At 47.2% G+C, this 71,842-nt stretch overlaps 1 protein-coding gene, 1 long non-coding RNA gene and 1 other non-coding gene across 3 annotated transcripts; all 3 read right to left on the bottom strand.

Annotated features, from left to right (window-relative positions):
• Positions 1–9,530: 9,530 nt before the first annotated feature.
• TRNAG-CCC (transfer RNA glycine (anticodon CCC)) lies at positions 9,531–9,602 on the bottom strand. The gene has a single exon. It is a non-coding gene; the product is annotated as a tRNA-Gly (tRNA).
• Positions 9,603–22,365: 12,763 nt separating this feature from the next.
• On the bottom strand, positions 22,366–51,666 carry LOC144105345 (uncharacterized). The gene is made up of 3 exons (XR_013308770.1): positions 51,202–51,666; positions 46,495–46,669; positions 22,366–22,626 (listed from the first exon to the last, which is right to left on the bottom strand). It is a non-coding gene; the product is annotated as an uncharacterized LOC144105345 (long non-coding RNA).
• LOC144105082 (uncharacterized) lies at positions 25,240–26,699 on the bottom strand. The gene is made up of 2 exons (XM_077638276.1): positions 26,529–26,699; positions 25,240–25,876 (listed from the first exon to the last, which is right to left on the bottom strand). Exons 1-2 carry the CDS (start codon positions 26,697–26,699, stop codon positions 25,403–25,405), a joined length of 645 nt encoding a protein of 214 aa, XP_077494402.1. The 3' UTR covers positions 25,240–25,402.
• Positions 51,667–71,842: the final 20,176 nt, after the last annotated feature.

Genomic DNA, 71,842 nt, shown 5'->3' with positions numbered 1-71,842 from the left:
TAAACTGCAACCATACATTATTCCTTTTGCTGCATTGGTCATAATCGGCGTCGTAAAGCTGACGGTGAATAAATTTGGAACGATGATTCTTCTCTGCTACTTCCAGCTCATGAAGCAAGACTAATCTTTACCACAGCCAGAACGCAACATTATTGCAAAAAAAAACCCTGCAGCCAAATTGAAACAATCCGCGAGAGGCCATTTGTTTCAACCAACCCGTAGAGTCGTGTAGGCAGTGAATATTTATGATTTAATGTGTAAGTGTGTTTTGCGGATTAATTCTTGCACTTGAAGTTTTTTTGAAATACATGACGATAAAAGTAGTGGGCCTTTTATATCTAGGCTGGATTATTTCAGTGCTCCTTTGAAACTTTTTGTTCATATGTTTTCTCATTTTCGGGATTTAGTCGGTCATGTTAGCACTGTTCTCAGCAGAATTACTTGTCGTTGGAGGTTTTCGCCTCTGCTGCGTTAAGCAAGCATGCTCCTACGGGCACGTACTTTAAAATGCTCGCTAAGCTCACAGGCATTTAGTGTTTCTTCCTTTCACCTTGGGAAGATGATTGTCAGCTTTTCGACAACTAAATCTTCAACACAATCAATTGAAGCGCAAGGTGCACGTTTGCATAAGGAAGAAACACTCACATACAGGAAAAAACGGAGCACTCACAACTGGTTTATTGCAACGTATCATGCTAAACATGAAATGCGCGTCGCGCATGCGCGCACAGTATACACTAATAGGTTAACGGAAAACCTAGAGGTTAAAGACGCCTTAAGAAACTTCTTGTCTTGTGGCAGACTGAAGCCCGCGTTCCGATCTATACAGGATAATTGAAGCATCCCTTGCGCATTCATTATTCCTTTTACTTGTGTGACGCGCTTCCAGCAGTTCACGTACTCACCCATCTTTACTGTAGACGAACTGCGATTTATACCTACAATGTACATAATTGTTGAGAGGGCAAACAATAACTCGAACAGGAAGCAGGAGGAGCGCCTATCCTTTGTCGTTCTTCTGTTGTGTTTGTCTTTCTATGTGCTACAGTTTCTTGTCTTGTCTTTACTCCTACATAGACTTCTTCATATTGTCGAAATGCAGCGCACACTGCTGGCAAGACATGCAATCCGGCACAGTGTGAATTTTTCCGATGACAAAGTTTTTACGTGCTTCAACAAACGCTCGTTCACACATCGGCGAGTTTGACCGACCGAGGCTTTTCGCATGAAAGTGATATTTCATGAACCGATTCGTATGAATTCTGCACACTGTGCCCGTATATGCTTTTTTCTTTGTATTTCGTTGCCGGATAGAGGAGGGCATGGTTGGCAACATTTTCCATGGCCGTAAAAACCATGGATACAACAAACCTGCTCGCAACACTGTTCACGTTGCGCGATAATTTATTGCAGGTAGAGGAAAACTTCCACTCGCAAAGGTGTTTTCAGTTCTTTTTGAGCTTGTTGTGCCTGACCAGTTGTTTTATCGGACGGGTTCGGCGACAGCCGTCACGACCGACAATAAGTACCCCAAGCGAAAAATAATTGGGTGGCGCAAATCCTATTATCAGATGTTTATGTGTTAGGATTATCGCTCCTTTTCTTTTGTATGGTTTCTTTTGCTATCGTTTTGCATCTCGTGTGCACTAGAAAAAGTTCTAGATCGATGTCTCCAGAAAGGAGTTAAAATGCCACGCGACTTATTGCAAATCACTAGAGGAACTATTTTGGATCTATGCCGGACACCTTCCGGACAATAACTTGTGCGCGCGCCACGAATTTTTGACGTCCTCCTAGCGCAAACCTGCAAACAAGTGCTTGCGGTGTCGACACTGCACAACAGCCTGGAAATCTAGCTCGTTCGTTGAAACGCTAAGGCGATGGGCGAGCGGTCTACAGCTGAGGCCAGCAAAGCTGATCTCTTCGCGGAGGCGAGGGTTTCGACCCCTCTTGAGGCTATAAGTTGTGAGGCTTTTACTTATTTATACATTTATTTAAACAGGGCACAACACTAAACACGCACACACGCGTACATACGACTAGCACTGCCTTTACTTCACGATGGCGCTTCCAATGTTAACCCAGTAAAATTTTCTCAAAATCGCTATTAAAGGTGGCTTGCATTTCATGGGCACACTATTTAATAAGCGCAGAATCGTGGCAATAGATCATCATGCTTCTACTTATTACTTTGTAGAATACCGAGATTTAAGGCAAAAATTTTTTGGAGCGCGGGGTGCGTGCGCCTACCTGACGTGGTGTCCATAAAAACATGCCACGGGAATAAAAAAAATGTCTGTATTACGATTAATTATTTAAAATATGAAGCCGAGTCTCTTTTCATGCTTCTTAAAAGTGTCTAAAACTCGAAGAGTGACGCACTAATGTAAATCTTTCTTTCCGTACAAAATAGTGAAATAATTACAAACGTATCGCTACTTTGACTTTGTGCAGGTGACAAGCAGACACTAAAATATGGTCAATGGTGTCTAGAAGAATTCCGTTTAAAATTGATGCGGCGGACGACGTTATGCATATTCGTTTGTAAGCTTTGTAGATTGTAAGCTTTGAATATGCTTTGTAATAAACTTTGTAATGTTTATTTTTTCTGTTGAACATCGGTGACATGTGGCTTCATCGCTTTATTTGTGATGCAAGAGGCGACGAATTTTACCTCGAAGGATCGCAGCCAGGCTGAAGTGATTCGACGTTGTTCTAAACTTATGGTTGTTAATGGCAAAACATTAGCACACTATGTCGGCACCTGACGTGTCTGCAAAAAGTGACGCCAGTTCTGGAAGCAAAATGTGTCTCAGGGTATGACCTTATCAGCTAGTGTGAAGTAGTCATGGCTGAATATTTATGTCAATTGGTACATATATAGACTGTCAGCTCAATGTAATGGTGAAGTAGGTAATTGTAATTCACTCATGAGTCCGACGTCATGAGTCATGGTAGGAATCATAATCAATGTGTTCATGACTGTAGTCATTGTCTGAGGAAGGAATTTAGTCGTGGTCATCAACGTCACGAGGCACGATCATAAATCATGGACGCAAAATAGATCACAAAAATGCTGAGTCATTGGACGCAAAGTTAGTCGCAAAATATGTGCGGAGTCATGCGTCAGAAATAATTGCTGAGTAATGGGTCACAAAACTCATCAAAATAGTGCGTAGTCAACACGGAGCAAGACAATATATGAGGTGAAACTCCCGTCAGCGCGAGCGAGCGCATGCGACCAGATAGTCACAATTGTCCGCGCCGACGGGGCCGCATGCAGTGGCGGCGCCTCGTAGAAGCCGCAGCGAAAAAAAAATGCAGCGCCCGGGCAGGCGGCTCCGGCGCGCGCTCAAAGCAGGCGACAAGCAGACGACACGGGTGTTTGCTTCAGCGGGCACGCCGTGACGTTGTATTTCTTAGCCCTTAAGTCAAATAGCAACATTTTTTGTCGGTGTCTCTGGTCAGATGGTTGAATCGTAGCACCAGTTGCTCTTCGGGCTACCAGCGGTAAAGAAGCGCGCGAGTGTGCCCTCAATAGAAGTCAGGCGCGCGCGGCAGAACGGGAGCAACACGCTCGACCGGTTGCCTTGGCAACCGATACGGCGGTAGTTTCCAGGCCGCGAGGCGCCGTCAGCATGATAGTGGCGCCGCAGTCTTGTGACCTTTCCTGGTCGCCGCAGACAGCGGAGTTTCCATTCCTATATAGTCTTCCTCCGTGGTAGTCAAAGGTGACACAATGGGTCACAAAAAGATTAAGTTGAGGCTGTAGTGCCCGCCGAGATGCCGAGGTCTGAGAGCTACTGCGCCATTTTTTCAAAAACGTTTCTTTACCTCAACACCCATCCATTCGCATTCCTCCATGTAAGCAGACTTAAGTGCCGGCAGAATTTTGTTGTACGCCTATCCGAAAGTTTGCTCTCAGCTACAAACTGTGCCCTGCCGAGAGCGGCGGGCATTCTGTGCGACGGCTGCCGAGCAGGCTTGTTGCTTGATCTCCGCGGAGTCATTCGGTTCTCTGTGGGCGCAAGTGAGCCTAAATAATGAGTTTCATATCAGAGCCATTCTCGCTATCTTACTGCTCGCCAGGCTGCAGTTATCACTACATGCCAATACATATTTCGTTTGTAAAGAAATCCGCGTATATTCTCGAGCAAATCTATTCTACCCAAGCCTGTGATGCTTTCATTGCCTTCTCACCACGGTCACCACGGTCACCACAAGCCCCCGATAAAACCAACGAGTATCAAAAATCGTTCTTTTTTATTAAGTTCATCTTTCTAAACTGAGCTTTTCCTTTGGTGATTTCATTGGCTACCAATATTGTCTTCACGATATCTCGCGCTCTGGTGTCCGGTGTTTTCAGAGACATGCCACGACCTATCTGTCATGGCATTTAATGAAGATAATATTGGTAGCCAATGAATTTGCGAAAGGAAACACTTGATTGAGACATAAAGAAGATCAAACTGTAAAAGAAATATACGTCAGGAAAAAAAGGGTTTTTGTGCTTGTTGGTTGCGTTCTTGATGATGATGAATCAACCTTTATTAAGCCCGAAATAAATCGGTGGTGCACGCAGGCAGCAGACGGGGCGGTGCCCTAGTTATGGGGCCCATATATTTCGAGAAGCCCCTGGCCCCTGTCCGTCAGTGCGAGCTGAATCGGTAGGGCGGGGCTGGATAACAAGTTCTTTTATCGCTTAAGGGGCTGGGGATTTGAGGTGTTGGCGGGAAGGGGAGGAGGGGTGGTCTCGAGTTTTGTTCACATTGCCACAAGGTGCGGCAGGGTGCCCTTTTCTCGTTTGCAAAAAGGACAGAGCGTATTGTGTTCCGCAGGGCATATGCGGTTCATCAGTACGGGATGATCAAACGATCCCCACTGCGCTCGACGCAGGATTGTCTGTTGTTGCCTGGTGAGTTTGCGGTGCGGTTCTGGCAGTCTGCATCTTTCCTCGTCGTACATCCGGGTAATGTTCCGAAAGCTCGTGACTGCGTATGGTAGCTCTTCCGGCTCGTGCTTGGCCCAAATTGACATTTCTCGGACATGGTAGTCGGCGATGATGTTCCCTGCTACCTGCGAGTGAGTCGGGACCCACACGAGCTCTATGGCTCTTCCCGGAGGCTTGCACTTGGATAGAATGGCTCGGCCCGCGGAGGAGATTGCCCCCCTGCGGAAGCTTCCGTGGGCTGCCTTTGAGTCGGTGACCACGGTGTCCACGCTTTGCTGTGTGAGTGCGAGGGCCACGGCCGCTTCTTCGGCAACTGCGGGGTCTGTTGTCTTCAGGGACGCGCTGACGATCAGGCTGTCTTTTGACGTAACCACCACCGCTGCACGGTCACTGTGTTTTTGGAGCGAGGCGTCCGCGTAGAGGACCCTGGGGTTGTCTTCCAGCTTCCGGGCTATGGGTTTGGCCGGCGCTGTGCGCCTCTCTACGTCCTTGCGCGGCGTAATGTTCCGGGAAAGAGGTTTGGTCTGCATGGTCGTCTTCCAGTCTTCCGACGGGCCGTCTTGATAGGTACTGGCTCGAACTGCCATCCTATCTTGCGTAGAACGGCTCGTCCGTGTTCCGCGTGACTGAGCCGGATACTCTGATAAGTGAGGTGGACTTCGATGAGCTCCTACACCGTTTTGTGGGCGCCCATGTCTAACAGTCTTTGTTTGGACGAGTATGTGGACATGCCCAGTGCTTGCTTCCTTTCCATACGAAGCATTCTGTTTAGGGTGTCCCTATTCGCCTTCGTCAGCTGGAGATACGGGGCGGAGTAGGTTACACGCGACACGACGAACGCGCGTACCAGGCGCATGGCAACGTCCTTTTTAAGGCCTCGGTTTCTAATAGATACCCTCCGTTGCATACTAAGTATCTGTTCGGCTGTAGTCTTGATCTTTGTGACGGCGGCGTGTGCCGTCCCTCGTTCTGAAATGGAAGGCCAAGAATCCTAATATGCTGTGTTGGTTTGATGACCGTTCCGTCGATGGTGATGATCACGTTCGGCGGCAGCTCCTTCTTGGATTTTCCCGGTTGGATCATGAGCAGCTCTGATTTCTGGGGAGCGCAGCTCAGTCCGCACGACTTTGCGTCCTCGTGCACGGTCGTTGCCGCCCTCTGCAAGGCTTCCTCCGTCCAGGCAACGGAGCCGCCTCGGGTTGTCCATAACGTAATATCCTCGGCGTAGAACGCGTGGTCCACGCCTTCGATTTGCTTGAGTGGATCGTTCTTGAGATTTTACTGGAGGGCAAAACCACTACGGCATCACCATGGTAAAAACAGCTCGAACGATCGCTTCACCCCCAAATGGTTTATTGCAATAAAGGTCCCAAGGTGGTCGAAATTATTCCGGAGCCCTCCACTACGGCACCTTTCTCTTCCCTTCTTCTTTCACTCTCTCCTTTATCCCTTCCCTTACGGTGCGGTTCAGGTGTCCAACGATATATGAGACAGATACTGCGCACTTCTGTTCCCCCAAAACCAATTATTATTACTATTAATAAGGCATGCTGAATATCAACAATAATTTATCTTAGCCTGTCACTGCAGACATACCTTGCAGTCACTACAGCAGTGGTCTCAAGAACCCAATCAATTCGCTCAAGAGTTCGTTTTACTATTACATAAAACGCAACAGCTAGGTCCATAGGGCCGTATAGCAATTCGGCCGGGACGGTGACAATGAAAGAACACAGGAAGTCTTCTTTCCAAAAACTTTACGCTTGTAAAGTAGTCAAGGGCTCTATAGTATCCTGCCTGAACATGGAAAAACTTGGTGGTTGAAAAAACTACTGGGAATGTTGTAGCGATAGCTACATTACGGTAGCATTTCGAGCCTTCAGAGTAGCGGCGCAGCCACCCTGTAGCTGCACCGCCACGATGTCACGTGGCTGGTCAGTTGGTGCGGAGCTGCTGCCGGCGTCCCGGCGCCATGGCTGATCGCGTGGCTCGTCACGTGGTTGGTCACGTGACCAAGTTCAACACGGCCAGCTGTAGCTATCGCGTCACTCCAGCTTTAATCATAGCTAAACCACGGCTAAACCATAGCTAAACAGTGCGAAAATGCGGATTTGTGTTACGTAGAATAAGACTATGACTGGGCAGTGCCGCCGGGAGGAGCAGATAGTAGTTGATGAAGACGACGCTATGCAACGCACAGCGCGAGAGCATGGCGCAGTATAACACGAGGCTTGTCCGGCGGCGTCGATAGCCTATGCCGCAAGGCTAGTTTTTGTCATAGGCATAGGATGCGGTATAGGCACGGGTTCGTCTCCCAGTCGTAAAAATTGATGTGATTTTTTTTTTTACTTCTAAGCAAGCATACATAGGCAACTGCCGATTTTCTAAGCTCTGAACTTCCGGATTAGTGCTTTCGGACTAATAGAACGCATAGACTACTCGCAAAATTGGGCTTAAAATGTGACGTTTCGGGACGAAGTGGCCCATTCCGTCTATCTTCGTTGTTAAAAAGGGTTAACGCCGGCACAGTTAACACGCACGCGCGCACACACACGCATTCCAGCAGACACATACAAGCGCGCGCGCGTGCTAATGCAAAAAGCGTGGCCTCATTTGCATCCCTTTTCCAAAACACGCATTCTGTATTCGTTATTCTTAGAAGCAGGCATTGCTGCAGAATTTTTCAGCTGGATTGCATTGATAGTTTTTTTCTCACAAATTAGAAAAATTGGACAAACCGGCTGTTTGTCCCGAGTGTGCCAGAGTGCTGTGCGTTGTCAGTGCACGTTAAAGATCCCCAGGTGATCGAAATTATACCGGAGCGCCGCGCTACCGCATATGTTTCATCATTTATTCTTTCACTCCATCCTTTATTCCTTCCCTTTACGCGCGGTTCGAGTGTCCGACGAGATGTGAGACAGACACTGCTCTATATCGTTTCCACAAAAAGCCAACTTTCAACGTTCAAATTACCGTCTGCTGTGAGATTTCAGTGAAGGTTTGGGATCGCCTTGTAAAAAAAAAAATTGTCGCAGCTTTCTTCCACGGCATCTTTTTCCTTCTTCTTACACTCCCTCTTTTATCGTTTCACTTAAGGAGTGGTTGACGTGTCCATCGAGATGTGAGGCTGCGCCACCATTTTCTTTCCTCAAAAGACATTTTCTTCCAACCCTCCTCCACGATATCGATCTTTCCCACGTGTGCCGCTTCTTTATGGCTCTACTTTCATCCTTCTCAGTGTTCATCGCTTTCATTGCTTTGCCGGTTACGCTGACGAAAACGACGACGCGAAAGCCAGCAACATTAGCATGAGTTCTTCGCTTTAAAATGAGAGAAAATATCAGAGCTCGATTGGTGATACCCGGCAGTGATTCAAAACAGGAGCTCTTTTGCGTGATCGTTATTCTTGACTTAATTTTTTTACTTTTTCAAATGCAAACGGACGTATTGGAGTGGCTTACACTGGTGGGTATTTGATATGCCGGCGCGGCTCTTCATAGTGGTTCCCGCCTTTATAATTAATTCTCAGAGTATCGTGGTCGTCCTGTGAGTTTTAAAAACATGTACACGGTAATTGCTCATTATCGCGTATTGCAATCCCGACCACTCCATCAGGCCGTTAAGGTCCCCAGTACACAACGCTGTGCAAAAGCGAACTCTGCACGTTTTCTTATTGTGTACTATACTAGCACTTATTTCTTTTTTAAGTGAAGTTATCAGGATTGATATTGTAAAAGGTGTCCTTTTCTGCAAACTACGACTGCAGGGACCGATATTTCTCAAATTTAAAAGCATGGTAGCAAGTATTCTGTCATAATCTTGCGCACGGATTTGGCCGCCAAGTTTCTTTCTATGAATTTCTAAGGTAATGGGGGGTTTTCAAAAAATAAATTTATGTCATGAACCCTAGGGCGCTAAATTTACAAAAACTGGCATTTTACTATCAAGCTCCGGTAGTGTAATAAAGCTTCATAAGAAATTATGTGCATTTGTGCAAAAAGCAGCGACGAGTTCCTTCCCCAAAAAAACTAAGAATTCCCGCTTTTCATCTAAATGCAATGTTTTTGGGGAAAATCGTTTCTTTTCTATTGAAATAACAACAGCGCCTGAAAAGGGTTAACTCCTCCCTTTACAGCACTTTAAAGCGGTCAACACTGTTGTATGGTTACTGCCACACCATTTTTAGAGCTGGTTATGGCTCCTACAAAAACGGCCACAGAGCGTCCGAAAATAGTTTCAAAGCTCTCACGGAGCCTTAATACAGCGCATTACCCTACTGTAACGAAATAGTGCAATGCGCGACGCATGACTTGAGTGCACAGGACAGGTGGCCGAGAGTTGGAAGGAATTGCGCAAGGTTGCATGGTCTGCGGTGATAGCGATCCCCAGCGAAAAGATGACAAAGGTAGCGCAAGACAACCTCCTGGGGAAAGGCGGAGTCGGGTAATCAATCTGCTGCGCATCACGCGCCGACGCCGCTCTACTCGCAAACGGGCAGTAAGGAGCTGTAATTTATACAGCCATAGTTAAAGTTAGCTGAATCCACGACCACCCCTGCTCGCAAGAAAAAAGTAAACGTTGCGTCGGCCGGGAATCGAACCCGGGTCAACTGCTTGGGAGGCAGCTATGCTAACCACTATACCACCGACGCTTCTTTTCTCTCTGTACCACCGACGCTTCTTTTCTCTCTGTACCACCGACGCAGCTGCTTTGTGCTTTCCATTTTTGGAGCGTTTTTGCTAGCGTAGATGCCGTCTGGACACGAAGTAGATCAGTGACCAGCCATATAGTTTCATTGTGAGCGTCGAGATGGCGCAACTGTGCATAATTTGCAATGATTTGCAGTCAGTGTAACACGACCACATCATCAAGCTATTAGCAAGTTCCGCTGCTCTAAGATGCGCCAGTAAAAAAAAAACTAAAATAGGTGCCCGCATTATAATTAGATCAGGCCGCCTCATTATCAATGTTTATGATCAAGTGCGCTGTTTGATGTATGCAGCCCTAGAATATCTCTGCCATTCACTCTCTCTCCAGCAGATTAATTTAGTTGGTCTAACAGTGCTGCAAATGAGACAAGTGTGGGCTTCCTTTCTTTAGAAGCTCTCAGTGCAGCTCATGTTTTATGCTATGGGATGAAGATACCCATGGTAATTTCCGTCATACCAGAAGCTCTCTATATACACACATCGCAAGCGCGATCAAAACCGAACAACGGCGGTGGGGCCAATATTATGGGCGAAACAATCGGCACTTCACATTAGAGCGCATCTAATGTGACGCGTACCGCGGCGCCTCTACCTGGGAGAAGATGATCTACGACTACATGCTCCGCAGATGCTCGAGACAAAAGCAGAGATGGAAATGGCAATCTTCATAATAATGTAAGGCGCACCCGTTTACGTCACATTGCCTGGAAATGGAAGGAAGCGTATTGTGCAGGTAAAGGCAAATTTTCTGCGGCGATGAGGGAAAAAGCAGAAAACAAAGAATGCTTGGAAAACAGGCAGCACCGGAAGCAGATTAATTACGTCAATGTGTCTCACCTTTTCAAACTACACGTACCCTGCCCAATTTCTTTCTTTTTGGTATGTGCCACTCCAGCAAATGCCACCAACAACAGCAAGGCTGTTTAAAAAAGAAACGCTTATGCATTTATGTTCCTAAGTGCGCGAATTGGTCGGAAAATAGCTTAGGGCGTTACTATATTTGCCGTGCTAATCAATGTTTAATGCTATTGATATTAGTAATTGCGTGATTCGCACCCGATGTTTGAGTCCATACAAGAATCTAGGACACCGAGATATTTCCGGAGACGGTAACGCCACCTAATATTAAATGTGGCAACAAACTTGCGGCGTTTGTGAATGTTGACGCTGGTCGGCTTTTCGGGCGATAGCTGCTGTGAAATACTTCCGTGGCTTTGGGTGGAATGAGTAGCGGGCTCGTTGTTCGATGTGTTCCATGGTTAAAGTGGCCACGAAGGCAGGGGTGGATGCTGCCGCCAAAGATTTTCCTCAGGTATGTCGACAACTGCTTCACCGTCATCAAAGGTCTGAGACTCAAAATTTCCTTCGTCATTTAAACTCCGTAGAACCTGACATTCAGTTAACGCTAGAGGTGGAACAAGAAAATTCCCTGCCGTTTTTGGACGTCCTCGTGTCCCGAAACCACAATACCTTTCAATTCTCCGTATACCACAAACCAACTCACTCACGCCGGTAACTCCACTTCTCTTCGAACCACCCGCCAGTCCATAATGCATCAGTGGTGAAGACGCTGTTCCGAAGAGTTGAGACACACCGCAGCACATAACTTGACAGAAAAAAAGAACAACGCACGGTATTCAAAGAACTCATCATGAACGGCTACCCAAAAGGCTTCTTTCAAAAAACCATTCGACGTCAAAAACACAACATTCGTCAATAAATCAACACACAAAGTCCAGCGCCACCACCAAAATACGTCGATTTACCTTATGTCGGAGGTGTCAGCGAAACCATCGCCCGAATATTGAAAAAATCGGGTCTCCAGGTTGCGCACAAGTCCACAAACACTGTTGCGCTTTGCCTACCTTTTCCCAAAGACCGGCCGCCGAGAGAAAGAGCCCAAGGCATCGTCTACAAAATTCCTTGTGCCGACTGCGACGCAAGCTACATCGGCGAAACCAAAAATTTCAAAGAAAGAATTCGGCAATATAAAATCGACGTCGGCGAATTCGCAAGAGAGCTCAATCCAGTAGCCGAACCTCCCGAGAACTCCGACCATAGAATCAACTTCGAAGAAACCCGCAGCCTCGGAACCGAAACAAATTACCAGAAAAGGCTTCTTCCAGAATGCTGGCACATCCAAACCAAACCAAACAATATCAACCGCACAAAAGGAAACCTGCCCCCAGTATATGCAGAGGCACTTCGCTCTTCAACTCAACGAAAAAAAGTCGCCATTCACCACCTCCCTGCAGTGCGCCAGCGTGAATAACAGCCTAAACTCCCCTCCCCCGCGCCTTTCGCGTCACAGCTGCCGTTCCTTTGAACCCCACCCTCCCCTCAATACTTAAAAGACGCTAGCTACTGCCCTCAGTCACCCCTGATGAAGGAGTTCAGTCGGCTTCGGAACGTTGAGTAAAAGGAAAATTTTTGGTTGGAGATATGCAGTTCATTATAAGTCTTCAAACCCAACCAGACAGGCAAATTTGTCAAAATGTTTAGTCTTCAAAACTTAGACAAGGACCGAGAAGAAACACAATGAACGACTGACGTCCACTTCTTTTATATCATGCAAAGCAAACATGCCCGACAATACTCTCCTCTGAAGGGAATCTTTTGGGTGTATTGGGCAGTAGGCGAGTACTCAAAACACAAGATAAATTAACCGGCTGTTGGGTAACAGAAACAGTCGAATCGTTTCCTCCCCGGTATGAAACGTTGGAGTCTTGTGTGTGTGTGTTTGTGTGCGTGTGTGCGTGCGTGCGTGTGTGCGTGTGTGCGTGCGTGCGTGTGTACGTGTGCGTGTGCGTGCGTGTGTGTGTGTGTGTGTGTGTGTCTGTGTGTGTGTGTCTGTGTGTCTATGTGTCTGTGTCTGTGTCTGTGTGTGTGCGTGCGTGCGTGTGTGTGTGTGTGTGTGTGTGTGTGTGCGTGTGTGTGTGTGTGTGTGTGTGTGTGTGTGTGTGTGTGTGTGTGTGTGTGTGTGTGTGTGTGTGTGTGTGTGTGTGTGTGTGTGTGTGTGTGTGTGTGTGTGTGTGTGTGTGTGTGTGTGTGTGTGCGCGTGCGTGCGTGCGTGCGTGCGCGCGCGCGCTGTTGCGGGCTAGATGGTGTAACAATATTTTTTCTGCTTTATATCATAGACATTGCCCAGATAGAGTTGCCCTCAAGTAATAATGTATGCAGACGATAGCAGCTTTTTTTTTTCTTCACATAGCCTATACACACCAGAATTTTCTGTTAACGGGTACTACCTTCTACAGCTTTCAATATGGTTAAGAAGAAATCGATTGAGATTGAATGCTTCAAAACTTATCCATAACATATTTAGTCTCGCCCCCAAAACTGTACATAATAAACTTGATGTCAAATTTGAGAAGTTTCTTGGCGTTTGGTTTCAAGAGGACTTGAGCTGGTCTGTACAGATTGAAAGCCTCAGCGTGCAATTTGGCCGCGCATTTGGGAGTGAGCGCTAAATTTCTCGGCTCACACCTCTCTGACTAAAAAGGAACATTTGTTCTTTTTACTCAAAATTAACATACGTTCTAATGGTTTGGGGGACTACTACGCAGTACAATTACACAACACTAATTATATTGCAAAACAAATTACTGCGCTCTTCTGAATCCTTCCACATATAAATACAAGACCAAAGGACAGCCCATATATTTGCAAAACACACTATCTTAAGGGTAGACCAGTTATATTATTTAAAAGCTCTGCAGGTATTACATGAGAACTGTCGTGTTTTCGAAACCAGTGGCAGCAAAAATGCCGATTAAGTTTGAAGTCACCGAGAATATCTAACACCGAAAATAAGAACAAACTATAGAAAGCAAAGAATAGCATATCAAGTACCTGCCTCCCTAAATAAACTTGAAGGAAAGCTAAATTTAGAATGCACATTAAGAACATTCACATGCCATGCAAGGGAGATGTTGTTGCCCTCTAGATTCAAGTACTTCTGTAAATGAACACTGCATGTATTTGAATTTCTCGCCTGCGTTATTTTGTTCAAACAAGTTGTTTTGATCAGTACAAATTCTCTTTTCTTGTTGTGTGTGCTGTGGTACAATTTTTTCTTGTGATGTGCGCACGGAATTATTTTTAAATAGGGCCATGCATTGTATGAATTCCTTCTGTTCGTGCTATTGTTCTAGCCAGATCATATGACTGTAGTGTCAAATGGCTCCTCTTGGCATCATGTAAAATGTCAGGAAGCGAAATTTGTTTCGTATTTTATAGATTGTGATGTATTTTGCAACAATACTGCTGCTTACTGCGTAAGGTCCGAATCCTCGCCGGGCTTCACAACCTTAAGCCTCTGTCCCTGCATCAGGCTGTGTATATTGTCTGCTGGTGAAAGTAAATAAATAAACATGACGAAAAGGAAACAGCGCAAACACAGCACGAATTTGAGACGGCAGGAGTTAATGACCGATTGGAAGAGATCGGAACAATTCACTTTCAAAACACCTGTGGCTTCAGCGTCGGCAGATTCACTACGTTTCCCTCTTTAGACTCCTGCAGTATGCTGTGCATTTGAAAGAAAAAGCATAGCGTAAGCAGAGGGTCCTGCTTAACCCCGGTAATGAGCTACCTGTTGCTAGTAAACTGCGACAGGAGCATACTGCCACATGTGAAGAACTACAGGACCATCAAGATCATGCGGTATGTTGACGATTATCGCATATTATTCAAACCGTTCCCCGGCACCGAACTTACAACATCGGAAGGCATAATAGCCCTGTTTCGGTACAAACTGGCAGACCTCTCATTAACCTCAGAACTACCAGGAAGCAGCGAACTACAATTTCACCGCACGGCCTCACAACACCAGCAGATCACGTCTGCTGGAAGTACGCGCCATCCTCGATGAAGTCCCTCCTACCCTAATCGACAGCGCACTGGAAACTGGTGAAGCGTAACCTTGCCACATCAGCTGCAAGGAAAGCCCTTCAAAGATAGTGGGCCCATTGCGTCCCGACCTGCTTCCAGGCGCAAGTCGAACGGTTAACAGAACCATCTGTGGGTCAGAGTGAACTTTGAGATGCAGGGACGTAGAGAGAACGATTGAAACACGAAACACAGCGCTTAATACCAACTTTATTGAAAAAAGGGTGACTAAAGTTCTTAGGGCTGTGTTTCGTGTTTCAATGTGTCTCTTTATGTCCCTGCGTCCAAAAGATCACGCTTGCCCGCTGGTGGAATCATACGAACTAGCCCAAAGGAATGTCATTTTGGTTGACGGAAGCGGAGCTGCCCCAAGTTGCTCATCGCGATCTTGACGGAAATGTTATCGCGAGAGTTGCGCCAAACCTATCGCACTTACAACGACATGGATCGGTCCTTAATAGCGGTTATCCCGTACATCCAAGAAGTCAGCCGTAGGGTTAAGAAAACTGCCGGGCAACTGGACATTTGCATAGCCTATTCAGCGCACAGCAAATTAGGAGGCCTCTGTGAAACAGTTCACCAAGAAGGTCAGCCAAAAAGAAAATTCACGGTAAAGCATAAACAGCCATTAGTGAATCCAAGCGCGACCTCGGTATTCTACGAGATCCCGCTATCATTTGTAGCGTCCTCTATTAGACCGACAGGAAGATGTATCTTTTCATCGGGAATATGCCAACTCACTAGAGACTAGAACAGGCAGCGATTTGCCTCGTCATTGTAAGAAGTGATCACGCCTAGCACCCTTCGAAACGACGAAGGTTTCAAGACCATATCCCGAGCGACTCATGAAGCATACCTGATTCGAAACCGTGGCGCCACCTATGTTAGCAGCCCGTCCTTTGAACTGCTAACCAAATAGACTGTCTGTCTGGAAAAGAGTCAATCTTACCTCTCTTAGAATACATTTTAAGCCTTTCACCTAATCTCTCAACTTATCTTTACCCCTTTTACAGAACATCTAAGCCCTAAGATTCGTAGTCAATATTTCGCCACAGACTACTTATTTTGTGTGCAATTCCGAATAAAGTTGTTATTTTTAGTCAGCGCCTGTTTCGCTCGTCTCTACTTCATCTGCCGCCGCGGTGTCTGAGTGCTTATGGCGCTCCCCTGCTGGCCCGAAAGACGCGGGTTCGATCCTGGCCGCGGCGGTCAAATTTCGATGAAGGCGAAATTCTAGAGGCCCGTGTGTTGTGCGATGTCAGTGCACGTTAAAGAACCCCAGGTGGTCGAAATTTCCGGAGCCGTTAACTACGGTGTCTCTCATAGCCTTAGTCGCTTTGGGACGTTAAGCCCCGATAAACCATAAACCATCTACTTCGTCATCTCTTTGCGCTGTTCTGCATGATGCTTCTTTACGGTGCTTCAGTAATAAGGAAAATGTCACTCGTTAATAAATTCTAATAGAGCGCCCTAAATCCACTTTGCAGATGCATCGCTATTTACCGCATTCTTTTGCCATTTCTGCATAGCAGGCAACGCGCTTATCATACTCTATGCTAGAAGATATGAACTTGCGCCCTACATCAGCCACCTTTTGTTACATAACTATTTTTAGCCTGAGTCGCACGTACAGTGGTTCTCGAATAATAATATTGGGGTTGTTTCCCTACTATTTCCTCATTTTATGTTAGCGAAAAATTGAATCAAGGGACTCTGTCCCAGCCCATTGCTTGCTAATTCGGGTACTCTAAAACAGCTGCCCAAGAGTAAGTCAACCTGCTATAACCATACCAATAATCGAGCATTAAGAAAGCACTGGGCGTGATATTATGCTAGAAGCTTCAAATTCAGCGTGATACGCAAGGCAAGAACGAAGGAAGAGGATGAAATGAGCGCTGACCATTTGAAAATATTGTTGGTTGTTAGCACTCATTGTTTTTCTTCTCTTGTCCTTGTCTCGTGTGTTGCTCTCAATGTCAAGACTTTCGAACATTTCTTTTTCTTCTAAACGACGCAATATTTTATGCTGTCAAGTTCTTTTCCTTTGATTATATGTCATTATTTAGTTGCTCGCTCACTCCAAAATTGGCGCCAACTCTCGCCAATAACCGCCATATTTTTTTTAACCTGTGGTGGTCTAGAGCAGCTAAGCTGTACCTCTAAATATACCTTGATACCTATCCATGTGTTAGCTACAAAGGCAGCAGTATTCTTTATGCCACACAGGAAAACATGTTCATGCCATGCACATACAAAAGATTTCAAAGCCTGGTGCTAGAGAGGAATTGAAAAATCAGGTACTCCCAAAATAATTTCTCAAACTGTGCAGACCAAAAACACAAATACAAGAGGCCGCAATGGGCTCCAGAAAACAAAAAAGAATGGCTGTGGTTTAGGTCTCGTTAAACCTGGAGTTACGCGATAGCTACATCTGGCCGAGTGGAACTAGCTCAGTCGAATTACAAAATCAGTCTTTCACCGCTCCGTTTCGCTTGGCGTTCCTCCTTCATCTTCGTCCCACTTGACACGGCGCATGCGCAGAGCAGTTTGTCGCAGCTGTTGTGCGCCGCGCCGCCGGCAGCAGCAGCTGCTTCGCACCACCTGACCAATCCACGGGATCAAGCACGTAACCAACGGCCGCACCACGTCATCAACCCACGTGACCAACGGCGCCACCATGGAGCTCAGTTGGTGCCACGCTGAATGACCGAAGAGGTGGCGAAGTGTAGCCATCGCTACATCAGTGAACGAGGGTTGAGGCGGAGACCTCACGGTGCTTAGCCAACATATAGACAATAAGTCTTGTCTTCGTTTTGGTAAAGTGCCCATCCTTGGCGGAGGTTAAATAAGGCTTCGCTCTAAGGAGATGAACCCAGTAAGGAAGAGGAGGGTGTGATGCAGGAAAGATGGTGGGATGAAGAATGTGAACTTACAAATGTGTTACGTAACCATGGTGGCTGCCTCAGGTGGCATGATAAAGGAAATTAGCCAGTTTTTCTGTAAAACAGTGATACAGAAATAGGCCAGCTCAGCAGCAAGAAATCCATGGGAAATTCATGCGGACAGCGACAAGTGGCAGGTATGTAAAGTTTAGATTGCCCCACAAAAATTTATGTAAAACACTTCAGCAGCAACACAAAGAAATATATTGATAAAAGTAAGGAAATGAGATGTAGAGTAGAATACGACGCTAAAGGTCAGGAGAACGAACTCTAAGTGGCACACGATATGCGTACCCTGTGGGTCCCATGTGGGCAATTTGGGATGGGGCAACTTCGTTACTTCCTTCGTCGGCAATCTGTGAGAGATAAGTAGGCAATCGCAAATTGAACTCGCCCCATTGATTCCACAAGGGACCCATATCTGCTCTGCGAGGCCTCATGAGGCTCGAAAATTTTTATCGAGCACACATGGATCCCTTGTGGGGTACTGCAGGGGGGAGACACAAAGCTATTGTAGGATTTATGGAGAAAACATCGGGGCCAAACCAAATAGGGCTGCCCGTTCAAAAGTTCAATGGGACACACAAGGGCGATAGCGAGGCTTGGAAGCGGGCGCGTCCGCATGTTCCCTACATGAGCAACTTGTGGGATATTTTAGGGCAGATGCAACTAAAATATGGGCTTTATACAGAAAAAATCTGGGTTAGCCCAAAAGTGCTTTGGATGCGCATGGGCCTTGGCAGGACAGGAAAACGCGAGGACCCGTATGATGCCCACATGAGTCTCTTGGGGGGTACTGAGGGCACGACCAAAGCATATGTCGGAGTGATGCAGTAAGAGCCTAAGTTAGCCCAAATGAGTCTGTCCGCAACACTCCGCTGTAGGTCCCGCATGGACCGCGGTGGCGCTGGAAAGCGGTCGCGCCCACACGGTGGCTACATCGGTCCCATGTGGGATCCTTGAGGGCAGATTCCTCGTATAACCGTGGGTTTATGCTGTAATAATTTGGGCTAGCCCTAGTGGGGTTACCCTCACCGAGTTGCTGTAGGTCCAATGGAACCGTGCTGAGGCTTGAAAGCGGGCGTGCCTGCCTTATGCCTTAAGCGTTCCTTTCTGGTTTACTTCACGCCAGATGTAACGTGTACAGCGTGATGCACAATAACCTGGGCTATAGCCTTAACGGGTCTGTCTGGTGAAAATTTCTGTAGTCCTTCATGGGCTATAGTGGGCCCGGAAAGCGATCTTGCCCTCATGGTGCCCACATCTGCCCCTCTTTTCTGGTATTTGAGGGCATAAGCAACATAACTTCACGTTCTGCAAGGGGAAAAAACGGTCAGCAAAAGGGGCTGTCGTCAGTATGCCTCCGAAGGTTCCTGATATGACGTAGCGGCACTGAGCACTCAGTCGTGCCTCCAGCCTATGATGCTCGCTGTTGTTCTAATTATCCCGTTTTTAATATACCTGCCCTTAAAATTCGCTGGTGCATTACTGACGTAATATTTAAGCACATTTATTCAATTGTTGAAGATTACACGTTTATGACATTCCAACTCATGTAAATTGTGCAAAATGACTACACATTACGCAGGAAAATCTGTGCCACCTTATCAGATGCCCTTGCCCAACTGCAAATTTAGGCGCGTCATCACAACACGAAATACATACATAGCCCGTTCATACTGACACTCCTTCGAGCCATTGTTAACTTAAACCTATCCCAAGCACGATTATCGGGGAAATGTCGGCCGGCTCAGTGCTTAGGATGAGTAGCCCATGCGCGTCAAGTGGTACAAAAAACTTTCGGTGGGGTGCATAGAATGTAGCGATGCGCCAAGAATTCAGGCTGTCCAGGGTCCCATGGTCCCATGAGACAATTAGCACTGATGGAGGCCCAAAAATACGCACATCAGCCCCCTGTGGGTAGCGTGACGGCAAGCTCAAATTCGGCTGGCTCCTGCAGAACCTGCATTGCTCCAATGAAGCAATGCGATGGGCCCCAAAAATGCCCACCTCAGTCCCCCTGGAAAATATTTGGCCAAGCCCAAGTGGGGCTTGCCTCTGCTGAACCCGGATCGGCCCCTTTTCGATATTAATGGGGCTGTCGCTAATGCGCGCTGTGTCGGAGCCCTAAATTCGGCTGTCCACATGGTTCCGAAATGTTCCGATTGGGGTAATCTCTGCGTAGCTCGCACCTAGCGCAACAAGGCACCAGATGCAGAACCATCATGTTTTAATCATGGGTTGTTGAAATGGGTGCCATAAGTGCTGCCCATGTGGGCCTTGCCGGGGGCTTGGAACGGCATAGAAAGCCCAGTTTTGTAACAAGGAAGCAATTACTCTTTGGAATCCACCCAGGCGCAACCACATGGCTAGAAAATAAAGCTTCCTTATTGCCAATCTACTCCACACAGGGTGATTCTCCTAAACATTTGACCAAAGTTTTATGCCATATAATCTAAAATAGTGGAGAAACAAAACAAGGAATCCGGGAAATTTAGGATTAAAACAAAGGTTAGAGAGGCGATATCAAGCACGGGGAAGGCTGGTGTAGCGTGTATCTAAAGCAGCGCACGTCGTCGTCCCAACATTGGAACGTATTATCGAGGACCGGCGCTATGTACGACCAGAGTGAAATAAATCATTTTCAATATCGAGCCAATTACTTGCGCTTCTTGGTATTTCCCTTGTGCTATTTTGGTCTAAGCAGGTGCAATGTCTTGGAGTTAGATGAGCGGTGGAATATATCCAAAAGATTTCAAGTTTCATTTGGAGATATAACAGTGGATTAGCATTCCTCTATATGTCTTCCAGGTCAGTAGCCTTGTTCCAAGATGATTATAGTAAGTTCATCGACGTTTTCACTGCGTTGATTACTACATTCTGAAAGTGACTTTCGGGATGCTCCTTCCAATGTCAAACTGGTGCCTATTCAGGCTCACGCTAATCGATTGTCCTGTTTCTAGGATATAGCGTCTTACAGGAGCAGCGTTGCAACATGCACATGACACGAGACGATGTGCAGGTGCAGATAATATATATATTGAAAATCACCTGTACTGGTACTGCAGTGATGCTCGATTGTGTCATCCCATTTTCTCAGATTAGCCAAGCTTGTACCTAGAATGAGTTTCCTGAGCCCTAACGCCCGGCAGAGCCTGGCCTGGAAAAGTCCACGTCGCTGTCGCTTCATATTCCAAAGGCCTCGAATTTTGGTCGCTGAGTTGGCCTGATTGTCACTTTTGTAAATTTACCGGTCGAATCCTCTGTAGCAGCCAACTGGCAACGGATACTCAAGTTGACGTTTAAAAATCGGCCATCGTCCGAAATGAGAACTTCTTGCTCATCCCCAGATCTTCCTCCTCTCAGCAAAGGCACCCGCAAATGATCGATGGTTTGCCCAGACAAAGACAATTGGTCTTCCCGTAACGTTGGCTGCAGACTGCAGCTGCGCCTATAGCCCTTGTTCACCTTTTATAGGGGATGGAGTGGAATACCTTAGCAAGGTGAAAAGTTGGGCTGCTTGGTGCATAATCTTGTGGCTGCGTCTTGTGCTGCACTGTTCCTGCCACAAGACGGAGGGGAAGCTAGTTTCCTCGGTAATATTGTATTTTACCTTAAGATGCAGTAGTGTTTCGGTGTTTCTAAAGACGCGCTACACCCCACACTTTTCATATGGTAAATTGTGCGTGCCAACTGGCATGGATTTACCATAGTCGACATAAACACAGTAGAGCTACTTTTCTGCGTCTTTATTCCGAGCGTCTACATTACACGAAAAAAATTTGTTTTAGTCTGCCAAAAGCAGTGACACGTAACTATATGCTAAGAGTGCTTCAAAATAGTTTACTCCGCAGCAGCTTTCAGTAATAGCGGCGCTTACATGGGTGAGGCTAAAAAGAATTGCAGTCAAAGAGAGGAACCATGCAGCAAAGCACAAAGAAAACTAAGATTTGAAAAAATGCTGCAAAAAATTCGATTGATTTATGCATGCATTCTGATTAGTCGTCTGTAAACGTTCAGCAGATAACATAAACGAAACTAGCAGTGACCGCGTCGAACAGACAAGGTCCTCAGCGCACACTACGATATGTTTTGAAAAGCTTCTAAATGAGTGCAACACCAGCGCTTTGTCTTTGAATCGCCTACTGTATGAAATATAGCTCTTGCTGCATTATTACAGAGCACAACCAATGCGTTGCCTATGCCGCCAGTCTATATAGTAACCGCAAAATTGGCTTAAGGTGAAAATGTCGGAGGTGCTTATTGGCGTGAAACACACTGACTGGAAAAAGATTCCAACATACGCTGCTGCCAGGAATGAAAAAAAAACAAAGCAATTTGGCGGTGATGTCGTTTTCAGCTTCACAGCAGTCACAGAGAGAAAATCAATACCTTGACTTCATAGAATAAGGATCTTGATTTGCTTGTTAATGTAACAGCGCTATTGAGCGTATGTGCCATACCCAAGGAGTAGCAAATGGTAAGAATACTGAAATCACTATCGGCACACACAAAAAAACTGGGAGCTAAACGAGTGAGACTGATATCAACTGTGGAAGGCAAGTTTTCGGCAACATCCCCACAAGACCAATATGTCAAGGCGTTTGTTAAAGAATGCGCTTTAAATATCGCATTTGTCACAAATACCAACTCAAGGAGAACGCCGTCGGCTTTGTTTCCTTAATGGCGAGCAGTCTATTTTGAGCGTCTCCTATTGTGCTTGAACCAAGCCAACACAGGTTCCCAGTAATTGCAGGCAGTTGTGACAAAGGCACACTTTCGAAGCAAGAGCTACTTTTCCTAGCAAATGAGCAGGCAGTCGATGCAGCAACAAAAATCTAAGCCCAGAAAGAAAAAAGTTACCAGTATGAAGTCGTCTTCATAAGCGCACAAATCGAAGCACAGCATGATATATTGAAATCCGATAAATAGGCACATCCATAGAACATATCAGACTCCAGAAGGGCAAAGTCACTGCGCACTGCGGGCACAGCGCAAGCTAGGACGACCCGATGGTGGAAGCTTTCGGAATTTCATGCCAGGTGAAGTTTGTGACGAGGCGATGCTGCGGCCCGCACTTGAAAGCCTGCCGAAAACGGTTGACAGCCGGCAGTAAGACGTTGCAGATGGCGATCTGCAGAGGGGAAAGATGCAAACTGAATATAAATTTTAACACGCATCATAAAGGCCCCCCTGTCGCATAAGAACAGGTGTCGGAGTGGCCGTCGGCGTGATGGAAAAATTACGACTAATCGACAGGGCCATGACGTCACATTCACACGACCTTGCGCGGCTGATTCAAACACTCCACTGGGATTACGCTTTTGCTCTCCATGTACCAGTTGCTTCACAGAAGCAGCTATGTTATTCTAGAGAAAATTAGTTTCTTTTCGGCAAAAATATGGCTTTTAAGCATAGTATTACCAGTTCTGAAGACAGAAGAGCTAGTTAAATTTAATTATAACTTTCTAGCTATAACACTTACGCGCCTATTTGTAATAATAAATTTGTAACGAATCGGTAGTAAGAGCCGCATAAATTTTTAGAAAAGGCGGTTATCCTTGGCGCTGCGGCTCGACACAATATTGCCTTTTTGACCAGTTACGTGCAATAGAAATGTTGCTTTACCTACATACTTTTCGAAAGCGCATGTATTTTAATATCACGTGCAGCACTGCGCCGAAGATAAATATTCCTACCACCTGGGATTTGTTCATAGCGTCTTGCACATAGCGGGTTAGTCCACATTGCCCCGTTATGGTTTCATAGATAAGTCGACGTCCGCAAGTGGCCATGCCTGTATTTAGACCTAGAACGAAGCGCAATGAGTCATAGGCAGTCCAGCAAAACCAGGTAAGATGGCGTAGCCATTCTTGCCTAGTGTCCAGCCATTTGGCACAGTTTAGAGATACGCAAGAATCGTAAACCTGTAATAATTAGTAATTGAACAAATGGAAACAATTATTATGTGAAAACTTTTAAGAAAAACATATTTTATGCTACAAGAAAACTTCCATATTAAAAAGTAAAGCGTACACAACAGGATGGAGGCATTCCTGTGCGTTCAGGCATGCTATGCACCATTCAGAGCCCGCTTCTGCATTGCACAGAGAGCCCCGCTCTGATTGACCGCTCTTTTTCCGCAGAGAACATGTATTTATGTTGCGTATGCCACTCAAGTGCGCAATGGTTAAACGAGCGGAACAGACGCAGAACAAGAACAAGAAGGCACATACACAACACCGCTTGGCACAGAACTGATTTATTGTCAGGAATTCAGCCACATTTATGCATATTTCTTGCGCAAGCACACATTTAGGATGATGTGAGGGAAACTTGAGGGTGATAAGAATTCAAACTCCTTTTCTGTGATTATGATTGACTGGTCGTTTACGCATATCTGATTATTTTTTATGATTAAAAACGCTTCCATCAGCTCGCGTTCACGCCTTTATTTTCCCCAGCCGATAATACTGACCACTTGAAACAGAGGAGAACAGCGGCAGTCCTTGACATGCAAGGCTAAATTGCTTCCCGTTTCCCTGCCCAAAGTTGTTCGATTCTGCCCTAAACGTTTGTTTAAGCGCGCTCCAGTTTGCCAATATATATTTTGCGTCAGGACAATGGGATGGTAAACGTGGTAAACATCATCTGCTGCTGACCAAGAGAAATTTGGGCGCAAAAACCAGAGAGCTTTCTCGGGGCAGAAAGAACGAAATTGACGCCAAATTTTTGAGCCACTTTTTCAGCCCATCTGACGTCTTGTGGAAATAGGGGAGCACTTCAATCTTCTTCCTATTCTCTTCCACGGGGCATGCAGGTTTTCGGGACTCTTTTATATCTTTTCCCCCGTGGTTTCACACACCGCCAGCAAAACCGAGGGATGAAATCCTGACGCTTTTACGCGGTCAACCTGCTCCGCCAGACTTTGTTGCATCATATGCGGGCAGTTTTTTTTAAAGCAGTTAAAAATCACCAGTTCGCGATGATTCCTTTACCAACTTCGAATGTGCTGATTTGAACGGCAAAAGCGCCTTTTTATTCCTGGGTTCATGTTGCCAACACACGTGTCGATCAGGTAAAAAAGTGAATTCAAAATATAGGAACCTAATGGGGCTGTCAATCGGGACGTCTTTGGAAAAAACCAAGTTCTTGGAGCAGGTGCTAAATACTTCTCAAACCTAGGCCGCCAAAAGGGTGAGCTCGTCAGTTTCGGTTAAATTAAAAAATATTAAATTTCGTCGACATATCTGAAAACCCTGACAACACGTGTGTCTTCAAATGACCTCAGTAGCCTTGAGTTAAACATCGCAAAAAATATCTTTCAAAGAATTGCGCTACACAGGAGCCAATACAGATGCCTCGTTTTTGTACAACGAAGTGGTCATGCTGTACAATTGTTGAGTTTAAACTCTTCCCGCCCATGTGACGTCTTGTGGAAGTAGGGGAACACTTCAATATTCTTCCTATGCTCTTCCACTGGGCATGCGGGCTTTTCCCAGTGGAAGAGGATAGGAAGGAGTCGTTTAGTTTAAACTCAACGATTCTCCCGAAAAGCCCGCATTCCCAGTGGAAGAGGATAGGAAGGAGTCGTTGAGTTTAAACTCAACGATTCTTCCGAAAAGCCCGCACGCCCAGTGGAAGAGGATCGAAAAGAGTCGTTGAGTTTAAACTCAACGATTCTCCCGAAAAGCCCGCATTCCCAGTAGAAGAGGACAGGAAGGTGTGGACACGACGAAGCATGGTGCATGAATGACGCTTTATTGAAGAAGGCGAGCGGTTATATAGGCAAGCGGTTAGATAACAGAAATGGGGGCTGCTTCTGTCCGGCTAGGCGCGTGTGCATGACTTGCACTACGTCACATCTCCCCTCTCTCTCTTTTTTTTTAATCGTCGAATCAAGTAGAGTTTCAGAACTCAGGCGCCGGGTATCTTCGTGGTGGTTGGCGCTTCCGTTCACTCCTGCGGAGTTGTGTAGATTCGGATGTCCCTGTAGTGTCTGGGACTCCCACAGCTGGCAGCGGCGCGGGAGTCTTGTGGTCTGGAGACGAGGGAGGAGGAGCCGGATTGAGGTGTTCTCTTGTGCGCTGAAACTGTTGACCCTCTTCCGTTTTGACGATGTAGGCACGAGGAGTCTCAGCCCGCTGTACGACCGTGACAGGGGACCATGATCTTGAGGGCACATTGTACATAGTTGCGGTCGAGCCAGTGCGAAGCTCTGGAAGAGGCCGTGTACCTCTGTTGTAGAAGCAGCGTTGCTTGCTCCTGATGTCTTCTAGCCTTCGTCGCACGGTCTTGGGTGGCACTGTTTGTGGCTGTAGGTGGCTAGTTGGTACAGGAAGCAGCGTTCTTGTCTGTCGGCCCATGAGCCTCTGCACAGGGGACTTCAGAGAAGAGTCCCGAGGTGAATTTCGACACTCAAGCAATGCGGCACAAAACTCAGTGCTACCGAAACGGAACCGCCTTAACAGCTTCTTAGCTTCCTGTACTGCTCTTTCTGCCATTCCATTTTAAGCACGTGCGTCCCTTTGCAGGGCATGTTTCACTGTTGTGAACACGAGCACATTTGTTACAGCGACTTTTCATTTGGAGGACCGCATTGACGTCCACTTGACAGTTCTTGCTGGAGTGTATTTCTTCACTTTGCTCTTTGCCGTGTTCCCGAGCTCGACACATTTCAACAGTTTTGGCCAAGGAAGCATTTTCAGAAAGAAGCGTTTCTTGAAGCTTCTTGTCTCTCATTCCCAGAATGATTCTGCTTCTTAGCATGCGTTCTTCCAGCTCACCGAATTCACAGCTTTTTGCTAGTACACGCAGCTCCGTTAACCAATCGTTAAAATGTTCGTCTTCCTTCTGGTCACGCTTTCCAAATCGAAACTCGTGATAAGCTAGGTTTAGTGCTGGTTTGTAGAACGCTTCAAACTTTCGCTTCAGTACAGCAATGTCGCTTTTATCCTCTCCAACATCAAATACGAAAGTGTTGTACGTTTTGCGTGCGTCTTCTCCAATACTGATGAGAAAAGTGGCTGCCTGTACCTCTTTCGGTTGTTGGTCCAGGTAGGTTGCAGTTGAGAAGAGCTCGAACTCTTGCTTCCATGCTTCCCAGCTATGCCAGACATCTCCCGTTGTATCCAGGGCCTTCGGTGGTGGCAGCAGCGAAGTGACGGGGGCGGCAGGCTGGGCGCGGTGCTGCTCAGCGTCTGTCATGGCTCTGGTCCGATGAAATTACCCGGGCCTCCCGGATTGCCGTGCTTCTGCCGTCGGTTACGTTGCCCGGTTGCGTTGCGCGATCGCTAACCGGCCACTTCTGACACCATGTGGACACGACGAAGCATGGTGCATGAATGACGCTTTATTGCAGAAGGCGAGCGGTTATATAGGCAAGCGGTTAGATAACAGAAATGGGGGCTGCTTCTGTCCGGCTAGGCGCGTGTGCATGACTTGCACTACGTCACAGAAGGAGTCGTTGAGTTTAAACTCAACGATTCTCACGAAAAGCCCGCATTCCCAGTCGAAGAGGATAGGAAGGAGCCGTCGAGTTTAAACTCAACGATTCTCCCGAAAAGCCCCATTCCCAGTGGAAGAGGATAGGAAGGAGTCGAGTTTAAACTCAACGATTCCCTCGAAAAGTCCGCATGCCCAGTGGAAGAGGATAGGAAGGAGTCGTTGAGTTTAAACTCAACGATTCTCCCGAAAAGCCCGCATTCCCAGTCGAAGATGATAGGAAGGAATCGCTGAGTTTAAACTCAACGATTCTCCCGAAAAGCGCCCATTCCCAGTGGAAGAGGATAGGAAGGAGTCGAGTTTAAACTCAACGATTCTCCCGAAAAGCCCGCATTCCCAGTCGAAGAGGATAGGAAGGAGTCGTTGAGTTTAAACTCAACGATTCTCCCGAAGGACCCATTCGCAGTGGATGATGATAGGAAGAAGGCGTTGAGTTTAAACTCAACGATTCCCCCGAAAAGTCCGCATGCCCAGTGGAAGAGGATAGGAAGGAGTCGAGTTTAAACTCAACGATTCTTCCAAAAACCGCGCATTCCCAGTGGAAGAGGATAGGAAGGAGTCTGAGTTAAAACTCAACGATTCTCCCGAAAAGCCCGCATGCCCAGTGGAAAAGGATAGGAAGGAGTCGTTGAGTGATTCTCCCGAAAAGCCCGCATTTCCAGTGGAAGAGGATAGGAAGGAGTCGTTGAGTTTAAACTCAACGATTCTCCCAAAGAGCCCGCATGCCCCGTGGAAGAGGATAGGAAGGAGTTTGAGTTTAAACTCAACGATTCTCCCGAACAGCCCGCATGCCCAGTGGAAAAGGATAGGAAGGAGTCGTTGAGTGATTCTCCCGAAAAGCCCGCATTCCTAGTGGAACAGGATAGGAAGGAGTCGTTGAGTTTAAACTCAACGATTCTCCCGAAAAGCCCGCATTCCCAGTGGAAGAGGATAAGAAGGAGTCGTTGAGTTTAAACTCAACGATTCTCCCGAAAAGACCCCATGCCCAGTGGAAGATGATAGGAAGGAGTCTGAGTTTAAACTCAACCATTCTCTCGAAAAGCCCGCATGCCCAGTGGAAAAGGATAGGGAGGAGTCGTTGCGTGATTTTCCCGAAAAGCCCGCATTCCTAGTGGAACAGGATAGGAAGGAGTCGTTGAGTTTAAACTCAACGATTCTCACGAAAAGCCCGTATTCCCAGTGGAAGAGGATAGGAAGGAGTCGTTGAGTTCAAACTCAACGATTCTTCCGAAAAGCCCGCACGCCCAGTGGAAGAGGATAGGAAGGAGTCGTTGAGTTTAAACTCAACGATTCCCTCGAAAAGCCCCATTCCCAGTGGAAGAGGATAGAAAGGAGTCGTTGAGTTTAAACTCAACGATTCCTCGAAAAGTCCGCATGCCCAGTGGAAGAGAATAGGAAGGAGTCTAGTTTAAACTCAATGATTCTCCCGAAAAGCCCGCATTCCTAGTCGAAGATGACAGGAAGGAGTCGCTGAGTTTAAACTCAACGATTCTCCCGAAAAGCCCCCATTTCCAGTGGAAGAGGATAGGAAGGAGTCGTTGAGATTAAACTCAACGATTCTCCCGAAAAGCCCCCATTCGCAGTGGAAGAGGATAAGGAGTCGTTGAGTTTAAACTCAATGATTCTCCCGAAAAGCGCTCATTCCCAGTGGAAGAGGATAGGAAGGAGTCTGAGTTTAAACTCAACGATTCCCCCGAAGAGTCCGCATGCCCAGTGGAAGAGGATAGGAAGGAGTCGTGTTTAAACTCAACGATTCTCCCGAACAGCCCGCATGCCCAGTGGAAAAGGATAGAAAGGAGTCGTTGAGTGATTCTCCCGAAAAGCCCGCATTCCTAGTGGAACAGGATAGGAAAGATTCGTTGAGTTTAAACTCAACGATTCTCCCGAAAAGCCCGCATTCCCAGTGGAAGAGGATAGGAAGGAGTCGTTGAGTTTAAACTCAACGATTCTCCCGAAAAGCCCGCATTCCCAGTGGAAGAGGATAGGAAGGAGTCGTTGAGTTTAAACTCAACGAATCTCGTGAAAAGCCCCCATGTCCAGTGGAAGATGATAGGAAGGAGTCTGAGTTTAAACTCAACGATTCTCCCGAAAAGCCCGCATGCACAGTGGAAAAGGATAGGAAGGAGTCGTTGAGTGATTTTCCCGAAAAGCCCGTATTCCTAGTGGAACAGGATAGGAAGGAGTCGAGTTTAAACTCAACGATTCTCCCGAAAAACCCGCATGCCCAGTGGAAGAGGATAGGAAGGAATCTGAGTTTAAACTCAACGATTCTCCCTAAAAGCCCGCATGCCCAGTGGAAAAGGATAGGAAGGAGCGTTGAGTTTACACTCAACGATTCTCCCGAAAAGCCCGAATGCCCAGTGGAAGAGGATAGGAAGGAGTCTGAGTTTAATCTCGACGATTCCCCGAAAAGCCCGCATGCCCAGTGGAAAAGGATAGGAAGGAGTCGTTGAGTGATTCTCCCGAAAAGCCCGCATTCCTAGTGGAACAGGATAGGAAGGATTCGTTGATTTTAAACTCAACGATTCTCCCGAAAAGCCCGCATTCCCAGTGGAAGAGGATAGGAAGGAGTCGTTGAGTTTAAACTGAACGATTCTTCCGAAATGCCCGCACGCCCAGTGAAAGAGGATAGAAGAGTCGTTGAGTTCAAACTCAACGATTCTCCCGAAAATCCCGCATTCCGAGTAGAAGAGGATAGGAAGGATTCGTTGAGTTTAAACTCAACGATTCTCCCAAAAAGCCCGCATTCCCTGTCGAAGAGGATAGGAAGGAGTCGTCGAGTTTAAACTAAACGATTCTCCCAAAAAGCCCGCATTCCCAGTCGAAGATGATAGGAAGGAGTCGCTGAGTTTAAACTCAACGATTCTCCCGAAAAGCCCCCATTCCCAGTGGAAGAGGATAGGAAGGAGTCGTTGAGTTTAAACTCAACGATTCTCCCGAAAAGCCCGCATTCCCAGTGGAAGAGGATATGAAGGAGTCGAGTTTAAACTAAACGATTCTCCCGAAAAGCCCGCATTCCCAGTCGAAGATGATAGGAAGGAGTCGCTGAGTTTAAACTCAACGATTCTCCCGAAAAGCCCCCATTCCCAGTGGAAGAGGATAGGAAGGATTCGTTGAGTTTAAACTCAACGATTCAACCCGAAAAGCCCCCATTCGCAGAAGAAGAGGATAGGAAGGAGTCGTTGAGTTTAAACTCAACGATTCTCCCGAAAAGCTCGCATGCCCAGTGGAAAAGGATAGGAAGGAGACGTTGAGTGATTCTCCCGAACAGCCCGCATTTCCAGTGGAAGAGGGTAGGTAGGAGTCGTTGAGTTAAAACTCAACGATTATCCCGAAAAGCCCACATGCCCAGTGGAAGAGGATAGCAAGGAGTCTGAGTTTTAATTCAACGATTATCCCGAAAAGTCCGAATGCCCAGTGGAAGACGATAGGAAGGAGTCTGAGTTTAAACTCAACGATTCTCCCGAAAAGCCCGCATGCCCAGTGGAAAAGGGTAGGAAGGAGTCGTTGAGTGATTCTCCCGAAAAGCCCGCATTCCTAGTGGAACAGGATAGGAAGGAGTCGTTGAGTTTAAACTCAACGATTCTCCCGAAAGCCCCCATGCCCAGTGGAAGAGGATAGGAAGGAGTCGTTGAGTGATTTTCCCGAAAAGCCCGTATTCCTAGTGGAACAGGATAGGAAGGAGTCGTTGAGTTTAAACTCAACGATTCTCCCGAAAAACCCGCATTCCCAGGAGAAGAGAATAGGAAGGAGTCGTTGAGTTTAAACTCAACGATTCTCCCGAAAAGCCCGCATGCACAGTGGAAGAGGATAGGAAGGAGTCTGAGTATGAACTCAACGATTCTCCCTAAAAGCCCGCATGCCCAGTGGAAAAGGATAGGAAGGAGTCTGAGTTTAAACTCAACGATTCCCCGAAAAGTCCGCATGCCCAGCGGAAGAGGATAGGAAGGAGTCGTTGAGTGATTTTCCCGAAAAGCCCGTATTCCTAGTGGAACAGGATAGGAAGGAGTCGTTGAGTTTAAACTCAACGATTCTCCCGAAAAACCCGCATTCCCAGGAGAAGAGAATAGGAAGGAGTCGTTGAGTTTAAACTCAACGATTCTCCCGAAAAGCCCGCATGCACAGTGGAAGAGGATAGGAAGGAGTCTGAGTATGAACTCAACGATTCTCCCTAAAAGCCCGCATGCCCAGTGGAAAAGGATAGGAAGGAGTCTGAGTTTAAACTCAACGATTCCCCGAAAAGTCCGCATGCCCAGCGGAAGAGGATAGGAAGGAGTCGTTGAGATTACACTCAACGATTCTCCCGAAAAGCCCGAATGCCCAGTGGAAGAGGATAGGAAGGAGTCTGAGTTTAAACTCGACGATTCTCCCGAAAAGTCCACATGCCCAGTGGAAGCAGATTGGAAGGAGTCTGAGTTTAAACTCAACGATTCCCCCGAAAAGTCCGCATGCCCAGTTGAAGAGGATAGGAAGGAGTCGTTGAGTTTAAACTCAACGATTCTCCCGAAAAGCCCGAATGCCCAGTGGAAGAGGATAGGAAGGAGTCTGAGTTTAAACTCAACGATTCTCCCCAAAAGCCCTCATGCCCAGTGGAAAAGGATAGGAAGGAGTCTGAGTATAAACTCAACGATTCCCCCGAAAAACCCGCATTCCCAGGGGAGAGGATAGGAAGGAGTCGAGTTTAAACTCAACGATTCTCCCGAAAAGCCCGCATTCCTAGTGGAAGAGGATAGGAAGGAGTCGTTGAGTTTAAACTCAACGATTTTCCCGAAATGCCCCCATGCCCAGTGGAAGAGGATAGGAAGGAGTCTGAGTTTAAACTCAACGATTCTCTCGAAAAGCCCGCATGCCCAGTGGAAATTGATAGGAAGGAGTCGTTGAGTGATTCTGCCGAAAAGCCCGTATTCCTAGTGGAACAGGATAGGAAGGAGTCGTTGAGTTTAAACTCAACGATTCTCCCGAAAAGCCCGCATGCCCATTGGAAGAGGATAGGAAAGAGTCTGAGTTTAAACTCAACGATTCTCCCGAAAAGCCCGCATGCCCAGTGGAAAAGGATAGGAAGGAGTCTGAGTTTAAACTCAACGATTCCCCCGAAAAGTCCGCATGCCCAGTGGAAGAGGATAGGAGGGAGTCGTTGAGTTCAAACTCAACGATTCTCCCGAAAAGCCCGAATGCCCAGTGGAAGAGGATAGGAAGGAGTCTGAGTTTAAACTCAACGATTCTCCCGAAAAGTCCGCATGCCCAGTGGAAGAGGATAGGAAGGAGTCTGAGTTTAAACTCAACGATTCCCCCGAAAATTCCGCATGCCCAGTGCAAGAGGATAGGAAGGAGTCGTTGAGTTTTAAACTCAACGATTCTCCCGAAAAGCCCGCATGCACAGTGGAAAAGGATAGGAAGGAGTCTGAGTTTAAACTCAACGATTCCCCGAAAAGTCCGCATGCCCAGTGGAAGAGGATAGGAAGGAGTCGTTGAGTTTAAACTCAACGATTCTCCCGAAAAGCTCGCATGCCCAGTGGAAAAGGATAGGAAGGAGACGTTGAGTGATTCTCCCGAACAGCCCGCATTTCCAGTGGAAGAGGGTAGGTAGGAGTCGTTGAGTTAAAACTCAACGATTATCCCGAAAAGCCCACATGCCCAGTGGAAGAGGATAGCAAGGAGTCTGAGTTTTAATTCAACGATTATCCCGAAAAGTCCGAATGCCCAGTGGAAGACGATAGGAAGGAGTCTGAGTTTAAACTCAACGATTCTCCCGAAAAGCCCGCATGCCCAGTGGAAAAGGGTAGGAAGGAGTCGTTGAGTGATTCTCCCGAAAAGCCCGCATTCCTAGTGGAACAGGATAGGAAGGAGTCGTTGAGTTTAAACTCAACGATTCTCCCGAAAGCCCCCATGCCCAGTGGAAGAGGATAGGAAGGAGTCTGAGTTTAAACTCAGCGATTCTCCCGAAAAGCCCGCATGCCCAGTGGAAAAGGATAGGAAGGAGTCGTTGAGTGATTTTCCCGAAAAGCCCGTATTCCTAGTGGAACAGGATAGGAAGGAGTCGTTGAGTTTAAACTCAACGATTCTCCCGAAAAACCCGCATTCCCAGGAGAAGAGAATAGGAAGGAGTCGTTGAGTTTAAACTCAACGATTCTCCCGAAAAGCCCGCATGCACAGTGGAAGAGGATAGGAAGGAGTCTGAGTATGAACTCAACGATTCTCCCTAAAAGCCCGCATGCCCAGTGGAAAAGGATAGGAAGGAGTCTGAGTTTAAACTCAACGATTCCCCGAAAAGTCCGCATGCCCAGCGGAAGAGGATAGGAAGGAGTCGTTGAGTGATTTTCCCGAAAAGCCCGTATTCCTAGTGGAACAGGATAGGAAGGAGTCGTTGAGTTTAAACTCAACGATTCTCCCGAAAAACCCGCATTCCCAGGAGAAGAGAATAGGAAGGAGTCGTTGAGTTTAAACTCAACGATTCTCCCGAAAAGCCCGCATGCACAGTGGAAGAGGATAGGAAGGAGTCTGAGTATGAACTCAACGATTCTCCCTAAAAGCCCGCATGCCCAGTGGAAAAGGATAGGAAGGAGTCTGAGTTTAAACTCAACGATTCCCCGAAAAGTCCGCATGCCCAGCGGAAGAGGATAGGAAGGAGTCGTTGAGATTAAACTCAACGATTCTCCCGAAAAGCCCGAATGCCCAGTGGAAGAGGATAGGAAGGAGTCTGAGTTTAAACTCGACGATTCTCCCGAAAAGTCCACATGCCCAGTGGAAGCAGATTGGAAGGAGTCTGAGTTTAAACTCAACGATTCCCCCGAAAAGTCCGCATGCCCAGTTGAAGAGGATAGGAAGGAGTCGTTGAGTTTAAACTCAACGATTCTCCCGAAAAGCCCGAATGCCCAGTGGAAGAGGATAGGAAGGAGTCTGAGTTTAAACTCAACGATTCTCCCCAAAAGCCCTCATGCCCAGTGGAAAAGGATAGGAAGGAGTCTGAGTATAAACTCAACGATTCCCCCGAAAAACCCGCATTCCCAGGGGAGAGGATAGGAAGGAGTCGAGTTTAAACTCAACGATTCTCCCGAAAAGCCCGCATTCCTAGTGGAAGAGGATAGGAAGGAGTCGTTGAGTTTAAACTCAACGATTTTCCCGAAATGCCCCCATGCCCAGTGGAAGAGGATAGGAAGGAGTCTGAGTTTAAACTCAACGATTCTCTCGAAAAGCCCGCATGCCCAGTGGAAATTGATAGGAAGGAGTCGTTGAGTGATTCTGCCGAAAAGCCCGTATTCCTAGTGGAACAGGATAGGAAGGAGTCGTTGAGTTTAAACTCAACGATTCTCCCGAAAAGCCCGCATTCCCAGTGGAAGAGGATAGGAAAGAGTCGAGTTTAAACTCAACGATTCTCCCGAAAAGCCCGCATGCCCATTGGAAGAGGATAGGAAGGAGTCTGAGTTTAAACTCAACGATTCTCCCGAAAAGCCCGCATGCCCAGTGGAAAAGGATAGGAAGGAGTCTGAGTTTAAACTCAACGATTCCCCCGAAAAGTCCGCATGCCCAGTGGAAGAGGATAGGAGGGAGTCGTTAGTTCAAACTCAACGATTCTCCCGAAAAGCCCGAATGCCCAGTGGAAGAGGATAGGAAGGAGTCTGAGTTTAAACTCAACGATTCTCCCGAAAAGTCCGCATGCCCAGTGGAAGAGGATAGGAAGGAGTCTGAGTTTAAACTCAACGATTCCCCCGAAAATTCCGCATGCCCAGTGCAAGAGGATAGGAAGGAGTCGTTGAGTTTTAAACTCAACGATTCTCCCGAAAAGCCCGCATGCACAGTGGAAAAGGATAGGAAGGAGTCTGAGTTTAAACTCAACGATTCCCCGAAAAGTCCGCATGCCCAGTGGAAGAGGATAGGAAGGAGTCGTTGAGATTAAACTCAACGATTCTCCCGAAAAGCCCGAATGCCCAGTGGAAGAGGATAGGAAGGAGTCTGAGTTTAAACTCGACGATTCTCCCGAAAAGTCCACATGCCCAGTGGAAGCAGATTGGAAGGATTCTGAGTTTAAACTCAACGATTCCCCCGAAAAGTCCGCATGCCCAGTTGAAGAGGATAGGAAGGAGTCGTTGAGTTTAAACTCAACGATTCTCCCGAAAAGCCCGAATGCCCAGTGGAAGAGGATAGGAAGGAGTCTGAGTTTAAACTCAACGATTCTCCCCAAAAGCCCTCATGCCCAGTGGAAAAGGATAGGAAGGAGTCGTTGAGCGATTTTCCCGAAAAGCCCGTATTCCTAGTGGAACAGGATAGGAAGGAGTCGTTGAGTTTAAACTCAACGATTCTCCCGAAAAACCCGCATTCCCAGGGGAGAGGATAGGAAGGAGTCGAGTTTAAACTCAACGATTCTCCCGAAAAGCCCGCATTCCCAGTCGAAGAGGATAGGAAGGAGTCTGAGTTTAAACTCAACGATTCTCCCTAAAAGCCCGCTAGCCCAGTGGAAAAGGATAGGAAGGAGTCTGAGTTTAAACTCAACGATTCCCCCGAAAAGTCCGCATGCCCAGTTGAAGAGGATAGGAAGGAGTCTTAGTTTAAACTCAACGATTCTCCCGGAAAGCCCGCATGCCCAGTGGAAAAGGATAGGAAGGAGCCGTTGAGTGATTCTCCCGAAAAGCCCGCATTCCTAGTGGAAGAGGATAGGAAGGAGTCGTTGAGTTTAAACTCAACGATTTTCCCGAAATGCCCCCATGCCCAGTGGAAGAGGATAGGAAGGAGTCTGAGTTTAAACTCAACGATTCTCTCGAAAAGCCCGCATGCCCAGTGGAAATTGATAGGAAGGAGTCGTTGAGTGATTCTGCCGAAAAGCCCGTATTCCTAGTGGAACAGAATAGGAAGGAGTCGTTGAGTTTAAACTCAACGATTCTCCCGAAAAGCCCGCATTCCCAGTGGAAGAGTATAGGAAAGAGTCGAGTTTAAACTCAACGATTCTCCCGAAAAGCCCGCATGCCCATTGGAAGAGGATAGGAAGGAGTCTGAGTTTAAACTCAACGATTCTCCCGAAAAGTCCGCATGCCGAGTGGAAGAGGATAGGAGGGAGTCGTTGAGTTTTAAACTCAACGATTCTCCCGAAAAGCCCGCATGCCCAGTGGAAGAGGATAGGAAGGAGTCGTTGAGTTTTAAACTCAACGATTCTCCCGAAAAGCCCGAATGCCCAGTGGAAGAGGATAGGAAGGAGTCTGAGTTTAAACTCAATGATTCTCCCGAAAAGCCCGCATGCCCAGTGTATGATAGAAAGGAGTCGTTGAGTGATTCTCCCGAAAAGTCCGCATTCCTAGTAGAACAGGATAGGAAGGAGTCGTTGAGTTTAAACTCAATGATTCTCCCGAAAAGCCCGCATTCCCAGTGGAAGAGGATAGGAAAGAGTCGAGTTTAAACTCAACGATTCTCCCGAAAAGCCCGCATGCCCATTGGAAGAGGATAGGAAGGAGTCTGAGTTTAAACTCAACGATTCTCCCGAAAAGTCCGCATGCCCAGTGGAAGAGGATAGGAAGGAGTCTGAGTTTAAACTCAACGATTCTTCCTAAATGCCCGCATGTCCAGTGTAGGATAGAAAGGAGTCGTTGAGTGATTCTCCCGAAAAGTCCGCATTCCTAGTAGAACAGGATAGGAAGGAGACGTTGAGTTTTAAACTCAACGATTCTCCCGAAACGCCCGCATGCCCAGTGGAAGAGGATAGGAAGGAGTCGTTGAGTTTTAAACTCAACGATTCTCCCGAAAAGCCCGAATGCCCAGTGGAAGAGGATAGGAAGGAGTCTGAGTTTAAACTCAACGATTCTCCCGAAAAGCCCGCATGCCCAGTGTAGGATAGAAAGGAGTCGTTGAGTGATTCTCCCGAAAAATCCGCATTCATAGTAGAACAGGATAGGAAGGAGTCGTTGCGTTTAAACTGAACGATTCTCCCGAAAAGCCCGCATGCTAAGCTAAAAAGGATAGGAAGGAGTCTGAGTGATTCTACCGAAAAGCCCGCATTCCTAGTGGAACAGGATAGGAAGGAGTCGTTGAGTTTAAACTCAACGATTCTCCCGAAAAGCCCGCATTCCCAGGGGAAGAGGATAGGAAGGAGTACTGAACGATTCTCTCGAAAAGACCGCATGCCCGGTGGAAGAGGATAGGAAGGAGTCTTAGTTTAAACTCAACGATTCTCCCGAAAAGCCCGCATGCCCAGTGGAAGAGGATAGGAAGGAGTCTGAGTTTAAACTCAACGATTCTCCCGAAAAGCCCGCATGCCCAGTGGAAAAGGATAGGAAGGAGTCGTTGAGTGATTCTCACGAAAAGCCAGCATTCCCAGTGGAAGAGGATAGGAAGGAGTCGTTGAGTTTAAACTCAACGATTCTCCCGAAAAGCCCGCATGCCCAGTGGAAGAGGATAGAAAATTGATTGATGTGCTCCGCTACTTCCAAAAGACGTCACATGGGCGGGAAAAACAGGCTCAAAAATTTGGCGTTACTTTGGCTTTTTCTGCCTCGCGAAGGCTCTCTGGTATGTTCGCCAAAATCTCTGGTGGCCAGCAGCAGACTGGCGCTTGCACCAATACGCACCAGGGGAAGTTTACCACGTGCGCAGTGGGGGTGGTTTACTCCACCCCATTTTCCTGCGGGAAATATATATATATATATATATATATATATATATATATATATATATATATATATATATATATATATATTGGGCAAACTGGAGTGTGCCTAAGCGAACGTTTACGGCGGCACCAAACAACTTTTGGGCACGGGCACGGGAAGATATTTAGCCTTATATGTCAGGGACTGCCACTGTTCCCCTCGGTTTCATCTAGTCAGTATTATCGGTCAGGGGAATTCAAGACGTGAGCTGCTGGAAGCGTTTTTAATGAAACAAAAATAAGCAAATATGCGTATGCGAGCCGTGAATGATAATCACTGAAAAGGAGTCTCAATTCTTATCATCCTGAAGGTTTCCTCACCATGTGCAAAGTGTTCGCTCGGGTTGGAAGTATGCATAAATGTGGCTGAATTCCTCGCAATAAATCAGGGTAAACAGTCACCTCCCGGATAATCAAGAGCCTATAGAATCTTACAGTCGCGAAGCCTGGCACGTGGTAGATGCTGTGCCGTGGCCGACGCAGCGACCGCTTGAAAAAGCTACGGTGGTTATCAGCACTCTTTGGCGCAACTGGAATAATGACGCATCCGTATCGTTGGGAAGATAGGAATAGGCGTGGTCCAGGATCGTCCAGGATCATGTCATGTTGAAGGCATTGGCTGCGATGCGCTCCAGAATAGCCCTCATATACTCCCATAATGACTCAATGTAGCTCCTCGCAAAACCGTGTACTGATTCTTTCGACCATCGGATGACGTTCCACGTGGGTGTCGCGTCCTTTTGAGCAACTTTGTGCAACTGCCACTTATTCAGCGGCATCACCCCCTCCAAGGCCTCTATGCACTTGACAAAACGGGGGTATTCCCGTCTCCCTTTGTGGCCCATGTCCTACATCAAGCTTTTGGTCAGGTAGGTGGACACCATTGGGGACGGGCCCAGACCACGTATGCGCCTAAGAAAAATTGGAAAGGCTCCTGGTATCCGCTGAGGTTGAAGGAGTCAAGCTGTGAAAACAAGACATGGTGGAGGTTCACAATATCGTCCGTGGGCCAGAGTTGCGAATCATCCGGAAGATGACCGTTTATCGCTTTTCGCAGGTCTGGGTCGCTCAGGTTGTTGAAGTGGGGCAGGCCGCCATTTCCCTCAAAAGCACGCAGGAGGTCGACAATATCGTCGTGCGTCGTCAGCACCTCTCGGATCACAGTCGAGTAAGACTCGCCCGTGCGTCCCACGATCTCCACGCACCGCCTGAGGTAGTCGACCACCTTCCCTCTGGCATAAAGTGTCTCGATGTCCCTGATCCACTGGATTTTTCGAGGGTCCAGGCTCATGTAGTTGGCGTTCTTTGAGGGATGCGACGGGTGCCGACCCACGTAGAAAGCCCAGAACATAGGCATGCCGAGGTGTAGCGATGTTCGCACCAGGGTGTTGAGAAGCTGTGGTCGCGTGGCTATATATTTCCCTGGCCATGGAAGGCCAAGAACATTGAGGAAGGCGGTAAAAATTGTATTTCTCAGCTCCCCCTGGAAACGATTAGTACTCTATTAACAATTTTTTTTGTTTATTTCGTGCGAAAGAACTCATTTATTGGAGCTGATAACTTGTGCAGATTATTAACAGGCTTTTTATTGCTAGTGAGCCTTACGAGCTGTTTGCAAAGTGCAAACCTACAGTGGGCATTTTCTTTGAGAGCCAAGAAATGCTGAGTTTTTTAGAACATTGGAGGGTAAATCTATTAAAAGCGAAGGTTAGTATACAGGCTTCAATTCGCGAGGCAAAATGTAAGCGGCCGGACAGCATGAGAGCAATCGTTACCCGTTATTGGGTATAAGGAACTAGGAGCAATTGCTGACAACTTCAATGCACTGGAGTTACACGCTACAGAGCAATCTTCTGGGAGTAGTGGCAGCAATTTCGTTTATGTGCTACCAAACTGAGCGAAAGCAAGATGTGCTAAGTCCTGCAGAAGCATTGCTGGCGTCTTACAACCCGATGAGTCTAGAGCCGCCTATGTTCCCAACCCAGGTGTTGCGGGTCTGATACTCACTCTTATCGGTTGTGATACGTTCCACTTTGTGTACACCGCTGTATTCCATGACATGCCTTGATTTCTACTCATTTGTCTAGCACGAATGGCAGAATTTATCAGCGTAAGCGAAGATGATAGAAGAATTTCACATGATGATTAAGAGGGGGCTATGAGGGTAAACATGCACGACAAAACCAGCGCTACACACCCAACATATAGTTGACTAAAAACCCAAAGCTTAAGTTCAGAGCTAAAATTCGCCTTGTGGAAGATAATCTGTTTTTCAAAAAAGCCACGTCAATATCATGTCGCAGGCCTCCGCGGTGGCTCAGTGGTTATGGCGCTCGGCTGCTGACCCGAAAGACGCGGATTCTATGCAGGTCACGGCGGTCAAGTTTTTGCGGAGGCGAAATTTTATACGCCCGTGTACTGTGCGATGTCACTGAACGTTAGCGAAACCCAGGTGGTCGAAATTTGTAGAGCCCTTCACTACGGCGTTTCTCATAGCCTGAGTCGCTTTGAGACGTTGAACGCCCTTTAAGCAAACCACTATCATGTAGCACTAATGACGGTGCGCATACGCATTGACTGCCTTCCAATCCGATATAATATGTCTCCAAGATTGCTTTTTCTACTCTATCTTTTACGCGCCTAAGAAGATATCTTTTTTAGACCAGGGGTTTGCATTTGAAATTCGACAGTGAACGACAAAATGCCCGCTTCTCCTGTCACTGACCTGACTGTTTTGCTCCCTAGCCCTGTAAAATATCGCTCTGTTGCCCTATACACATTTAATTGCAGTTAGACGTAATACCGTAAACCACATAACATATGCACCGTGTGTAACGGAGTAGTGATTTTTAGCGCATATAGGCCTTTCCTTTTTTACCATCATCGAACAAATTTTTGACAGCTTGCTGGAAGCGAAGTGAAGCCCATTTAAGTGCTCTGCGAGCAAAGACAACAAAAATGTATATCATAGCGAGTCCCTCATTTCACTACCCTTGTCTGCTCAGTAGCCTCCTCAGGACGCCAAAACGGTATACTGATCATGAGTGCTCCTGTGCAGCGTAGAGTCATTAACTACAGTCATATTATCTATATTTTTTAAACCTCTAAACTTCTGCATTACTTATTGAAGATGTACTAATTGATCGTGTTTCCTATTTTTTGATCATTATGTGTATAATTTTTAAGCATTTAATGAAAGCAATTTCTTATGCTTAATATGTAGAGGCTGGCTTGGTCTTTACACATATTTACAAGTAGAGCGCAGTCAGAACACGGACAAGAAAGATTGACACAAACACAGGCGCTGACGAAAAACGTCAGTTATTGCCGTGAACTCCCTTATATAGGCCCAGTCCCGTGACAACATAGGAAAACGACAACTCTCGTTCCCGTGACACAATTATCACGTTGGTCCGCAATCTTTCCTCCAGTAATTTGCATGCTCATGGGCGCTTAGAAAGGTCAGCTCTTTTTTTTTTCAGGTGTACGGCTGGCTTGCTGACACATCTTTCTAAGCGCTCATGAGCGTGAAAATGACTGGAGGGAATGTTGCGGGCCAACGTGATAATTGTGCTACGGAAATGTGAGTTGTTTTCCGGCGTTGTCTCAGGACTGGGCATACATAAGCCAGTTCAAGGCAATAAACGATGTTAGTCTGCGTCTCTGCTTGTGTCAATCTTTCTTGTCCGTGTTCCGACCGCACTGTAGTCGTCAATTTCTTATAATTTAATTTTGAGGCATTTACTTTAACCTAATAATGTCTGACACCAGTTATTAATTGCAGAAAGTTTAGGGCAGCCTGATCAAGGAGTAAATAAATGTTTTCATAGACAACGCAACTGTGAGGGAAAAAACGGCTTTGTACTGAGGAATAAAATAAGTGAATTAGATAAATGAAAAAATGGCAGAGGCTTAACTTGGTTAAGCCCGGCAGATACGAAGCATAATAGCGGTAGAGAGACCAGGTTCAACCTGGTCTCTCTTGGCTAATCTCGGAAACACACACAGAGCCAGTACATCACTGTAAATCATAATTTATTTTTTGCAAGCCAATAAACACACTCTTATGGTCTGTGAAACTGTGACTTCTTCCCGCTCTTCAGGGCTCTCCGTGGCACGCCGCAGCTTTCGCTTCTCATTCCACCGTGCAGCCGCGCCTCCAGGAGCCATCGCAACGAGTGTGTATCGGAGGCAAGCGCAGCCTCCCTTATATACCGTCGCCGTAGCGTCACGTGGTACCACGTGTCACCCGGCGCGCAACCGTCGCGACGGCGCAAGGTGCGGCTCTGCCTCTCCTCGGTCGTGACGTCATGTTGTCACGTGGTCGCCCGGCGCGCAACCGTCGCGACGGCGCAAGATGCGGCTCTGCCTCTCCTCGGTCGTGACGTCATGGTGTCACGTGGTCGCCCGGCGCGCAACCGTCGCGACGGCGCAAGATGCGGCCTGCCTCTCCTCGGTCATGACGTCATGGTGTCACGTGGTATAGCTCAAGGTCGAAGCCGGCGTGTAACCGTCGCGAGCGCCGAAGTGAAACGCTGATAATATGCTTCGCATAAAAATCAACTGCGGTACCTTGCGGAGCATGTGAAAGTTATACAGCAGGCGCTGAATATAATTTTGCTACATGGGCATTAGTTCTCTAAATTTATTATTAATCAGTATTACCGCTATAGCGTTAGAAGTCCTGTGTCCCAGAAAATTTGGTGTCGCCTTCGTTCATCATCATCATCATCAGCCTGACTAAAACCACTATAGGGCAAAGACCTCTCCCATGTCTGTCCAATTAACCCTGTCTATTGCCAGCTGTGCCCAACCTATGCCTGCGACTTCCTAAACTCATCCGCCCACCTAACCTTCTGCCGCACCCTGCTACGCTTGCCTTCTCTTGGATTCCACTCCGTTACCCTTAAGGACCAGTGGTTATCTTGCCTTCAAAGTACATTTCTTCCCCTTGATTTCAACTAGGATGTCACTAACCCGCGTTTGATCCCTGACTCACTCCGCCCGCTTCCGCTCTCTTAACGTTACACCTATCATTTTTCTTTCCATGGCTTGCTGTGTTGTCCTTAACTTAAGCTGAACCCTTTTCTTTAGCCTCCACGTATCTGCTCCGTAGGTGAGTGCCGGTAAGATACAACTGTTGTATGCTTTTCTCGTGAGAGATATTGGTAACCTACTGTTCATGATCTGAGAGAACCGGCCATATGCGCTCCACCCCATTCTTATACTTCTAGTTATTTCCCTCTCATGATTCAGAATAGTTCTCACTACCTGCCCTAAGTAGACGAATTCCTTTACCACTTCCAGGCGCTCACTGCCAATTGTGAAGTCCTGTTTCCTTGCTAGACTGTTTAACCTTACTTTGGTTTTCTGCACGTTAATTTCAGACCCACCGTTCTGCTCTGCCTGTCTAAATCGTTGATCATGATTTGCAGTTCATCTCCTGAGTGACTCAGCAAGGCAATGTCTGCAGCGAATCGCAGTATATTTAGGTATTCTCCATTAGCTCTTATCCTCAGCTGTTCCCAATTCAGGCCTCGGAATACCTCCTGTAAACAGGCGGTGGCGAGATCGTGTCCCCTTGCCTGTTGCCTTTCTTTATTGGAATTTTATTGTTGACTTTATGGAGGACTATGGTAGCTTTATACTTCCTGTATATATACTCGAGTATAAGGATCATCTATGCCTTGATTCCGCAAAGCCTGTATGACAGCCGGGGTTTCCACTGAATCAAATGCTTTCTCGTAATCAATGATGGCTGTAGGAGTTGTTTACATTCTGCGCATTTCTCTATCATTTGAATGATAGTGTGAATATGATGCACTGCGGAATATCCTTTACGAAAACCTGCCTGATCATTTGGCTGATTAAAGTCTAAGGTTGCCCTGACTCTATTAGCGATTACCTTAGTAAATACCTTGTAAGCAAAGGACCGTAAGCTGATCGGTCTGTAATTTTTCAAGTCTTTCGCGTCTCTTTTCTTTTCAATTGAGATTATATTTGCATTCTTCCTAGCTTCTGGTACATTCGAGGTAATAAGGCATTGCGTATACAGGGTGGCTAGTTTTTCTAGCAGAATCTCCTTTCTTTCTTACAAAAGATCTGCTTTTACCTGATCCACACCAGCTGATTTTCCCCTTTGCATTGCTCCTAAGGCTTTCTTTATTTCCTCTTTTGTTACTGGCTGGATGACGAATTGCAGTACGCTATGGTCTCCATCATTAACATACTGATTGCATTGGCTACTGTATAGACTTGTGTAGAACTCTTCTGCTATTATAGCGATCTTATCCATATTGCTAATGACATTGCCCTCCTTGTCTCTTAACGCATACGTCTGGTACGTCTGGTATGCAGGGAGGCAGCAATGGCGTAGAGACCCAGCGTCTACCTCACGTGCTAAAGGAGCGGGGTTCAAATCCCGGTGCCGCGCAATTCTCCGCTGGGTTAAAAAAAAAACTCCGTGTGTCGATGGAATTGCACAAGCAGGCCTGGGGAACGGGCTGATCTCGGTGACAAGAACCGACCACGCACTCTCTCAACAGAAAAGGATTTGAAAAAACCTGGTGCAGTACTTGGACACAACCTTCCATGAACAAACCAATTAACTCTCTGCCCTCAGTCCCCAGCGGATGCGAAACAACTGACCAAGGCGGCGGTCAGACCTGTGACGCAGCGGAGGGTGCTAAGAATCTCTGCCTCCAGACAGGCCGCCATTGGAATCTGAACCTGGCAACGTTTAACGCTATAACCTTATCTAGTGGTGCTGCTCGAGGAACTAGCGGGCATTAAAGGGGATGTCATAGGGCTTAGTGAAGCTAGGAGGACAGGTGAGGCGTATACAGTACTAAAGGAAGGGCACGTACTGTGCAATCGCGGGTTAGCGGATAGATGAGAACTAGGTGTGGGATTCTACATTATTCAGGATATAGCTGGCAAAGTAGAGTTCTATAGTATTAACGAAAGGGTGGCAGCTATAGTAATTAGGATTAATAAGGGGTACAAGCTGAAGGTGGTGCAGGCCTAAGCGCCTACATCTAGTCATGATGAACAGACTGCTGAAAGCTTCTACGAAGACGTGGGATTGGTGATGAACAATGTAAAACCACAGAACACTGTACTTATGGGCGACTTCATTGCGAAGGTGGGCAAGTAGCTGGCTGTCGACGAGGCGGTAGGCGACTATAGGAAAATCTCTAGGAATAGCCGGGGGGTGCTATTTATAGAGTTCGAAGGTAGAAATAACGCTTCATGAATACCTTCTTCCACAAACGAGAGACCAGGAAGTGGACGTGGAAAAGTCCTAATGGCGAGGCTAAAAATGAAATCTCCATACTATGCGCTCACCCTGGTATCGTGCAGCATGTGGAGGTCCTAGGAAAGGCGCGTTGTAGCGACCACAGAATTGTAAGGTCTCGAATCACCTTAGACATGAAGGGGGAACGGAAGAAGGCAGTAAAGAGGAAGTCCATTAAGGAGCTAGCGGCAAGAGGGAAAATGGAGGAATTCAGGATATCGCTGCAGAACTGATATTCAGCGTTAACTCAGGGACATGATCTTAATGTTGATACAATGAACGAAAATCTGACAGCTATCATTACGGAGTGCGCAGTAGAAGTAGGCGGTAGAACAGTTCAACAGGACCCCGGAAAGCTATCTCAGGAGAGGAAAGATCTGATTAAGACACGTCAAAGCATGAGGGCGTCTAACCCCTACAGACAGAATAAAACTAGTAGAGCTATCCAAGTTAATAAATAAGCTCAAGGTAGCAGACATAGGCAAGTTTAATATGAAGAGAATCGAGCATGCTCTAAAGAACGTAGGCAGCCTAAAATCGGTGAATAGGAAGCTAGGCATAGGAAAAACTAAATGTATGCGTAGCCGTCGTTAGCAGAGAGCAAATAATCAATGAAAGAATCTCCATATAAGCAACCGTGGTGGCACTTGCGCAACCTAGGTCACGTGATACTGAGACGTCATCACAACGTGTCCAGCGGAGCGTGAGCAAACTGCCAACCGTGCAAAGGTCAGTTAACTTGATGATTACTCGCGTGAGGTTCCTCGAATAGTGCAACCTTGGTCTCAAGCCCCACCAGTGGCAACAACCGCCATCGCACCGCAGCGCCGCATCGCTAGAGAGCTGCACCGCTACGACAGGACTGGTAAGAGGACAATCAGATATCGTTTGATATTGCCACAGTGTTAGCCATTTACTGGCGCCGCTATGCGGTGGGACAGCACCCGCTGGTCTTCTTTGTCTTCACCGGCTCGTGCCTTCCTTCGTGGAGTGTGTCTGCCTGGCTGGCCCTGATGTGCCTTTTTTCCGGGTTTCGGTGCAATATAATGTAGAGAGTCAGCAATTCAGAACACATGGACATTAACTAATTTCTGCCGCAGCATCGTAACCATAGCGCGAGGCTCAAATGCATCCACCAGTTTTCTACATTTGGTTCTGTAATAGCAGTCAAAACTACCGCGCCCAAAGAAACCTTTGCGAAGATTACCAGTTCACGGGGTTCTGCGCCGATCTCCGCTAAGTTTTTTTCTATTGGCTCGCCATCGTTTCTGCACACTGCACACTTCCGTTTGTTTCGTAATAAAGCATCTCAATTTGAGTGCAGGCATTATCCACTCCTTTCTCCCTCTTTGCCGCTCGCAGTTTCCAGTCACCAAAAAACCGCTGCTCATTCTCGTTTCTAGATACTTTGCCTCAACGCTCCGTGTGTTTATGGTCCTGAGCAGTCGTGTCTCAACAAGCGGAGAACTCGAAAGAGATTTCTCATGCAACACCACCAGGAGACGGGGTGTTTAGTACCTCAGTTGTTAAAAGGAAGAAGTGATAAGAACGGCCATAGCCTTGTGGCTCACCTTGCTGAGGCAGCTGAACAGGAACCCTGCAGCTTTTCCGCTGGTTTTGGTGAACTGCAAAGGAACCTTCCGGAGGAGGATGAAATTGACGATCCGCCTGCATAAAGTTGTGCGGTACTTGTCCAGGGGTGCAGCATAGCGGTTCTTCGCTCCCTCCCTTCTGTGGCACACGTGCCTGCCGACAGAAAATGGCAAAGTTTCGATTCAAATTAGTTTAAAACACATTGTCAAGAAATAAAGTGGGCCGGAACAGACAGACTACAGCGCACCACACGCAAACAGGCTCCCTTCCCTAACAATGAAGGTGTTAGAAGTTTGAATTAATAAATTGCCAAATGCAGACTGTTCGCCACCATGTCCAGCATTCTAGTACAAATATCTTGAAGATTGAAATATTGTAATGCATCTTGACGGAAATATTTCAGCTGTTGGTTCTTCTACCGATTCGTAGCAAGATCTTTCTTTTAAAATTTTTCAATCGCTCTATTGTGTAGTAAAGTCCGCCGTAGAAAACCAACGGGGGACTTTCTTCATGATAACAAGAAAGTAATAAGCAAAAAAAAATTGTGAGCCTGGAGACGGGAGATGTGCGGACACGTTCATTGTTATAGCGAAATTGTAGATTATAAGAAAAAAACGCGTTCCTATATTTTTTCGCGTTGAAAAATGCATGCTTCTCCCTAGAATTTGTGTACGTGCGGCGACATGAAAAGTTTATTTTTCTCTAAGGAAGAGAGGGTGGGAGAAGAGTATGTTTTCATAAGCGAGGCTACAAAATCGTTCTAAGTCTGTTTAAAAGCAATGCTAGACTCGCTCCTAGATCTCTCCAAGGAGTCGTGCCTTTTGAACGGACTGTAACCCTCCTCTGTCCATCCTTCACCTTCCTTTAGGCCTAGTAGCCACCCCTTCTAAATAAACACACCTTCACTTACTTTGGACAATCGGTTTCTAAACTTCTCATATCCGCTCGATAGCTGGCACAGCTGCATAGAACGTCGCTCGAACTAATGGCGCTACAGTCACGGTTTCCTATACTAGTCTCGTGCGTCGTATGCTACGCGTCGCGTAAAAATAGGCGGCATCGCACCCATAACTGAACGTGAATCCTGTCTTTCCCCGTGGTGAATAAAACCAGAATGCGGCCTGCATGGGTTGGTATATGGTGAAAAATTGACGCCCCTTGGAGGGCACAACACTACAAACACATAAGTTTGCACGATTTTCATGGTACCGGAAACGGCGCGCTTCGCCTTCTTATCTGTCGATCGTCCCAACCTTCTTGTGACTAGCACCTTCCAAGAAATTTGGCTTCTGAATTCTTTTCTGTTGTTACAGCGCTCACTTCACACCGATCGTATGTTATGACAAAAGTGTTTCTGTGCACGAGCAATGAGCTGTTTTTAACGCTCTACCATGAAATGCGCACTAATTTAAACTTCTTTAATGATGTCGTAAACGCCAGGTGCTGCAAAAGTACAACCTCAACCAGTTCTCTCCCAATTCCTTGATCTGTAACTCTCAAAGGGCTGCCTTCATCGTCAAGTACTCCCTCTCTTTTTTCTCCTACCCGCACTTGTTCCAAGGGCCTTCATTATTCAAGTTTTGCACATTGTGTCTCCTCTGACTTGTTGCTCCTTTCTTCGTCTTTCGATCCTGTTTGCGGAGACGCAGGCAACGGGCACATATCGGCTGCTTCAAAAAAAATAGCTGACGGTTCAGCATCGGTAAGGTGGAAAATCTTCCAGCAGCAATATTTACGGTAGGCACTCAAGGTCCTTACCTGCAGTGAATGAGAAATCATCCTTCGACCAAAACGCCTTTACACTAAAGACCTGGACCATAAAAGTCTCCGACGTAAAGGAAATTCAACGAAAGGTCCTTACAATGAAGGCCCTTTGCCTATAGGCCTTCTACTTAAAGGCTTTTACACTGAAGGCATTTACCTTGAAGGCCTTCCGCCCAGGCCTTGATCCAATTGAAAGCCTGCCAGGTTTTCACAGCTGGCAGGTTGCCCACAACCCTTTGGACAGGTGAGCCACCTGCCGCAGATCGGGCTTCAGGAACGTACATTCTATCCGGGAACAAAAGTTGTATACTCCACGCAGCGGAAGCCGGAGCAATCTAACACTGCATTGTAGCACCTCTTATAAGCGCATCTGGGGTCGAGACAGCCAACCGGAGCCCTTTATTATCTTGGCTCGTTTCAATCCTTCGTGCTATAGATGGCAATAAGATGAAGTTTTTCGTTGCTCCAGCTCGCGCTGCGTGGAGTATACCACCCTAGCCTATAGTACGTGTGCCCGAAATTGTAAAATGCTCCTAATAGTGCTACCGCTCTAAAAAAATAACACGTTACAGTATCTTCAAGCGTACGACTTCGCCCCAAATGATCGAGATTTGTCTTTGCACTTCAGTTGCACAGATATTTAAGCCACCTGCATGCTTCATTGGGATTCTCTGAAGCCTGGTGACAGATACTGAAGTTTTCAACAGCTGCTTGCGCAGCTTGTAGTAGACATTAAGGACGCAACTACCATCTTCTTCCACGCGACAACAGGCTTAGGAATTATTATGCGATGTGGCGTTAGCTTGCACGAGTAGAAAATACACTTGCTATTTCGTCCTGAATAGAGCCTTGTCACCAATCCGCAGAGAGTGGAGTCCGAGTTGCCATATCACCCGGCGTCAGTGCGGGGTGATTGTCTCAGCCTAGGAAGATTAAAGTGCCACAATGTAGCTCAGAATGAATGTCTACGCACGCCTCGCTCGAGCACAATGTATAAGTTATCGATGCAAGGATATCTCTGTGCATAGAAGTTTGCATGAAAGCGCGCTGTAGGGTGACTTTCGCCTTAATTGCAATTGTTTTGGTTTTAAGATGAGCTCCGGAAGAACGGTATAGAGTAGACGGACGGCACAGAGAATATCGCCCAGTTCCCGCAAGGATTGCGCAGCCCTTGCCTGTTTACGAATTGTTTGTATGGCTGCATAATATCGCCATCCGCAAACTGATGCGCACACACCTTAAACGTGCGAGGCCGTCGTTTCTCAATGCAACGCAACTTATCCTCCCACTTGGCCGTAATCGCGAACCAAAGTGAAAGCTCATTTTCGCTCACAATTTTCCAGCCGGGAGCAAAAAGCAGGGTGGCTATGTAACACTCTCGTGAAGCTATCATTTGCCCAGATTTCACCCCGCAGAACTTTTCACGATCACGACGAGCGCCGTGCCCACAAAAATAAGCTACAAATCTAGTCTAGCTTCTTGTTACAGAAGCAAATGACACTCCCACGCAAGCAGAGGATGCAGATTCTCGTCTACTGACCCTGAGGTTGCCGCAATCTCCGCTCAAGTAGTCTCCCGTGCGGAGGTGAAATTAAATTTGTCTAAGAACGTTGAACTACACTCCCATTTCCTTGGAAATGGACGATGATACTACTATTTTGTCAAACATTTTTAGTCACGGCGATCAAGGTTCTAAGGAATATTGGTATTTCAAGGCAAGAAATTTGTCGTTTCCTTCCAATCAAACATCAACGTTTAGATAAAAATAATGTCCTCTATTTCTAGAAATCATGAAAACTGGATATAATTGTCTTCAATGTCCCTTTACCTTAAGCTATATCAATGGCTGAGTGGCAGTGGTCAGAAACAAGGGGCGAAATTCAAATATTTCCTACACATATAATTGGCTATTTTGTTAAGCATGAACCCAATATCTTCGGAAATAATGCGGATCATATTGTACACCGCAGCAGAGACAGGAAGCGAAACATTCCTTTCCCACGTAAATAGTTATGCCAATTTAGGATAACCAAACCACCCTTGCGGGACTTGATAGATTGAAATTTACCAATTTATCAGATTTATTACAAGAGATTCAAAATAAAAGTGCTAAAAAATGGAGAAAACAATAAAGACATGGGGCTGCTTTTAATATTTTGTGTTCAAGAACCTCCTCAGTTTTCATACAATGGGGGATCACTGCATTATCAACATTTGCGGACAACTCCCAGCCACTGCGGCTAAGCCTGACGACCTATCACGTTGTTTTCGGCAGTCACACCGTCGTTCCCTTCCTTTTGTTATCCTTTTCAATGCTTTCTTTTCAGTGCTTAAGTTCCTGCGCCACGTTCTTGCAGCCAAGGGAACTAGAGGCGCTTGTACCGTATTCCTTGCAATGAGTTAAGAAACAGATATCTTCACCACTATAGAAAAGTGGACCTGACGTCACTAAAGAAGCAACAGGTCTAATAAGGAGGAGGTAAGCGCTCACAAGAACGTTGAACCGTAACCAGATGCACGCAACTTTTCATCAGGGACAGGCTGATGTCAAAAAACTTTCTCTTTAAAGTAATGAGAGCAAGTGGAGAAGAGGTTGCGCTTGCTCTTCCACCTTGCTAGAGCAAAATGCAAGCCATCTAATTGAACTTCCGGGATATGGCAGAACTTGAGAGGGAACTAATTCACGTTCTCCGCTCACCGCACGTCGGGTGGCAGCTTCTGTATTGTTTGCATGGCGCAAACGATGAGAAGCCGTGTGTGATGAGTCTCGTGTGCGTCACTCTGTTGCAACTACAATATCTAACATTAAATATGCAACTATTTTAAATTAGTTGTCGCCCTTGTGTCTTCACCGCAGGCCCCTAGCGTCATCCTAGGTTCAGGAGAGTACAACATCCCGAAGAAGGGATCTAGATTCTCACCTGTAGAAGTCGTCGCACGGATGCACGCTGCTGTCCAGGGAGCGCCTCAGGTCTTCGTCCAGGGAGAAGCAGCCCTGCTAACAGTTTGCCATCTGGACCATAAGTACGACGGGCTTCACAAACAGCATCGCTGCCGCGGCAGCGAGGCTGACCACGAGCGAGGTGTAGCGGAGCCAAAGGCCAGCGTGCGAGGCGTGTTCGGGAGGCCACCACTCCGGATCTAGGTCGCCTCTGGTTACCGCGCTCCGCTGGTTGCGACGCTTCCCGGAGTACTCGGCCCTGCGCTGCTCCGGCAAGTGCCAGCCGCCGATATCTTCTCGTCCTGAGAAGCTCTCCTATGAGCCCGTCAGTAGGACGCACTTCATAGAACCCCACTGACGTCGGGCTGCCTGAACTCATTTTGATCGATTGATAAAATATTCAGAGCACTAGTCATGCCCAAAGCGCCTCAAGAAAGGGATCGCAGCAATGAAAACCGCTGCACCAACCGTGCACTTCTCTTCTTCTTCTGCGCGTGCTGTCTCGCGGCCGGTACCTCTAGTTAGGTTGATGTCGACTAGGCTGCGATTTCCGCACATTAATTTCTACCGCGCCAGAGTCATATCTGGTTAAACTTTTTCCAGCTGTTGTCATATAGCACAAATTGCTATTTTGAAGATATAATACAGATTGTCTCAGAACGTATTATCCGGCAGGAATGTCGGCATGCTTGAGCTCTCATTGTTGTGCATCACCCGTAATCAACCTTGCAGCCGTGTATCGCATTTCCAGTACTGTTAGTCTCAATGAGGCCTTTGTTCCTGCTCACTTTTACATCACGTGGCAAACGTCATATCAGCGGACAGCGTTGAACATTTCAAACGTGCTCTGAACTGCGTGCGTCTCCTTGAGATCCCACATGCCCATCGGGTCCCAGGCCCTCTCTCTAGCTGTTGTACTTCTAAAACACACCTGCTCCAATTCCGTTATGAGGCATGGAGCAAATGGGCAGGGGTGTGTCAGGGCACGTGTAATCCTTCCTGAACATTGCGATGATTGGTCTAGCCAAGAAACTCAGCAAGATCGACGGTATACAACACGCAATGTACGCACATGATATTACAGTCTGGGTCAACCAAGGCTCCTTGGGAGAAAAACAAGAGAAACTGCAAGAAGCAGCAAGCTGCGTGGAAGATTACGTTAAAGAAAGGGGACTAGCCTGCGCCACGGAGAAATCCGAGCTCCTGAGAGTAGGAAGACGCCCAACCCAAACAGAGCTAGAAGTGAAGCTCGAGGGACAAAACATACTAGAGGTAAACATGATACGAGTATTGGGCATGTCGATCCAAGGAAGTAAGAAATGCAGCCACACGATCAGCCTGCTCCAAAAGTCAACAGAGCAGGTGAGTCGGATGATAATCAGGGTCTCCCAAAGAAGATACGGCACGAAAGAAGCGGATACGATAAAACTGGTCAGAAGTCTGGTGGTCAGCACAGTCACCTACTCGCTCCCGTACCACCCCATGAACAAGCAAGAAAGGAAACAAGCTGAGACGCTCTTAAGAAAAGCATACAAGACAGCGCTACACCTGCCAAGAAACACGCCAAACGACGAGCTGCTGCAGCTGGGGCTCAGCTACACATTCAGTGAACTAGCGGAAGCACAGCTCACGTCGTAGAAGTTCAGACTCCGAACGTCAGCCGCTGGCCGAGCACTCCTAAAGAGGTTAGGTGACGACATGAAAGGTTATTTTGATCGATCCGCCGATATACCTGACAACATCCGTAAAACCCTCCAGGTCTGTCCTATAACAAAGAAAACGGACCCGAATCTCCACGCGGCTAGAAGACAGGCGCGGGCAGATTATGTGGAACGCCATTTGGCTAAACTAGAAAACACAGTGTACACGGACGCAGCGCTTTATCCGTGGGATAAACGCACAAGAATAATCAATGCCGCAGCAGCAGTGGTGGATCACGCCGGCAAACCGATCACTTACGCAACCCTACGGGGCCGCACGGTAGCAGAGGGGGAGAAAGTCGCCGTTGCACTAGCGGCGGTCGAAGGCTATCGGAGGAACAAATCACTGATCATATTAACAGACTCGAAATCCACATGCAGGAACTACGCGCAAGGTAGAGTCTGCAAGGCGGCCCTAAGAATCCTCCTCGAAATAGGGCCCCCTAGCCAAAACGTTACCCACAAGATACTCTGGATACCGGCACACACAGGGATAGAGGGCAACTCAAGGGCGGACAGATTAGTTTGCGAGATCACGTTCCGAGCTGAGCTGTTGGAGACCCTAGAGAACCCTACCATAGTGGAGCCGGTATATGCTGAGCTGCTAAATTGCTACAGAGAACAGAGGCTCAAGTACAATCCGCCACACAACTCATTAACACAACAAGAAGCAGTGAACTGGCGGAGAGTGCAAACAGGAACATTCTTCGACCTATACATTCTACACAAAATGTACCCTACACGATTCAAGGACACATGCCCGTGGTGCGGGGCAACCCCCCCCCCCCCCCCCCCCCCGCTATACCGCATTACATGGGAGTGCAAACGCCATTAAGCGTTCCACAAACTCAAAATCCCGAGTGCGGAGCAATGGGAGGGTCTGCTCACAAGCAGCGAGCTCACAGCCCAAAGGGCGCTTGTGCAGCACCAATGCGAAGCAGCAAGACTCAGCAGAGCCCTGGAATAGGGTCCCGACCTTGCGAAGAGGCCAGACGTCAACGATGAAGGCGACGGCCCAACGCTAATCTCATTGAGATTTCAATAAATGTTTTTCTCTCTCTCTTGAACAGGATGACAAGGTAGCACGAAAGAAGCAGAAATATAAGGACCGTTCCGAAGCTGATATGTACGGGCGTATGCTTACCTTTTGGTCAACGTTCTGAGCATCTCTTTCCGTCCAATGTTTCTCGAAGCGTATTGCTCTTTTCTTATTGACAGCATCGATCTCCTCAATTGTTGCATTGTCTCTGAGGAGTCGGTCGGCTTCTGTAATAAAAACAATTTTAAATATGGCTTCAATGATATCGCAGAAAGCATAAAGTTTGATGACAAGCGAGTCCAGGTTGCCCCAAATTTAGTCACGATTGGAAGAGCTCAGCGTTTGTAGGGCTAGCAGTTGCTGTAGAAACGTTTTTCTCTGCATATGAGCAAAGCGTCCGTACATGCTGTACACGCTCCCGCAATCAACATCACTTGTTAGCTTCATCTTTAACACAGAATTTAGCTGTCTTATTTTTCGTCAGCGTCGTGTTCGTTCTCTGAGGTAATTGTGTCCTGTTCTTTGTTTTAGCGTTCAGCGCATTGAGTAATGCATAAGAGCTCTTTATGGTCAAATGCCATTCCGGCTCTGGCTGTTCAAAAGGAACAATCAGTGTGTCGAACTCGGTATATTCTTATAAATTTCGGACGGGAGTAATATTGTAACGGACATGGCGGTGCGAACTGCGTTCCTGTTTCTTATTACGAGCGCCGCCTGTCGCCGCCTTGTCAGCTCATATGCCTGCTGTTATAGCACCTAACGGGCAAGACTTATGTCGATATCCTTACATGTTCCATACAGCCTAGATAACATACGTTTGATCACATTGGCAGACATGCAAATTGTCATTCATTTAAGACATACGACTTTATGTCGCGATGTTTCGCAGCTCCTCTACAATTTGTAAAATGTGATTTTCAGAAGCGGGCGAGTAGTCCTTTCTACAAACCAAATCAAATACGTATAGTGTAGCTTTGCTACTGAATAGAATAGCAATGAGCAGCAAACCAAATACGAATCGAAAATTTTCTGAAAATTAAAATGTTATGCGACTATTCAATGAGAAATCATAATGAACAGCGATGTCTTGGTTTCGCAGTTCTAGTTGTTGCTTTTAAAAGACGCAACAGTGATATCCTTGTGTGGGATCGTAACCCTAAGTCATCGCATTCAATTTTCCGTTTTCCTCTTGTGCTTGTAAAAAGTAACTTTAGCTGGCGATAACGGAATACAATAAACAATCGTCACATCTCGGTGCCGAGACGGACATAGTTTCATATGAGGCATGGTTTAGGAGGTAAAGCCATGCTTGCTGAACCTGCCTGGGTCCTGCCGCTCCATCGAATCTCTGAGACAATGTATGAGGATACCGCACGTTGCCGCGCGAATGAAGCGCACCGCTGCGCAGAAACCAAACAAAAAAAAATCGTAAATCATGAAGTAATTTTTTGAGCGGCAGATCGTAATCCCATCTTTATTAATATTGCCGATCTCAGTGATGCATCGAGGTATCGACGATACAGTATCGAGTACCTGTATCGGAAATCATTTTTGTTCGGTACATTGCATCGTTATAAGAAATACTAATTTTGAGGGTATCGGTGATCTGTATAGAAAGTAATTTTTCCCAGTATACTGCCAATGCCAGCTCTCAAGCTGCTGTCTTCTGTTTTTTTCTTATCCTAGTGCATTTAGATTTGATTTTGCATAGAATGTTCAGGGCCTGCTCCGCAGGCGTACTTTATGAGTGAATTTTGTGTTCTCCAGTAATTGAAGCTTTCTTGCCTCTACTGTCTATGATGTTAAATCTTCGGCATAAACGTTAAGCAGCATCTTTTGTATTTTTGTGAATTTTTAAGGCAACGGTATGAATGGTGTAGTAAATCATAAAGGGCAAAATCTTATCATAGGGCACACCTCTATTAGAGCGACCGCGTTAATGTTCCGTAAAGTAGAAAATTTGCCTTTAGCGTGTCAAGAAAACCAGGTGATCCACCTAGCCACCTATGACACGTTGCCCTGTGATGTTATCACACCCTGCCAACCAAGGCAGGTGTGATAATAATTAGATAACCCCACCCCTAGCTGTGTTTGAAATGGCCACGTGCCGTGGATGAGGCTCCTCTCTTAACCACTGCACCTGTGCACCAGTATCCTTATGAGGACCGCCAGCGATCTATTCTAATAAGGTAAAGAGCGACCAACTGAGCAACATAGGCATGACGGCAGAACGTGGGCGACAGAAGGAGTACTTTCGCGGAAGCGATCTCTAAAGGTATTGCGCTGTTATCTTAAAGTTAGCTGTACTCAGCATCTAAGGTTAGCTGTACCGATAAGGTTAGCATAGCTTGAAGTTAGCATTTACGATAGGCGTAGGATCCTAAACAAGACCTTATAACGCACGCACATTCCCATGATATGTATTTAATTCCACAGATCATTAGAAGCTATATCTGGCCCGTCAGGCGGCAGCGACTGTAATTAGATAAATTTCGTACACAGCGTAACGCTACCGCTTGCCGGGTACTGCGGCCCGCCACTACGCGCATGCTGATTGGTCCCGACGCACGAAGAGCACGTGCTGTTGTCGGGGACATGGCGCCCTCTGGCGCCCCCAGGGCGATCTGCACATACGCAGTGGAGGCTCGCGGTACACAGCATTGATCACAATATGCCGTATGCTAAATGTCTCTTTTATTGCACCACACAGCACTTCGTTCTAAAGCTCTAGAGAGGTGTGTGGACGACTATCCAAGACGGCTAGAAGGCGTCATAGTGTGCTTATGACCTCTTAAGCCATTGAATGAATCCCACATTCCCTGCCTGGGCTTACCCATAACAGAATCTCTGCTTAATAGCATTGTTGCTCATTTTATATCATACGTTTTAAGCGCGTAGCAGTAAATATATGCAAAATTTCACAACTTATGTTTTTTAGTTGTGGCTGTCGACAAGCCTTAAAATAAATTGCAGATATATGGGGTCCTTATTTCATCCGCTGAGGGAAATTACTCAGGTGAAGAAATACAGTGTTTCGAGACATAATTTGAGCAGAACATCATTTATCGAGGCCAATCATGTGGAGAAAATATTCAGACTACGCCTTTTTATTTCTTAGCGAAGTGTACCCTAAAAGAATACAACCACCAAAGAGAACATGAATGCGAATGTGCCAAATCAAATCCAAACACTGCAATATTTCCTTCCACGCCAGACATCCTTTCCATCGGTTGGGAATTCCTCCGCTGTCGCAACACCCTCTTCCTCGCATGGTGACCGCCTTCTTGATGGTTCCGTTAGTGACCACCCATTGGTTGCATTTTACTTCCCTCACATCATAGCCTACTGCTTCCAAGGTAACCATGATCCGAAAGGTTCCCATACTAACGCAGCCACTGGTTACGCCGACGACAACGACATAATAATACCACAACTGCTGCTGCTACTACTACTACTACTACTACTACTACTACTACTACTACTACTACTACTACTACTACTACTACTACTACTACTGCTGCTGCTCCTGGTTCTCTTACTACTACTACTACTACTACTACTATTACTACTACCACCACTGATAAGACTCAAAACCAGGAGACGAGCGCTTAAGAACTGTCGCTGCAAAAGGAAGCGTAAAACAAAAGCTAAGAAGGTGTCACATGAAATTAACATTCTTCTGCCTATGTCATTTACCGTTCTATTGCGCTCGCAATGTAGAAAACTGTCTCGAGTGGCTTCATCTGGCGCACAATTTATGATAAAAAACAGCAATGGCGTATTCCAAAAGGCTGCACTAAAGCCGCCAGAACCGTTCGCAAGTGGAGAATAACACAAATTCTGAATTTTATTTACGCCTCGAAACTCAGCGAAATTACTGAAATTGCAAAATTATTGGATTTATTTGCCCAGAGTGACACATTGGCTATGATGGACGAAGTAGTTCAGGCCCGCGTAATAACTTCGATCACCTGGGGAACTGTCGGTGACAGTGCACATCACGCGCGCGTTTTCGTATCCCGGCCCCATCAAATTAAGGCTGCCGGAGCCAGAATAATGAGGGTCGTGGTGGCCTGATAACGGTGGCGATTTCAAATCTCACCTTTCTTTACGAGGGTGCATCTTCGGACTCCTAAGTGAATAAGAATTTTGCGGTTCCAGTGTTTCGCAAATATTTTCGAGCGCTTGTGCGTACGAGGGCGCATTTCTCTTGTCTGGAATATCTGTTCCTTTCCAACGCTTCCTCTAACTGATTTGTCTAGTTTACTTCCTTTGCAATCTGAAGCCTTACCGAGTAAGTTTTGTTCCCCGCCTCCTGATGTATGCGCTGCGGATGATGAGTAAAAAGAGTGTGTGTCCGACTCTCATTTCTCGCTTCATCTTTGCGTAGCCAGGGTGATGAGTCAGACGAGTTTTTCTGAACAACGAACCTCCTTTTTCCATGAAACAATGATTGTCCATCTGTGGTACCAGAGATGTAGGGAAGCACTGCACCTATGTGACTGCAACATGTATATATAGAACCGTACCGATAAACAGAGCTTTGGCATCATATAGTGAGGGGGGAAAATTTTCAAATGCGGTATTCTTGCTTACTTTACAAAATTCGGCAGTGAGAGTTGAAATTTCTTACATGTGAGGATGGGAAGCTTTATATTGTCACAGAACCAAGGACTGAGATACCAGTCACCAGCAATGCTCCCTGAAAAGCACTCAAGGTGCTCGTGGAAACCGCCACCGTCTTGTCGTTTGGTGCTACCTGGGGCCACCTCATGGCATTAGTGCTCCCCACCGAAAAATAACTGGAAACCATTAGGGCGCAACCAGATAATTGGAGGGTTAAAGGGGAACCACAAATGAAGGGGAAAAATGACAGGAGTCAAATGGATTACATGCTACCAAAAACAAGGTGCACAAGTACTCTCACTGCACGAAATAGGGCTTCATAGAAAGTACGCACACTACTTCAGGCTGGGGTCGACGGCGCGCAGTCTGCACAGAATCGTCGTTTCAAAACTTCATGTCTACCTGTGATGCGACGCAACACTCTGTAGGAGCCAAAGTAGAGGCATAGAAGTTTCACCAACAAGCCTGAGCGCCGGACAGGTGTCCACACCCACACTTGGTCGCCGAATTGGTATTCAACGTGTCGGTGTCGCTGGTTATAACGGCGTGCGTCTCTCCCCTGTTGCAGCCTGATGTACGTGCGGTCGAGTTGGCGGGCTTCCTCTGCGTGTTGGACAATTTCCTGAGCGTTTGGCCTGAGCACCCGGTCCTCAGTAGCCCACGAAATTATGCCATCAGCCATTATGTGCATATCATGGCCATAAGCGAGACAAAATTGCGTAAAGTGCGTATTTTTTGTACGGCCGTATTGTACGGGAAAGTCATGTATGCGAGAATCTCGTCCCAAGTCATATGCTAGACATCTACTTACCATGGTTTTCTTGAGTCGCCATGTTCACTTCTGTAGCTTCGTTCTGTTGAGTCGCTAGGTGAGCCCATTTGACTGAGCATGGTGGTCAGTAGTCTTGCGATGGCTCGTGTGACTCAACTTGAATACGCCGTGGATGAACTGTGCTGTGAAAGCCGTTCTTTGATCGGTGGTTAGGTATTATGGTGCGCCGTGCCGTAAAACAATGTCAGGCTTGAAGAACTGCGCGATTTCAGGCGATGTCTAACACGGTACAGCCTTGGTTTCTAGATCTATAGCGTGCCGGATAGTCTGCCGCGACAATGGTCTGCTTATTTCCGGGCGATAGTACAGGAAATGGGCTCAGCAGGCCCATGCCGACTTGTTCAAAGAGTGTGCGAGGCGGTGCGACCGGTTGGAGCAAAGTCGCGGGCTTGAGTGGAGGTGACTTGCGGCGCTGACAATAACGGCAACCACGGACGTAGCAGCGGATGGTGGCAGCAAGTTTTGACCAATAATAGGCATGGCGCTATCGAGCGGGGGTGCGTGTGTATCTCGACTGACCAGAGGTGAGCTTGTCCTGGGAGGAAAAAAGTATGACGGCACGGAGGTGGGATGACCAGACGAGGAGGTAGGCGTGTTCACTGTGGATCGAGTTGTTGTTGTACAGGATACAACTGCGTATGCAGAAGGACTAAAGGTTCCGGGAAAAATTCTCGCGGTATGGTAGCAGTGCGGCCCTCTAAATGGTCCAAGAGAGATCGCAAGTTCATGTAATCTGGCTACCTCGCCATTACGTCGGTACCACTAACCACTCCAAGGAAACGACTGTCGTCATCCGTGCCATCGTCAGTTAGCTGGACCGGCGCTCGGGAGAGCGTGTCGGCTTTTTCGTGCTTGCGTCCAAATTTATACCCAATTTTGTAATCAGATTCCTAGAGGCGGAGGCTCCACCTTTCTAGGCGATCTGATAGGTCCCGCAGAATAGCCAGCCAGCACAAAGAATAGTGGTCTGTCACGACTTCCAAATGGCGGCCATACAGGAAAGATCGAAATTTTATCAAGGTCCACAAAACTGCGAGACACTACTTTTCCGCAGTAGAGTAGTTGATTGCGGCGTGGGACAAAACGCGACTCGCACAAGCACTCACTCGTTACGCGAAATCTTGGTATTACACATGAACAGCACACAAGCCGATGTTGCTGGCATCAGTGTGGACCTGAAGGACGTGCTTCCTTGTAACCGCCTCCGTCATAAACTCAGCGACAGTACCCGGGGGTGGGGGGGGCACGGGGCTAGCGAAAAGCTGTTCTTTAACCGCGTGCATTAAGTGGTGTAGCTTATTTTCTTCCGACAGGGCTGGGCTAGCTCGCCGGAAGAGAGGCGTCATGTCCTTGACGTGCATAGCGGACGTCTGGTTTGGCATCTAAATCCGGGACTGCGGAGCCCGCTCAGCTCGTTCCCGACGATTCGCGCTAGGGTGAATCGAGCAGTCGACGTCAGAAGTCACGCCAAGAAGACTTAATCGTTTTTCTTGTACTTCGCACGAGCGCCGTCTTCCAGGCTGAAGACGACGTTCCGCAGCTTCGCGGCGTCGTCTCACTAATTGAGCGAGGCGACGCGTTGTGAGGTGCACTGCCACAAGCCGGCAACACAATCCAAGTCAGCTGATGTGCACAAAATTTCTCTTTACCAAATGGTGGCACCTCGGAAATTTCAAGATATCGGCTTGCCGCAGACTTCAACTGATCTTTTATCATACGAGAGATCATTTTTATTACTGAATCACCTGCAGAGACCAGTGCCACAGGGAAAAGCTTGGCGACGTTTTGACAGAGACTTTCGTGGCACATTTTCAGCCGGCAAACTGGTAAACAAGGTTACCAGAACAGTTCCCGGGGAAGTCATAGTCATAGCCATAACCATACAGAGACATGAAGCCTATATCTAAAGGGTAAAGCCCCATTCGCGGAACCGCTTCACCTGTAGTTGACGAAAAGCCAGGAAGACGCAGAGCCAGGCAGTGGATCAGCAGCACTAAGACGCACTGCTGAGCTGGGGACATGGCTCGAACGTACGAGGCTTCGAGCGTGGTGCTAATGTCTTATGCAAAAATGCACCAAAAATTCCAAGAGAAGCTACCTAGGACGCAGGTGTGCCACCATGGTAACGTGATCTTGCGGCGTCATCCCAACCTGCCCACCAGATTTTGAGAAAACTACGCACCGTGGCAGGTGGTACTTTAATTAATGATTGTTCGCTCGGGAAGTGCAACAAGGGTCGCACAAGGACCACCAGTGGCAGCGCCTGCCATCGCAGAGCAGTGCGCTATGCTTATCACTAAACCGCTGCACCACGGCACCAGGAGTGGTATGATGGCTCCCTGGAGGAGGAGAAACTTTTATAAGAAAACTATAATCTCGTCCTCTTGAATGGAGCCCTCAGTCCAGGGCTCCGTGTGTCAGTGTGATCCTGCGTGCCCGCCATACAACCGGTCGCTGGTTTTGGAGGATCGTGCCGGCCAGATCGGTCTCAAAAAGTTGTCAGTCCATGGCCCCGTTTGCCACAGCTATTTTCTCGGCACGCTTAATCAGCCTCTAGAAGGTGACCCACATTTATTTGAGGTCCCGGTAGCCGCGGTTGGTGACCCGGCGCAGCAGGCTGTTGAGATTGCTGGCCAGGCCGGTTGCCGAATGAATCCTGTTCTGCGCGAGGAAGGACGCATTCACAGCTTCATCTTCATTATCAGAGCTGCTGGCGATGCCAGCGCCGCTACAGAAGCTCCCGTCCCCCTATCGCAAAAAAAATAAAAAAAACGGTATGTACAAGTTTCTTCATGGCAGTGAAGGTCGGGTAACAGGTCGGGAAGGCTGTCGGACGGAAGAAACAAGCTCGGGCGGTCAAGCCTGGCTGCTTCGCAAAGGGCCAGGGGAGGCAAAAGATGATGGTGACGGAAACAGGCCGGAAAGGCTTCGAGGAATGGGAGGCGAGCGAGGCGTGCATGAGTCGTACGGGGGGAGTGTGGGGCCGGCAGTTGGTTGAAATGGATCGGGAGAGGCCGATACAGAAAAGGCAGCTGCGGGGGAATGTACGGGAGATAAGCGATGTGCACTGGCCCAGTCGGTGCGGACGAAAGTATGGTGTGGGTAAACCACCGCCGAAGAAATGAAAATGAAGCCTCGGCCGCTGGCGATGGCGAAACAACGACGGATGGCACTGAGCTGGAGGTCTGCTGCATGGGACATGGGCGGCCGTGTAGGAAAATGGGCGAAACGGTTGAAAGGGTGCACGGCTGTCTGCAAAAACGAGCTCACTATGGCATTGGGACAGGTGGCTTGGGAAACACGACGCAAGTCCGGAGCATAGTTGTCGGAATTGGAAGGATATGATCGGGCTTTCTCGTCTGTCGCGGAGGCACAGGCACTTGTGAAGGCGCCTGGTGGGCAGGGATGCGGGGCAGGCATGCCGGGTGGCGCGTTAGGCGCGACAAGGCCCTGGGGTGAGGTGCATGCGTTCCTCGCGACCGGAATGACAGTTGTGCTCACTGCTGTTGACTTGAGGGAGCAGGCGAACTTGGGACTAGAAGTGAGTCCGGGCCTGTGTCGAAGGAGGGTGCTGCCGGTGATGGCCAAAGGGCAGGCGCCACAGCTGGAAAGGAGGGCTGGACAGTAGGCGCTTAGGGACGGGAGCTCGCAGGTAGGTGGCCGGCCATAGGGGCCGTTGCAGCGAACTAGGGAGAAACCGAGGTGTAGCACGAGGCAGCTGGGTGTGAAGGTGGGCGACGCGTGCTGACGTGGCACTTGCCGAAGATTGGGGGGGGGGGGGCACATACGGTGGCGGCAATAGTGGAGAGACCGTTGTGGGGAGGGGCGTCGGCGTAGGAGCGGGCGGAGGGAAGCAGAAACAGCTCGGATAGGGAATGCGGCCAGCGGTGGTGGAATGAGTAGCGCCGCAACTTCGGAGTCGGGAACAGAAGCGCAGAGAATAGGCGGGAGCTGCAAGCCAAAGTACGCCGTTAGACCCTTCTTGAAATCAGCGTATACGTCGGGGCCGGGAAGCGGCAACCGCAGCTGTGCCAGGAGACCGGGCGGTAGTTCGCGGCTGGCGTGCTGATACACGTTGCCTGGGCACGTTGTTGAAATGAAAATGCGAGTCCAGCAGCGCCAGCCACAAAACGTGGTCCCTGGAATGAAAAACGGGCAGGCCGGGCAGCCAAGGAAGGAAAGAGTGCTGATACAGCTGGAGGAGCGCACCGCGTGCGCTGGTAGGCGCCGACATGGCGGCGAGAAGAAACTGCCGAAGGCCGGGTGCAAACAGCGGGCATGCAGCGGCAAGGCAAAGTACAGGGACAGGACTAGCAGGAGCGCAGAGCCGGTGGGAGCGGAGTTGCGTGCGGCGAAGCTGTCGTCCGGTGTCACCAGATGTGGAGGATTCTCCACATTTATTCGAGGTTGACTTGGCAGCCGGGGCAGCGAACAGGACAGCTGGGAGCTCATACGTCTGCATTCATTCACAGGTGCCTACACGGTTCATCCACAGGCTTCTGACGAAGCGCCGAGGGTGCGGCTGTACTGGCGACATCACAGTCAACCATCCTGCATCGCTGTAACCACGTGACTGAGCGTCACCACCGGTTTTGCTCATAAGGACGAAGCCGCCATTCACGCGGTCACTTGGCAGCCGGGGCAGTGAACGGGACAGCTGGAAGCTCATACGTCTACATTCATTCACACGTTCGAATATTTTAGCAGTTCGTTTTTCTTGTCTTGTTTCTACTGCCCTTGCTGCCACTTGTCGCTTGAAGTTTTGTGTGAGCCTGCGGTAAAACCTTTGCTATGAGAGGACCGGACATTGCTGGCCTGAAGCGCGAATTTCGCAAAGAAATTCGGGAGTTGAAAAACTCATTGGAATTTGTTAGCAAACAATATGAAGACCTCAAAGATGATTGCGCCGAGGTTAAGAAGGAAAATGCCGCACTAAAGGCAAACCAAGAAAAACTGTCCCAGGAACTTGAAAGAGTAAAATAATCGGTGCATGAAAATTCCCAAAAGATCGTGGCTCAGGATCAGTATTCCCGGATTAAGAACATTGAACTGAAAGGAATTCTAAATGCAAGGAAGAAAACGTTTTCAGTATTCTAGATAAGGTTCACAACGTGATTGGAGGGCCGATTAGCGATGAGGATATCGACATATGCCACCGTGTTGCAACACGCAATGCTTCAGCAGAGCCGAAAATTGTGGTGATGTTCAACAGTCGAAGAACGCGTGATGCAGAACTAAAAAAACACGCAAAAAACGTTTCACGGCGGATAAGCTAGGATTTAAAGATGAAGACCAAGTATACGTGAAGGAACACCTGTGCCCACAACTAAAGAAATTGCTCGGAATGACGATGAAAAGGAAAGACGAAAGGCGCTTGCGGGTCGCATGTGCGCGTGGTGGAAACGTTTTGGCACGGCAAACAGAAACGTCTAACGTTGTGCATATCACTTATGATGCAGATCTGGAAAAGATAGTCTAGTTGATATTTTAGCAGAAACTTGAATTTTCCCTTTTCCGTTTCAATGATTGCATCGAATGCTATCGAGCAACCAAAAAATGACTGTCTTTCCTTTCTGCACTTCAATGCACAGTCCCTACGGAACAAATACGACGAATTGACGGCATCCTTTCTTGAATTCTCTTTCCTATTTCATGTTATTATGATAACTGAAACTTGGTACGCATCTGCTGATGTATTTTTCTTAGCTGGTTACCAAACGTTTTTCTTAAATAGATCTTGTCACCGTGGCGGTGGTGTGATGCAGCTTATATCACAACGCCTTTCATGCAGCATTGTGGAAGATTTTTTCTCTAAACACAACAGATTATGAAGTTTTGACAGTTCAGTGCCAGAAATCCATGCTTGTCGTTCTTTACCGTCCGCCTGGTGGGGAAATTATGCGATTTTGGGATTTTTAGACGAACTGCTAAACTTCGCTTGCACTAATAAGTTGTGTGTCACTCTAGGGGGTGACTAACATTTACCTATTGCCCCATAGATACAATGGTCGTTAATTAGAACTTCTTCTTGATTCATTTGGGAACAAAAATGTCATAACAGAACCAACACGAATAACTTCTATGACCGAAAGTTTGCTTGATCTTTTCACAACAAACAGTACGGATGACTGTGTGCAATCGGGATTATTCAGACACATATAAGCGATCACTCACCAATTTTTATGTTTAGCAAGCACACTGAAATACTGAAAACATCGAATCACTGTGAGTCAGACGTTGCACAAGAAATAAACTTTAAAACGCTAAATGCTTTTCGATCTGGAATTCAAAACGAAGACTGGAGCCGAATTTTTGAGAATAGCGATCCTGATAGCACTTATAACCTGTTCATGACAATGCTGATAAGTATATACAAGGACTGTTTTAAGTTCAAAAAGGTTACGAAGAATCGTAAGATACGCAAGCCATGGCTCACCAATGAGTGCCTGGGAATTATCGAGAAGAAAAAGTTTTTGTTTTCAGAATTTTTCTGAACGAGAAATTCAGCAGGTTTCTCTACCTTCAAAAAATACCGCAACTTTGTAACAAACTTTTTACGTAATGTTAAAAAGAATTATTTTGAGAATATATTGTGTGCAAACCAATCTCTCAGCGATGTATTGTGGCCTAAACTTAACCAAATTCTTAAGCGTGGTATTCACCAAACGGAAGAGTTTGAAATAATAGTAAATAGTAAGCGAGTTAAAGGCAAGGAGTTAGCAGACATATTCAATGACTACTTTGTATATCTAGCCAAGATCGTTTGTTCTAATCCTCCAACATAATATTTGGGTGATCCGAGTGTGATTACCGCTGTTTTTTTCCCCGCAACTCCAGAAGAGGTTCATTCGGTTTTCATGTCGCTTAGGAATAGCAAGGCACGTGATATAGACGACCTCCAGATTAGGCTGATAAAATTTGTTCTAGATCTCTTGTTTCCAGCACTTACGCATATAATTAATGTTTGCCTCTCTACGGGAATCTTTCCCGAAACTATGCAGCGCGCCAAAGTAACAGTTCTTTTTAAATCAGGGAATAAAAATGAGCTCTTGAACTTTCGCCCCCTGTCGGTTCTGCCTATCATATCAAAGGGACTAGAAAAAATTATTTGTAAACGTGTCACTGCGTTCTGCGAAAATTATTAAATTATATCACCACAGCAGTTTGGATTCAGTAAAGGAATGTCAACTGAGTTGGCTCTGCTCACTGAAAAGGAATTATTATTGAATGGTTTCGAGGAGAAGAAATTAACCCTAGGCTTATTTGTAGGCTTTTCGAAAGCTTTCGATAGTATAGACCACTCCACATTGTTCACTAATTTGCAGCACTATGGATTTCACGGCGTTCCTCTGTCATTTTTGAAATCATACTTACAGCATCGGAAAGAGTGCATTTCCATTGGTGAAGAGCTGTCATCTCTGCAAGGCATAACAGTTGGTGTCCCGCAAGGTAGTATTTTAGGGCGGGTATTGTTTAACTTATATGTAAACAATATAATTAACATCAGTATCAGCGCACATTTCATAGTTTACGCAGATGACACAAGTATATTTCTACAGTCAGATAAAATCGTACAACTTGGGCATTTAGCCAATAATACGCTCGCTTTGTTGCCTGATTGGAGTGCGACTAACTCGCTAAAAATTAAAACATCAAAAACAAAGGCCATTTTATTTGCACCATAACAAAAGCCTGTAAACTTTGACATAAACTTATACCTTGGAAATGATAGGCTATACCTTGTCATAGAGATAAAAACCTTGGGAGTAATCTTTAATGAACACTCAACCTGGGATGCTCATGTAGACCGGATAAGTACAAGCCTCGCGAAGACTTGCGGTATACTATCTCGACTTCGCTACACTATTCCTCCAAGGATTAAAGTTTTATTGTATAACGCCCTATTCTCCCCTCATCAAAATTACTGCAGCCTTGTATGGGGCACAACATCCCAAAAGAAGATTCACAAACTATTTCTTATGCAAAAAAGAGCTATCCGTCACATCGCAAACGTTTCGTACGACGCCCACACAAGCGAATTATTTCCACTTCTTGATATTCTTCCTGTCAAGCATATCTACGAATTCAACCTTTTGCTAAAATACAAACACAGCTTGAAAAATTATCTCAACTACTTCCTCACATTGTGCGACCTGACAAAAACATCGCAACTTTCCTACGACATCAGACACAGAAACAGTTGGACGCTGCCATTTTCTAGAACGAAGCAAGGTGCAAGATGATGGCAAGTCGTCTTTAAAAACTGTTAAATTATTTACAGGATGTAAATCTACATATAAGGTAAGGTAAGCAAACTTTATTGGATCTTTTAAGGAATTCGCGGCTGCAGGACCCGCGTAGTCCTCGTCTCAGGCGGTCCCAGGTCCTGTCCTCGCAAGGTCAGGCCGCTATTCCTGGGCTCCGCTGAGCCGCGTTGCCTCACAAGCGTGTTGCACCAGGGTCCTTTGGACTGTGAGCTCGCTGCTGACGAGCCGGCTTTCCCATTGCTCCGCACTCGGGTGTTCGTGTTGGTGGAATGTTCTGTTTCGCTCACACTCCCACGTGATGTGGTAGAGTGTCGGCACCGCCCAGCATCAAGGGCATGCGGCTCTGTACTGTGTTGGAAACATCTTGTTCAGTAGGTGTAGGTTGGGAAAAACACCCGTCTGCAGCCGGCGCCACCAGGTCGCCTCCATCTATGTTAGCGCCCTGTGTGGCGGTAGGTACCTATATCTCATGCCATTGTATAAGCCCAGGTGCTCCTCGTACCCCCCGTCGCAGGCCTGGGTGTAGAAGTCGTCCGGTTGCCCGCTCGGAAAATCAACTCGCGAGCGAGGCCATCCGCCTTCTCATTCCCCTTGACGCCTGCGTGCCCGGGTATCCATATCAGTTTGCGTATGTGTTTTCTATCCAAGCATTTAACCTTTCTGAGTATGTTTAGGGCCACTCTACCTATTCTTCCTCTAATGTAGTTTCTGCATGCCTCCTTCGAATCAGTAAGTATATTTTGGGATATGTTTTCCCTGGACCCATTAGCTACCGCCAAGGCTATGGCGATCTCCTCAGCCTCTGTTGCGTCCGCAACCACGGCTGCTGCGCATGTAACCAGGCCTCCCTTGTGATTGACCACCACCGCTGCGGCCATGCGTTTCCTCCCGGTTAGGTACAGTGACGCATCCGTATATACTGTGCTTTCCAGTTGGGCCAGTCCCCGTTCCACATACTCGGCTCTCGCTTTCCGTCTGCCCTCGTGCAGGTTCGGAACCATATTCCTAGGCACGGGGGCTACCCTAAGTATTCCCCTGATTCCGTCTGGGACGTCCTGGTACCAGTTCATGTGACCTTGTGTATCCACCCTTATCCTTTTCAGTAGCGCCCGGCCTGTTGGCGTGCCTCGGAGTCTCATAGTTTGCGCTCTGAGCAGGGCTTCTCCCAGTTCGTAAAAGGCGTTGCTGATTCCTAGTTGGAGGAATTTTTCGTTTGATGTATTCCTGGGTAGATGGAGAGCGATCTTGTGTGCCTTCCTCAGGATTACATCTATCTGCTCCCTGTCTGTCTTCGTTGTCACTTGGTAGGGCAAGGAGTATGTGACACGGCTGACTATCAGGCTGTTAACGAGTCTGAGTGTGTCCTCTTCATTCATGCCATATCTAGTGTGTAAGACCCTGCTGATCATTCGTCCTACCTGCTCTGCTGCTTTACTTATTAGGCTAATGGTGTAGCTGTACTTCCCACTCCTTTGCAGCCACGTACCCAGCACCCTTATCATGTGCTTTTCTGGGATTTTCTGCCCCTCTAGACGGACTTTTAGGTCTGCCTTGGTGGGGTGCCTTCCGACCCTCAGAAGCTCTGACTTCTCGGTCGAGCATTTGAGACCTCTTTCCCTGGTGTAGTTCTCCACACAGGATACCGCTTCCTGTAGCCTGTCGTGTTTCTCCCCGAGCGGGCCTTGTATAGCCCATACTGTGACATCGCGTGTTGAATTCCCGGTATTCTTTCCAGTTGTCTTGCCAGCCCGATCATCGCCACGTTGAATAGGATTGTTGGCAACGGCGAAACCGCACTAGATTGGGTGGTCGTTGGACCAAAGATGCAGAGAAGGCAGCAACGCAGAAAGGATAAACAACAGGCTCTAGGGAACACGGACCAAGGGAACGAATCTTGCCTAGACAAGGCGGCAACAACAGATGGGACGCCAGCAGCGCCATGGAAGAATGAGAAAGGAGGAGCGCCGAGGAGGAGGCTACCGCCACTCCCCAAGGATGACCAAAAGGTAGTTTTCCGACCGAGGGGACTCGCAGTTAAAGATCTGCAGACACACCAAGTAGCACGATCCGCGGCGGAAGCCACCGGGCACGGTTGCAAGACCGGGGACTTCATCGTACGGCTACGCAATGGATCCAATATTACAATCGTCAGCACTGATAACGAAGAGGTGGCCCGGACGATCAGGAACATCACGCAGCTAAAGTTCGGAGACAAGAGCTACGCGGTCAACGCCCACTTAGCAGCACCAGAGGACACAATACGCGGTGTCATCAATCAAATGGCCACGTGCCGTGGATGAGGCTCCTCTCTTAACCACTGCACCTGTGCACCAGTATCCTTATGAGGACCGCCAGCGATCTATTCTAATAAGGTAAAGAGCGACCAACTGAGCAACATAGGCATGACGGCAGAACGTGGGCGACAGAAGGAGTACTTTCGCGGAAGCGATCTCTAAAGGTATTGCGCTGTTATCTTAAAGTTAGCTGTACTCAGCATCTAAGGTTAGCTGTACCGATAAGGTTAGCATAGCTTGAAGTTAGCATTTACGATAGGCGTAGGATCCTAAACAAGACCTTATAATGCACGCACATTCCCATGATATGTGTTTAATTCCACAGATCATTAGAAGCTATATCTGGCCCGTCAGGCGGCAGCGACTGTAATTAGATAAATTTCGTACACAGCGTAACGCTACCGCTTGCCGGGTACTGCGGCCCGCCACTACGCGCATGCTGATTGGTCCCGACGCACGAAGAGCACGTGCTGTTGTCGGGGACATGGCGCCCTCTGGCGCCCCCAGGGCGATCTGCACATACGCAGTGGAGGCTCGCGGTACACAGCATTGATCACAATATGCCGTATGCTAAATGTCTCTTTTATTGCACCACACAGCACTTCGTTCTAAAGCTCTAGAGAGGTGTGTGGACGACTATCCAAGACGGCTAGAAGGCGTCATAGTGTGCTTATGACCTCTTAAGCCATTGAATGAATCCCACATTCCCTGCCTGGGCTTACCCATAACAGAATCTCTGCTTAATAGCATTGTTGCTCATTTTATATCATACGTTTTAAGCGCGTAGCAGTAAATATATGCAAAATTTCACAACTTATGTTTTTTAGTTGTGGCTGTCGACAAGCCTTAAAATAAATTGCAGATATATGGGGTCCTTATTTCATCCGCTGAGGGAAATTACTCAGGTGAAGAAATACAGTGTTTCGAGACATAATTTGAGCAGAACATCATTTATCGAGGCCAATCATGTGGAGAAAATATTCAGACTACGCCTTTTTATTTCTTAGCGAAGTGTACCCTAAAAGAATACAACCACCAAAGAGAACATGAATGCGAATGTGCCAAATCAAATCCAAACACTGCAATATTTCCTTCCACGCCAGACATCCTTTCCATCGGTTGGGAATTCCTCCGCTGTCGCAACACCCTCTTCCTCGCATGGTGACCGCCTTCTTGATGGTTCCGTTAGTGACCACCCATTGGTTGCATTTTACTTCCCTCACATCATAGCCTACTGCTTCCAAGGTAACCATGATCCGAAAGGTTCCCATACTAACGCAGCCACTGGTTACGCCGACGACAACGACATAATAATACCACAACTGCTGCTGCTACTACTACTACTACTACTACTACTACTACTACTACTACTACTACTACTACTACTACTACTACTACTACTACTACTACTACTACTACTGCTGCTCCTGGTTCTCTTACTACTACTACTACTACTACTACTACTACTACTACTACTACCACCACTGATAAGACTCAAAACCAGGAGACGAGCGCTTAAGAACTGTCGCTGCAAAAGGAAGCGTAAAACAAAAGCTAAGAAGGTGTCACATGAAATTAACATTCTTCTGCCTATGTCATTTACCGTTCTATTGCGCTCGCAATGTAGAAAACTGTCTCGAGTGGCTTCATCTGGCGCACAATTTATGATAAAAAACAGCAATGGCGTATTCCAAAAGGCTGCACTAAAGCCGCCAGAACCGTTCGCAAGTGGAGAATAACACAAATTCTGAATTTTATTTACGCCTCGAAACTCAGCGAAATTACTGAAATTGCAAAATTATTGGATTTATTTGCCCAGAGTGACACATTGGCTATGATGGACGAAGTAGTTCAGGCCCGCGT

The sequence above is a fragment of the Amblyomma americanum genome, chromosome 9 (assembly GCF_052857255.1).
Source record: "Amblyomma americanum isolate KBUSLIRL-KWMA chromosome 9, ASM5285725v1, whole genome shotgun sequence".
NCBI classification, from domain to species: domain Eukaryota; kingdom Metazoa; phylum Arthropoda; class Arachnida; order Ixodida; family Ixodidae; genus Amblyomma; species Amblyomma americanum.
The sequence above is the reverse complement of the archived record's forward strand: the minus strand, read 5'-3'. Positions and strand labels throughout refer to the sequence as shown.

Bases quoted from the DNA above. Each gene is read 5' to 3' on its own strand.
- LOC144105082 (XM_077638276.1), bottom strand. From the start codon at position 26,699: ATGACAGACGCTGAGCAGCACCGCGCCCAGCCTGCCGCCCCCGTCACT. The intron at 25,877-26,528 runs GTACAGGCAGCC...TCTTCTCTGAAG, and splicing joins TGGACCAACAACCGAAAGAG to TCCCCTGTGCAGAGGCTCAT.